The 65,000-nt window shown below is 33.3% G+C and overlaps 1 protein-coding gene and 1 long non-coding RNA gene across 3 annotated transcripts in view; both read left to right on the top strand.

The window, feature by feature from the left end:
- The first annotated feature begins 5,837 nt into the window (after positions 1-5,837).
- On the top strand, positions 5,838-7,204 carry LOC147466255 (uncharacterized). The gene is made up of 4 exons (XM_086535727.1): positions 5,838-5,861; positions 5,951-6,214; positions 6,328-6,456; positions 6,584-7,204. The coding sequence occupies exons 1-4, from the start codon at positions 5,838-5,840 to the stop codon at positions 7,202-7,204; spliced, it is 1,038 nt and encodes a 345-aa protein (XP_086391853.1).
- A 57,283-nt stretch (positions 7,205-64,487) lies between these two features.
- Positions 64,488-65,000, top strand: part of LOC147466256 (uncharacterized) — a 3,209-nt gene continuing 2,696 nt past the window's right edge. For both annotated transcript variants that reach the window (XR_015190938.1, XR_015190939.1), the window contains exon 1: positions 64,488-64,580. This is a non-coding gene — a long non-coding RNA (uncharacterized LOC147466256). The remainder of the gene's footprint in view (positions 64,581-65,000) is intronic.

Here is a 65,000-nt window from a genome sequence, read left to right on the forward strand (position 1 = left end):
TTCTTATACAGTTTTCTCAACACGTATCTATAATAAGCTGATGTAATTAATTTTTCATTTTCGAGGAATTCAACCAATAAAATACCCTCTGTATCCCAAAAAACAATAGCCATGACCTTCTCTGATTTAGTGGTTCTTCGCCTATTTTTTTAATGATGTCGCGAACATCATTATTGTTTTTCTTAGATACTGACGTTGATAGCTTGCCACTGCGGGACTCGTCTTTGTGTTTTTCCCTTTTAAAACATCCTATCCATCTGTAAATTGTATATCTCTGGGGGATACTGTTACCATAATCCTGTTCCAAAGTGTCAAGGATTTGCTAATTTTCCCAGCCGTTTTATCATAAATTTAGTATTTATCCTAGCCTCATAATTATTAAGTTTCATATTACTTAAATACGGTACCCGAATTTCAAGTTAGATACGGTGCTCTATTGTCTAAATAATTAAGGGTTTATGTTGGTACAAGAATGTCTAAGTGTATAGGGAATATTTATAATTCAATATGAATTTTAATGTTTCTCCCTCGAGCATACATATTATTATATACATTATATAATAACAACACTAATATATAGTTTTGCTATTCTGATAAATCGCAAGACACCAGATGTGATATTTTCATACTAGCGCTGGGGGTTAAAGTGAATATACATCTGTTAAAAGAAGAACATTCATCACATCTTCATCTAATTCATACTTTGCTGTCAAACCTATATTTCTCCTCTGACAAAAGTTGAGGATTTATTGGTTAGTTGATTATAGGTGTAATGTATATATATATATATATATATATATATATATATATATATATATATATATATATATATATATATAAACATGTGTTTATATAAACATTATGTTGGTGTATTTATAATACTTGTCTTGTTTTTTTTTTTTAAACAGATTGGTGAGCGCTTTTGTGTGTGGCTGGAAAGTTAGTATACGACTTTGGAGAAAGAAAAGGAATAGCTGTATCTGAGATTTCGGTGATACTCCGAGTCCTAACCTAAGGGGTTCCTTATTAAATAGGGTACATAGATATAAACGTTAAATTGTAAGAAGTGACTGACTTGGAAAAATATGGATTCTTCTAATAACTCTTCAACAACAAAAGACCAAATACCTCTTATCAAAAGAAATACAGGCAAACGTAAATATATCGTAAAGCAGACATGTTATCAAAAGGATGATAACCCTCATGTCTTTACACCGATTACTCAAATGGATGATAGCCCTCAAATTTTTACACCATCTGTAAACGTAGCAACACAATCAAGCACCTTTCTTAATCAAGAGGATATTGCGGATCCTGATGTCAACGACTCGATGTACATGCAACAGGTATCTGATTCTCATGACGCGACAGTATCAAATCATGTCCCTAATCAAATGAGTAATGCGGAACCCGCTGTCGATGATTCGGTGTACTTGCATGTCTCATGCCTCTGTATCGACTACAAACGGGACAACAATATCACCCTCTCCCCTTAACCAGAGGAGTAATGGGGGTTCCTTAGTCAACGATTCGCTAAGTTTGCAACTGGTACCTGGCCATGCGTCGATTATTTCACAAATCAAAACTCAGCTTCCAAAGATCCTCAAAAAGCGCAAACGACCGGAAGAACAAGATCCTCAAAATGAAACAACAACATCACCAACCCAAGAGTCAGTTAAAGACGAAAACTAAAGATCCAGATTTTCCGCTCCATAGAACATCAAACGGATTCATGATTATTGATAAGGATATTTCAATAGCAAATATTCAATTAAGAAGACAAACCGAATCAGAAGAAATAATAGAGCTAAAAAAATGAATGAAGATCTGAAGACTAAATTGGATTTTGCTCAATGGGTTCAAATAAAGATAAAAACTAATGGAAAATAACTAATGGAAAAAGTGAATATGTACCAAAATTATTCGGTGAAACTAGAAGAGGAAAGGGCATCTTTGCAAAGAACAGTGGATTCGTGTCGAAGTATATTGACATCACTAAATGATCAACTGTGTGCTATATAAGAAATATTCAAATATATATATATATATATATATATATATATATATATATATATATATATATATATATATATATATATATTATATATATATATATATTATATTATATATATATATATACATACATATATATATATATATATATGATTGCTTGTTACAATAATGTTTCAATATTATCAAATTATTATATAGAAGTAAAAAAATAAATATTATATACACATGTTGAGAATGATGTATAACATTAATTATATATATTTATCAAATGATATACTGTTGAGCAAATCAAGTAAAATAAGAATAAGGTTTCTAGGTTAGGTTAGAGTATATCATTTTGTGTCTACTTTTTTTAATGCCTTCATATTGGCATAACATCTATTTTCAGTAAACATTTTATGTCTCTACGACTGTTTTTGCTTACCCAACCCCAAATCACACTGCCCGAGGTCCATAGCATATAAATATGATTTAGGTTACAAGTGAATATTTATTCCATTCAACGTTACATAAAATATCTTATTTTATTTATTAGTGATAAGTCTATACATATGATTTAGTTTCTTGAATGAACAATGGGTTGATCAAGTAAAATATAATGATCGTCTACAACTGTCTGTAATATTTTTATTAAAGTAAAATTGGCTTAACAACTATTTCAATTACCCCTCTACAGATAGGACACTTCGACTGGGTTAATAAGCAATTAGTACAGCAACCCAATATGATCGCAGGGGAGGATCACTACATCCACTTCATCAGTCATGCACACTTTATATAGTCGCCTCTCATCTGTATGATCATGTTTATCTGAAAAAATAAAGAGAAAAAAAAAACAATATTAGTATTGATCATCAAAGCACATTTATATAAAAATATTTAGGTGATTAACTCTGGCATAACTGGAGTTGTTAGTAAAATAAAAGATTAATATGAATATGCAAAGAATATTATTTTTAATATTTCTCATTTGTATGAATTATTATTCTGTAAATTAGATAAAAAAAACAAAACATTATCAGTACAATCATTATTCTCTACAAAAATATATAACCATATATAATTATATATATATATATATATATATATATATATATATATATATGAATATATATATATATATATTATATATATATATATATATATATGAATATATATATATATATATATATATATATATATATATATATATATATATGAATATATATATATATATATATATATATATATATATATATATATATATTCAACTAATGAACAAATGATAAATATATACATATACTATATATATGTATTACCTTCATGTTCCATCTGTGACGAGTTTTTCATCTCGATATTTCCATCTCGTTGAGAATATTCGGGTTGTATTTCAGGTCTTCTTACAATATTATAATTTTGATGAGTAAGAATCCCATCAATATTTAATATATACATTTGACTTTGAAGTAGTAAATTATTTTCATTCATATAGGACGCAATAGCTATAATTGTAATTCCATTATTTACTAGTTCATCTAAGACAATTCCCCCTAAATCATTTAACGTGTCTGTATTTGTAGTAGAGGTTGATATATTTGCAATCATTTTCTTATTCTGTTTTATCAGATATTCCCATATTAAAGTTAAGGATGCCCTTTGTTGTTCATTTAGAAACGGAATTATTCGAGAAGTAATCTCATAAGTGTTAAGCTCGTTTAATGTCTTACGATACTCACTCTCCAAATGATAGTTGTACCTATAATCGGGATAGGGAAGCTTAAAGAAAATTTCGTGACCATATACAGGAATATTGGGATCTGTATCAGAGTTAAATGTTGACTGTTCAAACAAATAAATAGAATCTTCAGTATTGCTAATAGGGTAAGAAGAGTCATACTTCTTTTTCATGATCATTTGCGTAAATCTCATGACAGTGTACACTGTTCGATAATTTATAAGACATTCTGGTCTCAAATTATTAATATCATCATTATCATTCTTACCTATATTCTTGTACGATTCAATTTTTGTCCTTACGGCTGAAACACATTCGGCTTCACTGGAAAACGGTATGCCGGTTTGTAGAATTTGATCACAGAGTGCATCTCTGACGGCAATGACATGAAACCCTTGTATTAATAGGCTTCTAGTGTAATCCAAACCCAAAAGATTATTCCAATCCTGTTTCGTTATTTCCAATCGATTATGTTGATCTTGACTGATGTTAAAGGTACTTTTTAATGGTATGTAAGACTCTTCTACTCTGACCTTATTGATAAATGTTTTTTCCTTTTTCAAATGGACATAATCAGGACACCATTTAGCGTGTAGCTCCCAAGGATCATCGTCCCATTCCCAGTTGCGAAGACCAACGCCACAATGGAAGCATTGAACATGATCACTAATTCCAGTATGATAGAATCCAGCTTCTACTAGTATTTCTGGGCTCTGGTAATTACGAAGTGGCCAATTTGAAAAACTTTGCAATCGTTTATTTGTTGTTATATAGTCATCGTACAATGGACCAGTATATCTATAAGAGTCCATGACTTGATTTCTCATCTTTTGTGCCTCGATCTCCGATCCATTTTCTTGGTTAATGGCTACCAATTTCTGACTTATAATTTTGTTTATAATATCACTCATATGTATGGGTATATTGCCGACTGGTTTACCCTGTGCAAACCTACAATCGGGATTTTTCTCCAAGTGTATATCCCTTATAGTCATAGATGTATCATCAGAAAATCGTATATGTTCCTGACAGTAAAAACAAATACAACAGTCTGTATTTCTTGAATAGAAGAACCCAGCAGCGGATAAATCCTTGGGCTGTACTCTTTTGTTTGGCCAATCGATGAAAGATTCTAATCTTTTTATTTCATATCTTAAATCGGTCGGCAATCCAGTTATTGAATCGAAATTAATTTCAAATTTCTTTGATCTTGGAAGAGGAGGTAGATTTTGTGCAAATGAACAATATGGATTATTAATTTTATGTATTTTTACAATATTATCTGATGTATTGATAGTATCCAGATCAATACATGTATGGCATTCAATACAGGTTATATATGAGTTACATTTTATAAAGCCAGCCTTTGCAAGTATTTTTGGATTGATGGCATTTGAGCAATTGTATCCAAAAGTCTTTCTTCGATTGAATTCACTCTTCATATCAACATTATCCATATTTTGAATAGACATTTTCTTAATACAAGGTATATGTATATAACACAAATGCTCATATAAATAGGTATTCTATATACATGAGGTACATGTATACATATATGTATTTATATATATGTATTTATATATATATATATATATATATATATATATATATATATATATATATATATATATATATATAATCACAAGTAGTATGCTTTTTTTCTTGAAAGAATCACAAGTAGTAGTTTTTTTTTTTTTTTTTTTTTTTTTTTTTTATAAAAGTCAACATTTGACGTAGCCGTATTGATTATTTCATTCTGTACTTATAGATATTTCAATTGGTTGTTTATAATTTGACGAAGTCATATTCATTATTTCATTCTGTATTCGTATATTCTTTTTCTTATAGATATTTCAATTGGTTGTTTATAATTTGACGAAGCCATATTAATTATTTCATTCTGTACTCGTATATTCATTTTCTTATAGATATTTCAATAGGTTGTTTATAATTTGATGAAGCCATATTAATTATTTCATTCTGTACTCGTATATTCATTTTCTTATAGACATTTCAATTGGTTGTTTATAATTTGACGAAGCCATATTAATTATTTTATTTTGTACTCGTATATATTCATTTGATAATATCATCATTATGGTTTAGAAACATGCTTTGCCCATTGCTTTCAATTGTTAGTTTCTTGAAAGAATTACAAGTAGTTTTTTTTTTATAAAAACAATTTCTTATTCATAGTGTTGGTATTTATATATTAAGATATAGTATTGCTGTAATCATATTATTATTATTATACAATATTGGTATTATCAAATTATATTTTTCTTCCAGGTTATTCCTATTGCTACTACCTCTACTGCTATTCCTGAATCTACTTTTGTTTCTATTGCTGATTCAACCAATTCTACGGCTAGTTTTTCCGATCCTACCGCTGTCTCTGCTACCGACTCTACTGCTACTTCTGTCGATCCCACTGCTGTTTCATCTAATGTTGTTGATACTGATACGAATGAAGACAACGAAGATAGGGTTAGTTTTTAATAGGTTTAATATTAATAATCTAAACATGATATTTTTGAAGCTATATATTAATATCATTGTTATTTCTATTGATAAGATTTTAACTCTTTATTATGTTTCAGGATGTCGTATACATTTCAAAGAGACCGTCCAGAAGAGTAACATTGAGCAATAGAGAAAAACAGGTAAAAGGGATTTTAGATGGACCAAAAATAGACCCCAACAAGTTAACTTGTATCATTTGTAACAAGGTAAATACATTTATATATATGAGACATACATGTGTTTGTATGTATATATAAAATAGTAATATATTTTCTTATGTGTATCTTTAATAATTTTTTATAAATGGGCTCATCTTTTCTTTGTGTTTGGCAGCAATATGTAAAACTAAAGAGACACCTGAAAGATGTGCATAAAATGACGGGAAAGGATCTCGAGATAAAATACAGCGAGGCGAAATCTTCGCAACAGGCCGCCGCCGCCGCCGCCTCCTCCTCCTTCATCGGCGGTCCTCGTCCGAACAACTGTAACGTCTGCGGCAGGGGCGTGCGGCACATGAAGTGCCACCTGCAGAACGCGCACGGACTAGAGCCGGGCAGCGACGAGTACCGAACGGCGCTCGGCACCAATCCCGAGCGTTCCCGTCCCCTGTCTGCGGCCCGGAGGCAGGCGAACCGGGCGAGGAGAGAGGGCCTGGCCAAAATTCCGCTGTCGGTGCAGGAGTGGATCGGCCACGAATCGCGGGGAGGACTGACCGTGGACGGACGAGGCATGCTGCGCAACATGCGACTGGTCATCGAGATCCTGGAGCGGCATTCGCTGACCGTCATGGACCTGATCGAACACCGGACGGTCAAGCGTTCTTACGAGGTTCTGTACGCCGCGCTCGAACGGAAGCGGCGCTACAAGTATATGAGCATCAACGTCATTCTGGGACATGATACACCAAATGAAATTCCTTTAACTTTCGGCAGTACTGGACCACAGGTCCTATGACCCAGTGAAAGGAGGCATACCTACGAAAGGGTATGAGCGTTAGAGTCGTCAAGTGAGAAAAATTTTGAAACATTTTAAGCGTCCTTTTTAACGCCGTCTTACCACGGGGATTTGTGGTCATTGTCAACTCTTTTAAACTTGAACAATTAGGCAATTTATCGTTTAACACACGCGTCAAGTCACTGACCACATTAAACACTTCTTCGTCCCATTCATTGCATATGCGAGTCACCTTGCATAATGGGATAATGTTCAGAATAATAGAATAATATAACTTGCGATTCATTCCATAGAATCTTTTTCTAACAAATCCTCTGATGACCAGTTTTATGTATTCGTCAATCAAGGTTGAGGGAATGTCGATAATGTAGTCTCGCACACTACTAACATCCGAGTTGATGGTAGCATTAAAATTAACACTATTTCTTTCTCCTGGTTTATGATATATCTTTTTCTTATAGATTATATATACAGTCAACAAGGTAAGATTTACCACTTTATCAAGTGCAGTAGATCTCAGTGTCTTTGGTTCATATGATTTTTTCTCCCTCATAGAATGATACCAGCAAAAAAACGAGTGAGCTTCTGAGTCTAACCCAGAACGAGTGAACTTCTGAGTCTGACCCAATACTGAGTCGGCTTCGGAGTTTGAATTTTCTTTTATATATCTATCTCGTCTGTATAGAAAAGTGTTTATTAACAATATGATACATACCAATAACAATATATATATAATAATTTACACATCAAAAACAATAAATATATATTATTATATTTGATCTCAAGATATTAATTTAATCTATAACCAATCTTCATTTCAAATGAACAAAGATCATATAGGCTCAATTTTTTTACACTTATTTATACATACTCGTCATGATAAATGACTTATCATTAATAAATACAGATCTGACATTATATGGGAAATTTGGATATATATTATAACTTGTATTAAAAGGCTCTAGATTCATTTTATTATTTAATAGAATATCATCTAATTTTAATTCGTATTGTGATTTTTTCTCCAACTACAATCTTGTGTATATTTTTATATTAGATTTGTATATTTTTTACATCCTCCTTAGAATCCATATTCGATATGTAATCATGTATCATCTCCAAACATTAACTATTATATTCATTTACAGTCACAAAAATAGACTAATTGAAGATGTTCAGGATATCTGTCACCAAAATTAATCACATTTAACACACACTTTGACTAACAATGGACAGCGAGTGGCCAGTTCATGAACGACAATGGGATCCATATGTGGAATTATTTGGAGAGAAATGAGACATTTAAGAGACCCCAAAATATCTATCAGAAAAGGGATTGTCAATTGATCATCTTCATGTAATAACGGTTCATTATAATGGACATGAAGAGTGCTTAGCTTGTATGCTCCTGTCAAGAGGTAACGTGTGAGTTTTTTTCCCATGTCCCATGCTTGAAAATCGTGACCATAAGGCGTCAATGTCAGTGCCCTTAAGCACGGGAAGGCCGAAGATTGCCAGGGGGGTAAGTCGAGACGTCCATCTGCCTTGATCGCAGAAGACGAGATGCCGAGCACTTCGAGACTGGGACAAGCATGAGATAGTATAGAAATGAACGAATAATACATTTCTTGGACTTCTCTCAATTCGATGACCGTTAGAGCGGTGAGATTGTTCTGGCGAAGGGCGCGATACAAGTGGAGGACGATGTCACAGCATGTGGTCATCTTTAGTACTTTCAGATTCGGTAGAGTCTTTAAAACATTGTTTATACAGGGAGGAGGATCTGCCAGCGCGAGACTTTGGATGGCAGGGCAAGTCTCAATCAGCCGAAAAAGTTTGTCGGTGTCCACAACTTCTTTGTGTTCATCTATAGATTTATAATATTTATCACCCCAATTTGACCAGAGATCGAGGCGGTTGAGACCGAGTGTCTCTGAATACTCTAGGATGGCCGATATCGCTTGCTTGTGAAATATGTACCTGAGGTTCTTTAAGGCCGACAAGAGTATTTGTAACTTGTCAACAACCCCTATCGGAACGGCTGTGCTGTAGTCGAACAGCCAAAGTGAATCGAGATCGTGACACTGCACGAAATCTTCGATTTCCCACCCCGAATTTTCAAGAGCTATTCCATGGTACATCAAGTGAAATTTTTTCAACTGTCGACAGTACTGAACGCGGCTACGAAAGGGTATGAACGTTAGTGTCGTCAAGTGAGAAAAATTCTGAAACATATTGAGAGTATTTTTTAACGCCATCTTACCTTGGGACTTTTCAGTTATTGATAATTATTTCAAACTCGAGTAATTAGGTAAATTATCGTATAATACAGAAAGGAAGTCATTGAACATTTCACAATACCACATAAAAATATTGGATCTACGCTCATACAACCTATCATACATCATATGTAAGACTTTAATCTCTGTAAAATCAAATATTTCATCGCGCCATTCATTATGAATGCGGGTCAGTCTACATAATGGAATGATATTCAGAATAATGGAATAATATATTCTGCGTCTTATATCAAAGTAATTCGTATTAACAGATCACATGATGACCAACTTCACATATTCATCCAATATATCTGAAGGAATATTGATAATATAATCTCGTACATCATAAATGTTCGATTTAATCTTGACGTCCAGATCAATAACGTTTCTTCTTCTCCATTTCTTCTCACGTCCTCGCTCATGAAATGTCGTTTTAGTATAAATTTTATAAGCACCCAGCACGGTAAGATTCACCAAGTTGTCAAGTGCAATAGATCTTAGTGTCTTTGGCTTATAGTATTTTTTCTCCATTATCAAAGTATGGTCAAAGTATGGTACCTGTAAGAAAAAATTCAAGAATAATAAGAGAGAAAGAGAGCTTCCGAATCTAAGCAGAAACTGAGCCCGACTTTGGAGCTGTTGTCTTATATATTACTGTTTATGATTATTATAATCCTCGAAATCAAACATTTGAGTCTAACATTTCAGGCATAGAGTGTTGGTAATATATCTAAGAATGATGAAGAAATTTTGAGTGAGTAGATTATATGTTAAAGGCCTGGGGGGGGGGGGGTCGTTGTATTGATTAATTCATTGTCAGGCATACAGTATAATATGTGTCGAACAAATAATATTGCTATTCAATATAATTATTTACCAATTTAAAAAATGTAATAATGATGATTATCTTATTCTCAGGGAAAATAATAAGATATTTAATCGCAAAACATTTATTAAAAATATAACACATCAAGCAAAATGATTTATTAAAGCGATATTACATATCAGATAATATAACAATTTACATAAATTTAGTCGCATTCATTTTTAACATAACAATTTACATAATATGACTTATTAACAATATAACACATATCAATCAAAATGATAACTTATTAACAATATAATATATATCAGGTAATATAACAATTTATATAAATCTACAGTCACAATGATATAATATTTCAATATGTAGATTACTAGATATATAATTAGGTATATGATAACCCATTAATATACTCATGTACAACTTATTCAACAATGGACAGAGATTGATCAGATTAAGAATGACATCGGGATTCAAACTTGATCTGGTAATATTTGAAGGGAAGTAAGATATTCAGAGATCCTAAAATATCTATCATGAATATTTGATCATCATTACCAATTGATTCCGTTTTATTATGATGAATAGGAAGATTTCTTATCAATCGTGCTCCTATTTGTTGATCATTACAAATTGGTTCCGTATTATTATAATGGATATGAAGACTGTCTAGCTTTTCTGCTCCTGTCAATAAATAACGTATGAATCTTTTTCCCACGTCCCATACTTGATCATAATGCATATAAGGTGCCAGTGTCAATGTCTTTAAGTAGGGGAAGGCCGAAGATCGCCTGGGGGGCAATTCGAGACGTCCATCTGCCTTGACCGCAGGGGTTGAGATGGTGAGAACCTCGAGATTGGGACAAGTGCGGGCCAGTGTGGAAATGAACAAATAATTTATTTCTTTGACTCTTTCCAATCGGATTTCCGTTAGAGCCATGAAGTTGTTTTGGCGAAGGAATATCATAATTGCTTAATAAATACATTGAGGATACGATCTACACATTCATCAGTCATCATTGGAGGAAGGTTAGTGATGGTATATTCGTGCATAGAACTATAAATGTTTGAATCAATACTTTCCCGCCTTTTGGTTCTTTGGTGGAAGGTCAATGCATTCGTCATAATAAAATACACCGCTTTGTTAAGTGCCATTGATTCTAATGAATTTGGTTGATAGTAAGCCGTTCACAATGATATGGAATGATCCAATGTATTTGGTTGATAGTAAGCCATTCTCAATGGTATAGGATGATAAGTAAAAAAGATACTGAGCTCGTATGTGGAGCTTTGGAAATGAAGAGGGGAAGGTCCTCACACTATTTATATCGACATTTTAGGTTACCCACGCACGCATATTTTTTATTTATATCTTTATTTTATACATGGTAACCGAAAGGTATATCACAATAACAGTCACAAGCATATAATATATTAATATGTTCAGGTGGTTCAGCTTTAGTACAACTCATAAAATCATCTATATACAACTTATTCAACAATGGACAGAGAGTGACTAGTTTACGAATGACATCGAGAGGTCTTGGTTGAAGGATCATGTTATATTGCACTGGTAATATTTGAAGGGAAGTGAGACGTTTCAGAGATCCCAAAATATCTATCATGAATGTTTGTTTATCATTACCAATTAATTCCGTTTTATCATAATGTATATGAAGACTGTCTAGCTCTTGTGCTCCTGTCAAAAGGTAACGTATGAGTCTTTTTCCCACGTCCCATACTTCATCATAATGCGAATAAGGAACCAATGACAATGTCTTTAAGTACGGGAAGGCCGAAGATCGCCTGGGGGACAAGTCGAGACGTCCATCTGCCTTGACCGCAGTGGTCGAGATGGCGACAACCTCGAGATTGGGACAAGCGCGGGCCAGTGTGGAAATGAACGAATCATTTATTTCTTTGACTCCTTGCAATCGGATTTCCGTTAGAGCCGTGAAATTGTTCAGACGAAAGGCATCATACAAGCAAGGGGCAATGTTACGACATATAGACATTTTTAATATTTTCAAATTCGGTAGAGTCCTTAAAATCTCGTTTATACCGCATGGAGGTGCGAGATGGTTGATGGCCGGGCAAATCTTCATCAACTTTGAAAGTGTTTTGATACTCGCCCCTTCATAGTAGTCGGTTAAATAATTATGATACTTTCTATCGAATCTAAACCAGAGATCAAGGCGTTCGAGTCCGAGCGTTCCAGAGTGCCTTAGGATGGCTGATGTCGCTTGCTTTTGAAATATATACTTGAGGTTCATTAAGGTCGACAAGAGTATTTGTAACTTGTCAACAACCCCTGTGGGAGCGATTTCGTTGTAGTCGAACAACCAGAGTGAATCGAGATCGGGACACTGGGCGAGATCTTCGATTCCCCACCCCGATTTTTCAAGGGCCGCTCCATCGTACACCAAGTTGAATCGTTTCAACTGTCGACAGTACTGAACAACGGGCCCTATGACCCAGTGGAAGGAGATGTCTCTTTCTGAGGGTATAAACGTCAGAGACGTCAGGTGAGAAAAACTCTTAAACATATCGAGAGCCTGATTTAACGCCGTCTCATCACAAGGACCTTCGGACATTGTCAGCTCTTTTAAATTTGAGTATTTTGGCAATTTATCATACAATGTATCTGTCAATATAGATAATTTATTTCTTTCATAGTCAGTGTTACTATAAATTTTATAACAAATGCGGGTCACTCTGTCTAATGGAATCATATCCAGAATAATGGAATAAAATGTTTCACCGAAAAAAAAATATTGCTCAAGGTTAGTGATGGTATATTCGTGCATACAACTATAAATGTTTGAATCAATACTTTCCCGCTTTTTGGTTCTATGGTAGACGGTCAATGTATTCGTCATAATAAAACACACCGTTCTGTCAAGTGCCATTGATTCCAATGACTTTGGTTGATAGTAAGCCATCCTCAGTAGTAAAGGATGATAAGTAAAAAAAAACACTGAGCTCGTATGTGGAGCTTTTCCAAATGGAGAGGGAAGGGTCCTCACAATATCTATAATGATGTTTTAGGTCACCCACGCATATTTTTTTATTTATATCATTATCTTATATATGGTAACCGATATATATATATATATATATATATATATATAAATATATATAAATATATATGTAATATATATATATATATATATATATATATATTATATGTATATATATATATATATATATATATATATATATATATATATTACACATAATATATTTCTCATGTACATAAAGGCGTTTTATTTTTGGCTAGATCAATCCTGTATTTGCTTTTACTGTTTATGTTGACTATATTCCTTGAAGTCAAACATTTGAGTCTAACATTTCATTAGAGTGTTGCTAATACATCTAAGAATGATGAAGAAATTTTGAGTGAGTAAATTATATGTTAAAAGCCTTGGGAGGGTCGTCTTATTGTTTAATCCATTGTCAAGCTTACAGCATAATATTGTTGAACAAATAATATTGCTATTCAATATAATTCTTTATCAATATAATTCTTTACCCATTAAAATATATATAATAATGATGATGATTTTTTATTCTCAGGGAAAATAATACGATATATAGATATATATTTGCAAAATATTTATTAAAATTATAACACTTATCAAGCAAAATGGTTTAATGATTTATTAATGAGATATTACATCTTGATTTATGATTACAATCACAATAATATGATACTTCAATACGTTCAAGTGGTTCAGCTTTAGTACAACTCATAAAATCATCTATACACAAATCATTCAACAGCGGACAGAGAGGGGCCAGTTTACGAATGACATCGAGAGGTTTTGGTTGAATGTACATTTTATCTTGTACTGATAATATTTGAAGGGAAGTGAGACGTTTCAGAGATCCCAAAATATCTATCATGAATGCTTGTTTATCATAACTAATTAATTCCGTTTTATCATAATGTATATGAAGACTGTAAGCTCTTGTGCTCCTGTCAAAAGGTAACGTATGAGTCTTTCTCCCACATCCCATGCTTCATCTTTATGAAGAGAAGGTGCCAGTGTCAATGTCTTTAAGTAGGGGAAGGCCGAAGATCGCCCGGGGGGTAAGTCGAGACGTCCATCTGCCTTGACCGCAGTGGTCGAGATGACGAGAACCTCGAGATTGGGACAAGCGCGGGCCAGTGTGGAAATGAACGAATCATTTATTTCTTTGACTCTTTCCAATCGGATTTCCGTTAGAGCCGTGAAATTGTTCAGACGAAAGGAATCATACAAGCAGGGGGCGATGTCACGGCATAGAGACATATTTAATACTTTCAGATTCGGTATAGTCCTTAAAATCTCGTTTATACCGCATGGAGGTGCTGACAGCGCGAGATGGTTGATGGCCGGGCAAATCTTCATCAGCTTTGAAAGTTTTTTTATACTCGCCCTTTCATGGTAGTCAATTAAACCATTATGATATATTTTATTGAATTTAAACCAGAGATCGAGGCGTTCGAGTCCGAGCTTTCCAGAGTGTTCTAGGATGGCCAATATCGCTTGCTTGTGGAATAAATACTTGAGATTTTTTAAGGCTAACAAGAGTTTTTGTAACTGGTCGACAACCCCTGTGGGAGTGAGAGCGGGAGCGTTGTAGCCGAACGACCAAAGTGCAAAACAAAAATAACAATAATAATACGAGACAAACCTGTGGGAGTGAGAGCGGAGAGCGTTGTACGCCGAAGCACCCCAACGTGCAACCGAGATCGGGTATATGTATACTTGTCAACAACCCTGGCGATCGTTGTAGTCAAACAACCAAAGTAAAACGAGCTCGGGACACTGCACAAGATCTTCAATTCCCCATCCCGATTTTTCAAGGGCCGCTCCATCGTACACCAAGTTGAATCGTTTCAACTGTCGACAGTACTGAACAACGGGCCCTATGACCCAGTGGAAGGAGATGTCTTCTTCTGAGGGTATAAACGTCAGAGACGTCAGGTGAGAAAAACTCTTAAACATATCGAGAGCCTGATTTAACGCCGTCTCATCACAAGGACCTTCGGACATTGTCAGCTCTTTTAAATTTGAGCATTTTGGCAATTTATTATACAATGTATCTGTCAATCTAGATAATTTATTTCTTTTATAGTAAGTTTTACTATAAATTTTATAACAAATGCGGGTCACTCTGTCTAATGGAATCATATCCAGAATAATGGAATAAAATTTTTCATCGAAAATAAAATATTGCTCAATACATTTATTGATGATCCGATCTACACATTCATCAATCATCATTGGAGGAAGGTTAGTGATGATATATTCGTGCATACAACTATAAATGTTTGAATCAATACTTTCCCGCTTTTTGGTTCTATGGTAGACGGTCAATGCATTCGTCATAATAAAACACACCGTTCTGTCAAGTGCCATTGATTCCAATGACTTTGGTTGATAGTAAGCCATCCTCAGTGGTAAAGAATGATAAGTAAAAAAAAAACTGAGCTCGTATGTGGAGCTTTTCCAAATGGAGAGGGGAGGGTCCTCACATTATCTATACTGATGTTTTAGGTCGCCCACGCATATTTTTTTTATTTATATCTTTATCTTATATATGGACACCGAACTAAATATGGTATATATATAAATATATATAATCTCTAATATAAATATACATGTAATATATATAACAAAATATATATATTATATATGTATATATTATATATATATATATATATATTGATATATTATATACACATAATTTATTTTCTGCATATACATAACTGGGTTTTTAATTTTTGGCTAGATCAATCCTGTATTTGCTTTTACTGTTTCTGTTGTATTTCCTTGAAGTCAAACATTTGAGTCTAACATTTCATTAGAGTGTTGCTAATAATCTAAGGAATGATGAAGACCTTTGAGTGAGTAAATTATATGTTAAAAGCCTTGGAGGGTCGTTTTAGTGTTTAATACATTGTCCAGCTTACAGCATAATATTGTGATCAAATAATATTGCTATTCAATATAATTCTTTATCACTATGAATTTCTTTACCCATTCAATATATATACATAATGATATGATTTTTTATTCTCAGAGGGAAAAATATAGATATTTAGATATATATTTGCAAAATCTTTATTAAAATGTTAAACACTTATCAAGCAAATTGTTTAATGATTTTTTATGAGATATTATATCTGATTTATGATTACATTCACTATAATATGATACTTCAATACGTTCAAGTGGTTCAGCTTTAGTACAACTATAACTAAACTATACCAAATCATTTCCAACAGCGGACAGAGAGGGGCAGTTTACGAATGCCATCGAGGGTTTTGTGTTTATGACATTTTATCTTGTATGCTATATTTGACGGGAAGTGAGACGTTTCAGAGATCCCAAAATATCTATCATGGAATGTTGTTTATCTAACCTAATTAATTCCGTTTTATCTAATGTTAATGAAGACTGTAGCTCTTGTGTCCTGTCAAAGGTAACGTATGCGTCTTTCTCACCTCCCATGCTTCCTCTTTATGAAGAGACGGTTGCCAGGTGTCAATGGTCTTTACGTAGGGGAAGGCCGAAGATCGCAGGGGGGTAAGTCGAGACGTCTTCTGCCTTGACCGCCAGTGGGTCGAGGATGACGAGAACCTCGAGCTTGGGACAAGTGCGGGCGAGTGTGGAAGTGAACGAAATCATATAGTTCTTGACTCTTTTTCACAATCGGTTTTCGTTAGAGCCGTAGAAAATAGTTCAGACGAAAGGAATCATACAAGAGGGGGCGATGTTCACGGCATAGGAATATTTACTCTTCAGATTCGGTATAGTCCTTAAAATCTCGTTTATACCGCATGGAGGTGCTGACAGCGCGAGATGGTTGATGGCCGGGCAAATCTTCATCAGCTTTGAAAGTTTTTTTATACTCGCCCTTTCATGGTAGTCAATTAAACCATTATGATATATTTTATTGAATTTAAACCAGAGATCGAGGCGTTCGAGTCCGAGCTTTCCAGAGTGCCTTAGGATGGCCGATGTCGCTTGCTTGTGAAATATGTACTTGAGGTTCTTTAAGGCCGACAGAGTATTTGTAACTTGTCAACAACCCCTGTGGGAGTGAGAGCGGGAGCGTTGTAGCCGAACGACCAAAGTGAACCGAGATCGCGTATTTGTAACTTGTCAACAAACCCTGTGCGATCGTTGTAGTCGAACAACCAAAGTGAATCGAGATCGGGACACTGGGCGAGATCTTCGATTCCCCACCCCGATTTTTCAAGGGCCGCTCCATCGTACACCAAGTTGAATCGTTTCAACTGTCGACAGTACTGAACAACGGGCCCTATGACCCAGTGGAAGGAGATGTCTTCTTCTGAGGGTATAAACGTCAGAGAGTCAGGTGAGAAAAACTCTGAAATAACGGAGGAGCTGATTTAACGCCGTCTCATCACAAGGACCTTCGGACATTGTCAGTCTTTTAAATTTGAGCATTTTGGCCATTTATTATACAATGTATCTCGTCAAATCTAGATAATTTATTTCTTTTATAGAAGTTTTACTATAAATATTATACATAATGGCGGGTCACTCGTCTAATGGAATATATCCAGAATAATGGAATCAAATATTTTCATCGCGAAAATAAAATATTGCTTCAATCATTTATTGATGTTACCGTCTACTCATTCATCAATCACATTGGGGCAGGAAGTGTTAGTGTCTGATATATTGTGGCTACAAACTATAAAAGTTTGAATCAATACTTTCCCGCTTATTGTTCTATGGTAGAGGTCAATGCATTCGTCATAATAAAACCACGTTCTGTCAAGTGCATGATTCCAATGACTTTGGTTGATAGTAAGCCAACTCAGTGGTAAGAATGATAAGAAAAAAAAAAAAAAAAACACTGAGCTCGTATTCGTGGAGCTTTGCCAATGAGAGGGGGAGGGTCCTCACATTATCTATACTGATGTTTTAGGTCGCCCACGCATATTTTTTTTATTTATATCTTTATTTATATATGGGTAAGTATATATATATATACATTGTTATGGAATGGCGTAGATGAATCATGTTAGTTCACTCTCCCTCCATCTTTTCCAACTACCTACAATCACACCCAACTGCTCCCCGTCTTTAATATTGAATTCCTTCGTCATCCAATCTAACATCTTTGATCTTTGTCTACCTCTTGCTCTTTTTCCTGCCATTTCAGCTTTCATGATATTTTTTTCTATCCCTCCTTCTTTTCTAAGTTCACGTCCAATGAAATTTAATTGCCTTAATTTGATCGTGTGCAGTAGCTCTTTTTTTATTTCTGTTGAGTCCAAAGTGTATTCATCCGATATCCTTGTTATGTTTATCATGTTTCTCCAAAACCACACTTCTACCGCTTCGAGCCTCTTTTCCATATTTTTAGTTATCGTCCACGACTCGCATCCATATAATAATATTGGACGTATATAATAATTAAACAAATATTTTCTATTTTCTATTTTTATATTATGTGCACACAATATATTTTTCATGTCCATAAAGGCTTTTTTGGCTAGATCGATTCTGTATTTGATATCCGTATCCGATCTACCATCCGATGTTATCCAACTACCTAAATACTTGAAACTGTTTACCTGTTCAATTTGTATCCCGTTCACCATCACGCAACATTCTGGAATAAGTGCTTTCTTGCTGGTTACCATCACACAACTTTTCTGGCTTTTTATCTCTGATCCCACTCGTTCACTTTCCCTCGTTATAATATCCAATATGCTCTGAAGCTTTTCTTCACTGTCTGCAATCAAAACAATATTATCTGCATATCTAAAGTTATTATAATTTGTCCCCTCTAAGTCGACTCCCTCGCATGCCTTTATTTTACCGAGAGCTTCTTCGCTATACAAGTTGAATAAATCTGGTGATAAAACACATTCTTTCTTCATATCTATCCAATCGTTAATCTTCCTATGAAAATTGATGGCCTTTTTTTCATCATCGTACAGATTATTTATTAATCTAAGATCATTCCTATCGATCTTTAATTTCTCCTGCAACTCTCTCAATTTATCATATTTCACACAAGTGAACGGCTTTACATAGTTGATGCAACATATATACATGTCTTTTTGTTTTTCAATGCATTTTTCCATCAGCATTCTCATACAGAAAATTGCATTTGTTGTTTCCTTTTCAAATCTATATCCAAACTGTTCAACTGTTTTCCTTTTTCTGATGGTCGTCCTATTCCGAATCAACATTACTTTTAAAACTATTTTTGATACATAAATCATAAGAATAATAACTTTCTCGTACACAGTTTCAGATCTTTTAGGTAGGACCATGAAGATAGACTCGAGTAGTTTCTCAAAAGTGATTTTTGAATCATATACATGATTAACAATTTCAACAAGCTCACAATCTGGCAAAGTTTTGAATTCAAAGGGGATATTGTTATATTCTATTTCATTCTCCATCTGTAGTATTTTTATTGCATGTTTAATCTCTTTACTTGTTATCGGTCCCGCAATCATTTTCCTATTCCATATTGATCTTTTATTTGTATTCACCTCTGAATAGAGACTTGTAATATATTCTGCCCACCTTTTTTGAACTCGGTCTAGATTTATCAGTATACTATCATTGTCATCTTTTATCATCTCACACTGTTGTTCCAGACACTTTTTTCCTCTTGTTCTATACATCTTTTAAATTCTATCATGTATACCGACTGAATGAATATATCTTGATATTTAAGAAATCTATATTTATATTTTACTTGTCGTATAATTTAGTCAGGTACTCTACAATGGTCCATTACTTGAAAAATAGATATATAGATATAGGTGAATTAATAAATAATATCACATATCCAGTACCTATAGAACGGGGAAACAAAAAAAATATATATATAAATAAATATTGGATACATATCTATTACGACCAATTACTTGTATATGATAATAATGTTTATATTAAATAAATAATCAGCATGTTAACATGAAAAATTATATTACTAATGAATACATATATATATATACACTTCCCTCTTGTAATAATCAATACAGTTTTTCCTTTATAAAAATGATACTGTTACACTGGAAAAAGTATATTAATATTGTCTCACACGACAGTTAAATGATTTCATAAAGGAATAAATATTTGCAGAGAGAAGATTATCCAGTTGTTATAAGACCATTTTTCTCCTTTTAAGCCCAGTGATGATGTACATATATTTGACTATGGTATGCTTTTATTTAAATATCTCCATCTAATGATTTTCCTTATTGTCTTTATATTGTCTGAATCAAAATTGGGTTAGATGTAGAATATTGTACTTGTTTTGACATTGGGATTAAATTACCCCTAGATATATATTTCAGTATTGGGGATTAAACCATCCACATAGTTATTACATTAAAATTAAAATTTACATTTTATATACTTTTCTATATACTTATCTTAAGAGTCGTTTACTCGTAAACAATTATTTTTCTTATTAAATATATATAGTTTTAGTTGTTATAATATCATCTATTTCTAATTCTTCTTATTCTTTATTTGGTTTTGGTTATTATATAATTCAGCAATCTGAAAGAAAAAGAATAACAAATAATAATAATAATAATAATAATAATAATAATAATAATAATCTACACGTATGATATATTAATCTTTTTTATACTTTACAATTAAGCTTACCTGTACCGCACTCGTGATTTCTTTAGGTTTTTTATCAGTACGAGTTCTTAAAAATCTTGGAAATCTCAAAGAAATCCCCTTTTCTGGATCAATCTATGAAAAAACAAAATTAAATGTCAACATTCCAATTTGTTATTTCTAAAGTATAGTAACAATTTTAATTGATAATTTTAATATTCGTTAAAACCATACCAGTCCTACTGCAGCTTTGTATACAGGTGAAAGGGAAAGATCTGCACACTTAATTTCCCAAACTTGTACAGGCTCGAACCAGTGATCAGGACCACCAGTATTTTCACAACTAGAGCATATGAAAAATATTGACATGTCATTTATTTTTTATTAAATGAAATGTATAATCGTTCAATTCTCACTGTAGTAAAATGACCCATGATATTAATTATACAGTCTAATTAATAACTTAATAACTAACCAATAGTCGAATGTAGGATTTTCTGTAATATATTGCTTGAAAAAGGTATAATGTTCTTGTAAGTCTTTTTCTGTAAAACCGGTACCAATCTGAAATGTTGAATTGATGATACAAACAATTTTTTTTTCTAATCATCTATTAATTAATATTGAGATTATATTAAAAGAATGCAAATAATCTACCTTGCACAAAGACTGGAATTCTTCTTTAGCTTGATCATAGCAAGCTACAAGAAATTTTCCATATTGCCCAGTGCGCTTTCCTTGTCCTAGATAACCTCCAATGACAGCAACATCAATTGTATCTCCCATCTGGAATTGTTATAATTAATGTATATATATAAGAAATTACACAAGTGCTTATAAAAGAAAGCCAGGAGACATACCCCATTAATATAGTCCTTCTTCAACTTTAACCATTTGTGTGATCGTTTTCCTATGTCGTAAGTGGCATTCATATCCAGAGATTTTATTATGAGACCCTCACAATTTCCTAAAAAATGATATTAATAAGAGTGACGATATTTTAGTACACATACTTTAATAGAACAATATTTCATGATATCATACTTTCCGATGCCAATGAAGTAAAGAAAATTCACCTCTAATGGATTCTTCCATAAATTCTTCAATATCTTCGGTACTACTAGAGTCAATTTTCTTTGCAAAGACAAAACTCCCTTCTGTTTCTTTAAAATTATTTCGTAGTAGATTACGACGTACTTCGAATGACTTCTTCACTAGGGGTTCACCGTTAAGGTAGAGCAAGTCAAAAGGAAATAAACATACTTGTACTTTGAGATTCTTTTCGGTAACATCCTAAAATATGAAATAAAAAAAATTAAGGTTATGTTTGAGTTGAATATTTTTCTTGTGTATAAAATTTTATAGGGTATCTATCTATATACATATATAACATATGTATATATAATTATACGAGCTCGGTATATTTTACCTTTCTCTTTCTGGTACTTAGAATTTGGAAGGGTAATATTTGCTGTTTTTCTTTATCCCAAGCTACAACCTCCGCGTCAATGATACATGATTTAATATCTTTTCCCAAAACATTCTTCAAAATGGATATAATATCGGGGTACTTGGCTGTATTATCTTCTTGATTCCTACTGTATATATTAATTGTGCCATTGTCTTTTAAATGGATCTGTAATATATATAATATAGTTTATATTTTTTGATGAAAATTTGATTTTATAAAAGTTAAATATATAAAACGCTAAATTATTATAAATAAAATAAAATATGTACACACTTGTGTTCTCTCCCCATCATACTTGAATTCACAGGTAAACTTGACATTCTCAAAACGCTTCAAGACTTCAGAAACCCCAGTGGTCGGATGAGCCAACATCAATTTTAATGGAATGCCAGGGGTCAAGGAGCAATATCTAGGAAGCTCTTCTACCCCCTTAGTTAAAAGGATCGGTATAATCGTATCATATGAAGGGAATTCACTGAAATTATAGTTTAATACGTATTTAAAAGTATCCTTTAAACAAAAAAAACATACTGCAATATCATATACACTAGCATATTTGTCTTTTTTTTTGTACATAACTAAACATTCATCATCATAATTCTTACTCACCAATAGGTTGTGCTTAGTATTGTACTGTACTTTTCAAATTGACTCTTTAACTTTTTTGAACCTATTGTCTTGCCTGCATTAATAATATCTGGTGGGTATTTTTGCCCTGGAGGAGTAAGGAAGATGGCCTGGGCTAAGGCCTGAAATAATAAAGATATACATATTTGTTAAAAAAAAGTTAATATTCAAGATTTCATAATGAAAAATAATTTTTTTATCATTAATATTATCAATTTTGATTATACTGTAAAAACGCAGTACCTGCTGTACTGATTTCTCGGCCAAACCAATGCGAAGTTTTCCGCCGAGAGATCGGATGAGATAACGTGATTCGGAAGGTTGACAGGCAATATATATATCTTTTACCCTATCAATCTTTTTACTGTGAGCCTATGAGAGAATGTATATATAAAAGCTTGCTTTAGTATCAATACTAAAAGCATTCATACATATAGAAACAATTGGTATCATCTTTAGTTTAGAATATATAATCTATACAACCTACACCACTGCCAGATAGAGAAGCAATTTCTTTCAAATGGTCAAAAATATCCTTCACTGTTAAAGTTGGCAGTAACATGTTTCTGTCAGTTGAACGGTATTGTTCAGCAACAATACCAAGATCACCTTTCTGTTTTGTATCATGTTTAATCTTATCGATACTGTGTCCTGATGCTTGGGCTATTGCACGCATGAGAATGGTTTCTCCTATGCCCAGCTCAATACCTAAGCAGAAAAATTATATCTGTTAAACATGCATTTCCTATTACGTGGTAAATAAAAATGTTATTTTTCACATGAATAATTTTTTCAATTATTTTAATGAGCTTCGACAAACCTTTAAATGCAGGTGCTACTTTATTGAGACATAGGTAGACACACTGCAATAAATCATCGGGATACAAAACAATAACAGATCTGAAGAAGTTTGCCAATATCTCAATGATCTTCAAACGACCATTTGTGTTTTCAATTAATCCCATAATTTTGACTAGAGCGATATAAGGTGTTCTGAAATTATAAATTTATAATCATATTTCTTAAACATAACCAGTAATAGTGTGCTTATATACGGTAATATTTGATAATAATGTAAAGAAGAATAAAAAAAATTCTTACTCTTCACTGTGCTTCCAAAAAGCATCATTAATAGGATGATAATTGTCTTTAGATGGATCATAATCTTCCTCGGGTTTCAGCTTGGGGTATTTTTGGGCAGGTGGTTCATTTTTATCTGATTGTGTCTCAATCTCTTGGCCATTTTTAATACATTCATCTTTTCGTTTCATGTTTCTCTGATATGAATAAGAATAATAATAACACTCAACAATAGTAAAGAGTAATCATAATAATCTTTAATTTATATATATATATATATATATATATATATATATATACACTATGAATACAAATGTGCACCATCTACTATGTGCTCATGTATAGTATACACTTTATATGATACTCACGTTTATTTTAAGCGATGAATTTAGGCTACGAATACGCTCTATATTATACTCATTTTATTTATTATATGCTCATGTGTAGTATACAATTTATAATAAAAGAATATATATATTACTGACATTTATAAAAGAATATATATTCAATGTTTATGTCTTACATCTTCCCGACATTCATTACATCTAACGATATATGGTGATATGTTATATTTTTGACACGCGTGACACTGAATCATTAAATTTTTACAATCATAAATACTTGTCAATGTTTTAGGTATATCGTAGAAAGAACCATATGATGTTATTGAAGGTTCCTTCATTGTCCATTCCGTCTTTTGAGCTTTACTTTTCTTGGGTAATGTGTTGTAGTGATGACATAAGTGGTTTGGTACACGGTAAACACTAGACATATTTTTGGGTACATCGTAAATTATGTTAGGTAATATTTGTCTCGGAACTTTATATCGTTCCATATCTTCTATTTCATGATTATTTTGTAAATCCTTTTTATCAGATACCTGTACATTGACTGATGGCAGCACATATTCATCTTTATTTATTTTCCTATCCATATTGAGGTAAACATGTTCTTCAATGTCATTATATATGGGTTCCTGGATTGTATTTTCATTTGGATCAGTAGAAATATTATCACCCTCAATAACTCTGTCATTCTTAATGGGGGTATTTTTAGTATTCATTATATTATTGAATTTAAAATACCAGTCCAGTGATTTACTACCTTGTGTAATATTAGGAAGTAAGTCCCTTACATCTATACTGTCATATACAAGACCCAGACATTTCCGAAAATTTTCATTGTCAATGTCAATGACTTCAAAGAGCCGGTTGAGGTTAAATATTTTACATTTTGTATCCTTTGTAGGGCAATAATTTTTAGACATGGATTTGCATAGCAATAATGCACAATTTGTGTCCTTTTTCTTATCGGTAATACTAATACCTATATTATTTCTTTTCTCTCCATCCAAATTGCTATTATCTATTTTCTTGGTATACCTGATATATTTTTCTTCCGATATTAACAGTTTTGCTGCATCCTTTACAATTTGTAAACTTGTATTTTTTTGTGTAAGATATTCATAGACCACAATACCGGCCGCAATCGGTAAACTGAAAAATGATAAATCATGTTTATTCAAAATGTCGAAGGACAATGATTTATTGCATTTTTTAATTAATTTGAGTGTTATTTTCTTTTTCAAAAGTCTGTCTCTATATAACCTGTTAAAATAACATTTATTCCATAAATAGTCTAATATATATGTAATTGTATCATTACTAATCTTCTTATTAATACTCTTTTTATACTTCTTATTTAAGTAATTGTATTCTGTTTTGGTTATATATTGCTGATAAAAACATTTCTTAATTATTTCTTTTTCTATGGTTTTTATAATAGTTTCACTCCAACCTCCATTTAAAATAGCAAAGGTTAATACACTGATTGCATTTTCATGTAATAGATCAAATGAGAAACAATTTTCATTATAATTAGTACATGATGCCAGTTTCATAATATTATCCACAGAGTATGTCTTGTTCTTCAAGAATAATAAATTATCACCACTCTGATTATTCATATGGTTTATGATAAAAGATACTCTGTCTCTTATCGTTTTTATATCCTGGTACACATCTTTATCAAAAAATAAGACTTTATAGTTAGTATGATCATATATAGTGTTTGACATTTTAAAAAAAAAGAATCAGAGTCGTTTTCCTCTCAATATTATTGCTCTAAGAAAAAGAATCAGAGTCGTTTTCCTCTCAATATTATTGCTCTAAAAAACTTTAGAGGGTAGTTAGCAATATCTGCGATAATGTCCGATAACCGGCTTCTATCGTACGAATCTATATACAATACGGTGGAAAGGATATCATGGGCCTTTAATCCTCGTCCTTTACTTTCGATGATAATCGATCTCAATGTATCACCGTAAGAGTATTGTGTTTTACTTGGATATGGATATTCTTTTCCACCATTATGAATATCATTGACGTTTACATAATCTCCGATAGTAATATTGTCTTTTTTGTACACTCCCCCCCTTACGATAGTATTATTTTCACGGTTTGGTCTAATTTCTATTCTAACCGCAGGAAAATTTAGTAGGTAATCAGCATTAGATTTACTCAAGTTTACAGTTATACCCTTTTCTATCAATAATCCTAATGCGCAGTATAATGTTAAACAAAGAGCCTCTTCGGATGCATGGGACAATACCACTCCATTATCACCATATGAGGATTCAATATTATCTCTTTTAGAAAGGTCGTTTTTCGATATCGAATAACCAGCTTCTGTTAGTGCATTCAACAAACCCCCCATTGATGAATAATATATATTTCCATATTCTCTCATTGTTTAGTAAACTTTTAATACCTATTTATCTCTTAAACTACACATTTTTATGTTTTAAATATATATATATATATATATATATATATATATATATATATATATATATATATTTATATTTTATATACACTTAAACATTACACATGTAATGTTCAAATTCTAACTCTGGTGTAAAGGAGGTAAATACACATAAGATTAAAGATCATATACATATATTTATTATTGTTATGGAATATTGTTATATATCAATATAATGGTACAATACCTAGACTAATATACATATATCCTACAACTAGTATCAAAATACAATTCATTGGTTAATATATGCAAATATTTTATTTCATTCTTATTTATCTTGGTAAAAGTTGACATCTCGAAGAATGTTGCATATACAGAACAAATACTACGTATATACAACTAATACTTATATGTTTTCCATATATACTTAATTCAAGACATGGTAGGACTAATTATGTATTGGATTTGTTTTCGACAAATGGGACAATACTCCAAGGCAAGAGTACAATCCTCACAAGCAATCATATGTGTACACGGAAAGTACACTACACTTGCTTCGTTACTCATACATACTTTACATATGCGATCTTCACGCATTTGTACAAGTAAACTTTCTAGAGGTGCAGGAATCTCGGTATTCTTTGCTTCGGGTAAACTTTCTTGAGATGTAAGGGTTTCCATGTTCTCTGCATTGGGTAAAGTTTCTTGAGATGTAGGATTCTCGGTATTCTCTGCTTCGGGTAAAGTTTTTTGAGATGTAAGGGTTTCCATGTTCTCTGCATTGGGTAAAGTTTCTTGAGATGTAGGATTCTCGGTATTCTCTGTTTCAGGTGGAAGAGACTCAACAATATCCGGGTCAGGTACAACAAGTGGAGAAAGCTCAACAATATCTGGTTTGGCTACAACAAATGGAGGAAACTCAACAATATCTGGTTCAGGTACAACTCCCTGAGTTGGAGGAGGCACGATCGTATCTGGTGCGTCTACAAAAAGCCCAGCATTATCTACTTAGAGTATAAATACTGAAGTTGTAGGGATTTCACTTATTTCGAATCCTTCTTGATACAAGTTGCTTAATAATGATAAACCAGGTGATAAACCAGGAGGATATAAACTTTCTCTCGTGTTATTCACAGATGTAGATGGAGACTCGCTTCTGGATGAAAGCGATTCGATTCTAGATCGAAGTGACAGAATATATGCATCTTTCGTTTCACTTGTAGAGTAACGTAGTTCCTTACGCGAACGCTATGAATTCGCACGTATGCGAACGGGTGACGGGTGCCTCGCGTCCCTGTTCTTTTCCTTCTTTCGTACTCCCCCGTCACGACCTTTGGCGACGCCCTTCGAGGCGCTTTATCAAACGCCCCACCTCCAGGAGTATTTTAGGCTGTGTAAAGGAGGAGAAGGAGCACCCGATCCAAGCACAAATGACCTGTAACATAATTCCTAGTTGGCAACCCCCTGTCATGTCGGGGTCTCCAAGACCGCCATCTTTGAGTAGTGGAGGAGGTTTCAAGGCGGAAGGTTGTGTGCTTGGGTTGGGCAGGAGTGTGTTTTTTCCTCGTGTGTTCTTGTTTTAAAGTAAGTTTTAATCTACTACATGCCTGTTCTGTGCTCCCTTGTTTTTATACATGTAGTAGCTTGTGTTTGATAAATAAACGTAAAGTAAAGCATTTTAGTGTCTCGTCAGTTGCCCTTATGCCGGCCCGATTTTCCCTCTTGCCCTTCCACGCCTTCCTGCTGCAGAAGGCTCCTCTACAGCTCCTGTAGGAGGGTGAGTGCCCCACGAACCCACTACACACTTATTAGATGTCTAATGATTGATGGTGGTTCAGGATTAATTATAATATATATTTTTTTTTATCATTTGGTTTATATCAAGTATATATGGTTCTATACTTAAATATGGCCAACCGGTCTCATCACTTTATAGAATATCCCAAAGCTAATACACATCTGACAATATCCAATTCCATCATTATATCCAGACGATCATATGAGTTATATAGTGTAACTTCTGATGATATTTGATCTTGAATGTTTTTAATAAATCTTGTTCCTTTCGATAAAAGGAGATAGTTACAATTTGTATACCATTTAGCATGTTCATGCCACGGTATGTCATTTCTCTCCCAGTTTAAAATACCACCTTCACAGTGGAAACAGGCAACATGGTCACTTAGACCACAATAATAAAATCCAGCTTCGGCGAGATCTTGTGGTTTTTGATCAACGCCTTCAGGCCAGTCATTAAAGCTTGCTAGTCTCCTTTCTTCTGTCATAAAATTTGTTGAAGTAGAAGTAGTGTGTTTCAAAGCACCATCTACAAATGAATTTTCCTTCTCTGGGGGCTTATATGTGTCTCGATCTGACAGTTTATCGAAAATATTCATCTTCACATTAGGAATATTTGATGATATGGCCCCTCTAACAAAATAACAATTAGGGGAATGACGTTTATGTTTTTCTCTTACTATATCACCCATTTCAAATTTAAACAACGATATATCACAAAAGATACATCTAACGTAGTCTTCTTTTCTCATGTAATAAAATCCATCAGCAGCTAATTCGATAGGAGATATCCAATCGATCGGCCAATTGATAAATGTCTCTAATCGAGACTTCTCCCATCGTAAGCTGATGGGAGGAAACATAGATTCGGGAAAAGCCTTATGTATTTGAGGTGGCTTACAGTACTTATTAAGATCTTCAAGGGAATATAAATTTTGTGCAAACATACACCCAGGGCTACTCTTCTTGTGAATCATTATAATATCATCTGATGTTCTAAGGGTCTTCACATCAATTGTTAAATCACAAGTAAAGCACTGTATATCGTCGTTTTTACTGTAGAAGAATCCAGCTTTGGCCAATAGTATATGGTGGATGGGTAATCTGTAACTTCCTTCTCTGGTATATCTTCTGAATGTATTCACTCTGTTTTGTTCATGACAAAAATGATTAAGGATTAGCTCCTTATCCTTATCTGTAAGCATCATGAACATCATGACCTATGCGGTCAATGATTCTATTTGTATGACAAAACACTTGTACACACTGGTAGCGGTTGACTTGTTTCTGTCAAGCGCAATTATTTCCATTATTATAGTAGTATATTTCCATATGCTCTCAACATAAAGTAATATTTCGTTATACGTTTATTTTTCTCTCACAGGATATACAAATTGTCACAATTCTGTTATTTCTCACAAGATATATAAAATGTCACATTTTTGTCATAAATTTTATTTAATATTTCCAGTCTTTAGGAATAATCCTATTTTTATAATCTATAAAGATCAAGTAATGCAATGTGTATATTATTTATTTATATACATATATATTTTCTTGTTTCACTATATTATAACGGTTAATAGAAATTAATGTTTCCTTAATCTGATAAAAGATTTAAAATCAGGTCCGTAAGTAATACCATATCTGTAGTTAAAACTACAGAATAACATAATCCAACTATAGGTAATAACAATTTATCAATAGAATAATGTCGATAGTTAAGTGTTTTCCATCGGTCTTTAACATTCTTGAAATCTCCTTTACATATAACTGGTTTCATTTTGTTTCTCTTTCTTTTTAATCAGACAAACGAATGTCCTCTATCAAGAAGATATGTATTCATATGTCCTCACTGTCAAGTAATATTTTATCATCATACTTATTTAACATGTTACGCGTATAAAATTTGGGTAAAACAATTTTGTAACAGCTATTCATCTATTTTGTTTTGTTTTATCAAGCATCAGCACGATGCTACATTATAATTATAGTAACTTGGTAGATGTGCACATCAAGTATGTATTAATATACATGGAAAAATACATGTGTTAATGATAAATAATAATCATAATACTAAAGGTTATACATATTAACCATAATACTAAAGGTTATACATATTAATCATAATGCTAAAGGTTATACATATTAAACATAATACTAAAGGTTATACATATTAAACATAATACTAAAGGTTATACATATTAAACATAATACTAATACTAAAGGTTATACATATTAAACATAATACTAATACTAAAGGTTATACATATTAAACATAATACTAATACTAAAGGTTATACATATTAAACATAATACTAAAGGTTATACATACATATTAAACATAATACTAAAGGTTATACATACATATTAAACATAATACTAAAGGTTATACATATTAAACATAATACTAAAGGTTATACATACATATTAAACATATTAATATATATAAAGGTTTTATACATACATATTAAACATAATAATAAATTATACATACATTAAAAATATATATTGGTATTAAAAAGGGTTTTAATATCATTATGTTAATCATGGTTTCATCTCTACAAATGCATGGTTTATGAACATGGTAAAAGTACAGGATACACAAGCAACCATATGTGTACATGGGAGGAACACTACAAGTGTATCTATATTTTACATTATGTCATTTGAGTAATTATATTAACATATATCATCTTATGATATTATCTAGGCATAATTTTAAAAAGCAGCTTGTCTTTTATTTACTGATATCTTTATAAATCCTTGGTTAACGTATACATTTATTTCAAAGAATTAACATATTCATAGATTCATGATTAAAGATATATATATATATATATATATATATATATATATATATATATATATATATATATATATTCATTCATAGATTCATGATTAAAGATATATATTCAAGATATCAATATAAACCTCTTATATATATATTTTTTTTTTTTTATAAATAAAACGAATACCAATTTTATGTTTAATTGTACATATAATGTTGAAATACATTAAGATGTGATAGGTTTCATTATACGACGGATACCACGTTGACATATAGGACAATATCTCAAATTAAGAACACATGATTCACAAACAACCAAGTGTATACAGGGTAGTAATGTCACATTTGCGTTCTCGTTCTTACAAACATTACATTTGGGATTATTCCGTTTCTGTCCAAGTATCTTTGTTTCTTCTCTTCTATGTTCATCAGTAACATATTTTCCTGAATTATTTTTCATCCATTCCTCTGTGAATTCCTGATTTGTCTGTAGAATCTCGATATCACATTCCATGTTTTTTGATTCGGGTAAAGCTTCTAGAGATGTAGGATTTTCAGTGTTTTCTGTTTCGGGTAAAGCTTCTAGAGATGTAGGATTTTCAATTCAATTATTTCATTCCTTCGTTCTGGTGATGAGTTGCTTACAGGCACACTAGAGGGTGGAAGAAGAAAAGTAGAAGGAGGAGGCGAATTTTCATTGGTACTTTCAAATCCCCGTTCTGATATAGACGGAGTTGCAGAATCATGTGGTAAGGTGGCATTCAAAGTATCCTTACTTGTAGCTGAAAATTTAGACTCGATTTTAGATCGAAGTGACTGGATATAGGCATCTTTCGTTTCACTTATATGTGATTAATAATTGATGGTGGTTCGGGTTTCATTATTTTAGGATACGTTTCCATCAATTGATTCATGTCATTAATATATTCTTCTATCCTTAAATACGGCCAATTGTAAAATTTAACATGCTTTTTGAGAGTTTTTTTGGCAATATATATGGAATAGCCCATACTTACTACACATTTGACAATATCCAACTCCATCAAGAGATCACACCTATAAGTTTCATCTATATCTAAGGTTTTTCTTTTCATTATCAATAAATTCTATACCTTTCTTTAAAAAAAGATAAGGACATTCTGAATACCACTTGGTATGTTCATTCCAAGGTATATCCCCTTTCTCCCAATTATAAAGACCACCGTAACAGTGAAAACAGCGAACGTAATCATTCGCACCTTCATAAAAGAATCCAGCGTTGGCGAGATCTAGTGGTTTTTGAACTAAACAATCAGGCCAATTTTCAAAGCTTGCCAGTCTTTCTTTTATTGTTGAAAATTCCTTCTTCGAACAAGGATAATGGGGGATATCAAAGATATTTTCAGCTCTCATCGAAATATATTTGTAAGTAGGATTGTCATTAGCTGTTGAATATATTTCAAAGAAATCTGAGAAAAATATGGGAATATTTTCTGTTTTATGCCCTTTTACAAAGGGGCATTTGGGGGATATGTGTTTATGTTTTTCTCTTATTATATCGCTCTTTTCGAATTCACCAATTATTCCTCTACAGAAGGTACATGCAACGTGGTCCTTTATCCTCGTATAATAAAATCCATCAGCAGCTAAGCTTGAAGGAGATAACCATTCAAGTGGCCAATCTATAAAAGTTTCTAGTCGACGACTTTCATTATTTAAATTCTTAAAACAATTCTTACAAGAAGAACAATATGTCTTATGTAAAGTTTTTTTTTTTATTGAATTTCTGAAGATTTTCAAATCCATATAAACTTTGTGCAAATGAACACCTGGGGCTTCTCTCCTTGTGAATATTTATAATATCATCTGATCCTATGATATTCTTCATGTCTATTTTTAAATCACAAAGAAAGCACTTTACATCGTTGTCAGTATTAATTAATAAATCCAGCTTTAGCGAATGTTAATGGGAAGTCGTCGCATGAAAAGATTAGGATTGAAAGTATCCAATCGGTTTTCTTCATGTAAAAACTCCATTATGTTTGTAGACTCTTCTCAGCTAGTACTGACAATGAACATATATCGTCTTTCAATAAAAAGATACAAGCTTTTCTGAGATAGTCCTGACAGTGAACATATATCGTCCTTCAATAAAAAGATACAAGCTTAGCCTATATGTTCAAAATGTTTCTCTAGTACTAGACATGGTACACGCCGCTTATGAAATGGTAATATATAATAAATATATATATATATATATATATATATATATAATATATATTATATATATATATATATTATATATATATATAATATATATATATAATTATATGTCCTCAACTCCACATAATATTTTGTTAGATTATTAGTTTAGGAATATACCCTCATCGTCAAGATATATTTTATTATCTCAGGATATATATATGTATGTATATATGTATTATTGTTGGGAGTATTCATTATTAGACCACTAGTTTATATATATAAAACAATCATTTTATACGATTAAACTTTTATTCTTTAGGATTAAAATCTTATTAGACCACTAGTTTATATATATAAAACAATCATCTTATATGTTTAAACTTTTATTCTTTAGGATTAAAAACTTATTATTTGTATTTTTTTATTGAATGAAACTCGTCAGATGCATTGTACAAAGTTCCAGTGTCTTCAGTAAATGATTAAGTATACATGATATATTAAAATAAATACATTACTAAGAGCAAGATACATTACATTTAACCACATATTCAACTTTCTTTTTACAGACGGGACATATTTGCAAGCGTACAACACATTCTCCACATTCCAATTTCAGTGGAATATGATTGCACGGGAAAAACATTATATCTCTCTCTTCAGTTGAACATATTTCACACATGCTTTTTCATATGCCTGTTTAAGTGTCTTTATCATAGGATTCTTTTCTTTTCCTGAATCATTAGTTTCCATTACATCAATTTTCATATTGCTTTTTTTCTTTTCCTGAATCATCAGTTTCTATTTCATTAATATATTTTAGATTTGTTTGTGAAATATTAATATTATTTTCAGGACTAGAGTATGAGAGAGTAGAAATATCTTTATTTGATAAAGTAGTGGCTGCAGATTCGTGTGGGGAATTTGAAGCTTGAACAGAAGAGGGCTCAATCTCGACTTTGGATGAAAGCGACTCGATTCTAGACTGAATCGACCGAATATTTGCATCTTTCGTTTCACTGATCACATGTCTAATAATGGATGGTGGTTCGGGGTTAATTCTATTAGTTTTCCTTATTTGATTCATGTCATAAATATATGGGTCTATCCTTAAATATGGCCAATTGGTCTTTTTAATGTTTTTCGAGGGTATTTCTGGCATCATTTACGGAATATCCCATACATATTGCACTTTTGACAATATCTAATTCCATCAAGATATCCAAGTCCTCACGTGATATATCGCTTGGTTTGTGATTGTAATTATTATTAATAAACTGTTTACCTTTCTTTAAAAAAAACATAGGGGTATTCTGGATACCACTTGGCGTGTTCATTCCAAGGTATATCCTCTTTATCCCAATTGCAAAGACCACCAAGACAGTAGAAACAACGAACATGGTCACTCAAACCTAAATAATAAAATCCTGCTTCGGCAAAATCTTGTGGTTTCTGAACGATACGGTCAGGCCACTCTTCACTCTTAAAGGATTCTCGTCTTTTTTTTTTATTGTCATTCTAATACATTCCAATTTCAGTGGAATATGTTTTCTAATATTTGTTACATCTAGAAATTATGAATCGTATTTGCAATTGGTTTCATATTATCGATTACATGCATACCAGTATCAATTCCCGTTTTTCGAGGTGGTAATATATCCAGGATGCTTCTTAACCTAATACTGGTATTCGTTGCCTTACCCCTTACCATGGAACAGTTAGGAAAGGAGTGTTTATGTAGTTCTTTTGATATATCACCTTTTCGGAATTTACCAAGTAATCCAGTACAGAAGGCACACCTAACAAAGTCTTTGTTCCCCGTGTAATAAAATCCCTCAGCAGCTAATTCTAATGGAGATAACCATTCATGTGGCCAATCAATAAAAGATTCCAATCGAAATTTCTCATAATCCAAGTGACTTAAGTTCATAAAAGCCTTATAGCTAGGTTTTTCATAAAAGATTTGCAAATGTAAATAACTCTTGAGCAAACGAACATTCAGGGCTTCTCTCCTTGTGGATCATTACAATATCATCCGTCCCTTTGATGGTCTCATCAATACACAAGCCACATTTAAAGCATTTAACATTTTTATTAACGTAGTAAAATCCAGCCATAGCCAATAACCGGCTATCAATGGGATAATATTTAACCCCAAAAGTGGCAAGTCGGTATTCCTCATTTTGAATTAATTCAGTGTTCAATAACTTTTCATCTATTTTACATTCCATTTTTCTGAGATTATAATGGTTATAATTATAGTATATCCGTATACGGTATTAGTAACTTTCCAGACTAATGTTTGTCATGTAACATTTCTGTTGTTAAGATGATATATGTCTGTATACGCTCGTTATCAAGTAGTATTATATTATTATTTAAAGATTTATCCTTTTAGGATAAATCTCTTTTTTTAAGTTTGTGAATATTTTGATTTTTTTCATAATAAATTTTCTTATAAGTTTTATAATATATGATTCTTTATATTTTGGTATATGGATATTAAAAATGCCAGTTTTTGATACTCATATATATATATATATATATATATATATATATATATATATATATATATATATATATATATATTATTCTAACTGTTTATCGAGTTAAAAGATAATTAGTATAAGGTTTGGTAAATTCTGAAAAGAAATATCTTATAGAGGCAGAATTTGCTTTCAATTTATCAACATCTTTGTAATTCATTAAATTTGTTTCATTCAAATTGAATAATAAAGGATTTTTAATAATATCGTGAATGACTAATTTTGTCTTGACTATCGCAAGGTATGATTTTCTAAATAGAAATATGTAAACGAGTAACGTTATAATGAACACAATTGTTGCAATTTCATCTAACCAGGATGTAATAATGCAAAAAGTGAGAAACAAAGATCCTATTAACAATATTACACCAGCGCCTAATATTGTCCATTTAGCTGTATTGCGTGATTCTTGTAATGACTCTAATTTGATAAAATTATATTTATCTTCTTTACTTTCCAGATCATAAGCTGTTGCACGTGACGCGTTATAACTTACTATATCGGTGTATTTTGATCCTGTGTGTAATAATTTCATAATATTTTCTTTACCTCCATCTAAAAAAGTTGTAACAGTTGCATTGGGTCTTCTGGATAAAGGTTGCCATAGTCTTAGTACCGAGATATTCGAAATAGGCTTCTTGTAAAAACGTATCAGTCCTCGACCCGACAAGTGGTTTTTCATTAAAATATGTATTCAAAAAAGTTTCGTAATCATCTGTATGAACATCACTAGATGTATTGCGATCAATTTCATCCGAGTTATTCGTCTCTGAATTGATTGCAATCTCGATCAATTCTTTAGGTGTTACCGGAGCTATTTCCCCAGTGGTTAAATCCGTTGTAGATTTGAAGGCGGTCACATAATTTCTAACAGGAGACGCTAAGGTTTCGGGTGTCATAACATTTTCGTACCACGCCATGTTCAATGCCAGGTCTAATATCATACCTAAAATACCTCCTACTATAAAAAGAATACCAATGCCATCCAATATTCCTGCTACCAACGCTACGAGTTCCGCAAATATCTCTAATGCGGTAACGAGTGCTCCTCGTACTAAAAAATCTACTGCAAGTCGTTGAGCGGTAGAGAGTACCATTCTGGAGAAAACTGTCATCAAAGCATCTTCCGCCATTAGTGCCTCTCTCGATGCCAGAGTCTCTATTGTGCGAACTGATAGTTTTTCAATAATACTTCGGCAAAAATTTGCCATATATGATAAACTCTTGTGTATAATATTGTCTACAATGAGCACAACAAAAAGTTATTATCGTAAGAAAAATCATCATTATACCGTGCCCAATCAGGTGATATCGAATCATGAAAATCATTCCATAAATGAAAAACAATATTGGTTAATGTTTTTTTTATTGGCGACATGAATGGATAGGTGTCTAATAATGATGGGATACGTATTGATGTATTACTATAATCGATAATAGACTTGACCATTTGCACAATATATGGTGGTCTTTCCTTCTTATCCTTAATATTGGCTGATTTTTCATCCGGATGATTAATTTTATAACGGTCGTCAATAAACATTGTTAAATCATCCTCGTTTTTAAAAATGGGGTGGGTCTTGATAGTATTATTATTATCATCATGGTGATAATTGGGATATATATTTGGAAATATAGTATTTTTTATCTTAGAATATAAAGTCACAATTTGAAGCGCTTCGGATAATTGCATACATCTTTCTTTTTTACATATCTGTAAAATCTTTGAGAGCATTAACCGCCTTGCCTCAGAGTCACTAATTTTGTGCACTTTACATGTAACTGCAAAATCCATTAATATTTCTATAATATTTTCTGCTTTTTCTTCTATAATTTCAATATTTTTATATCTACTACTCTTGCCATTATTATTGTTATTTTCTTTTTGTTTTATAATATTTACTACATCTTTCATTAGTGTTACTTTTAGAGATTTAAAGCGTTTAGAGAGTGATGACATTTTTTCCTTTTGACTCATAGGACCCATCGCTTCATTTTTAAGGGACGAATACTTGTTATCTAATGCTTTCTTAGTGGTAGGTGATGTGTCATGTCGAGGGATCATTACTTCAGCGCCAGAAGCTAACGCTTTTTGTTTTTCGTTCAATGGATTATCGTGTATTTTTAAGGTCATTGATGATATATTAGGCTCTATGACTTTTTCAATATTAGGCTGTTTAAGATTAAGTTTTCTCATACCTAACCTAGTCCTGGCGTTTTTTATCATATTACAATTTTGTGGAAAAAAATACGTTAGATATAGCTGTGCCAAATGCCATATGCAATAATTTCATCCACGTACTTAGATAACATTTTTTTTTCTTTATCATTAAACCATCTCTTAAAATATTGTCAGTAAGCATTAGTAATTTCCAAGTTATTATACAAGCCATTGTCTACAACATCAAAGGGAGGTACAAATGTGTCATTATAACCAGTTATAATATCGCCAGACTGAGTAGCTCTAGACTGAGGAAGGGTCCCCCAGATTAATAGATTCTGATTAATATAATTGCAAATACCATTTTCCCCCTTTATCATTAGATTTCCACTAGCTTTAGGGAGCCCAGTGTGTGGATCTATCTTCTTATTAAGAATATAACAGACATCCCCACAAGCTGTATATGTGTTATCTTTTAATCCAAAACTTTCATCAATAGTAGGCGTTTTTTTAAAGTTGCACGATCCTATACCGTTAGTGTTTTCTCGAATATCTATCGGTAAACAAGAAAATTTGGAACAATCAAGCTTGTCCACATCATAAGTTATTTTATAAAATGGTGCAATTGCCTGTCCTCTTTCAACCTCAATACCTAATGATTTCCAACCGTCAATTCCTTCGTTAGTTATATCAACAAAAACATAGGTGACAGGCTCAAAAGCAACTAATGAGGAAATTTGTTGTAACAATTTATTTCTTGAATATATATCAACATCTTTATATTTTTTTTCAGTATAGCCTTGTAGTGAGGCAGCAATACGGATACTTCCACGGGACTCTCAATCCTATTTTCGCCTTAGCCTTCATCGCACCTTCAAGGAGTTGCAAACAACCAGCAAACAACCCTTCGTCTTGGAAGACCATCGGCCAGGACTTCTACCTTCCCGCGCTAAATTTACTTCTGAGTAACTGCTGAGCTTCTCAAGCAGTTGGCTGAGAGCTCGTGACCTGTTCACACCTACCATATCATAAGTATCTGTCTTTTGTTGTGTCTTTTTTATTTGTGATGCTCGTTTTTCTTTATCGTTATTGTTTTTATTTTGTGTTTAATTTAATAAATGTGTATTTTTCTGTCAAATTAATATTTCATTCAATTCTTACACGCTACCTAAACTAAGAATTGATCGGCTTGATGGCTGTGTAAAAGCCAACCCTTACAGCCTCCTACTGGTAAATTGGAGGAGAAATCTGCGGGCGGCATATTTATACATAAAATATAATATACGATATGCTGGGATTATATACTCGAATTGGTATATGAATATGTGTACTCGAAAACGATACAGTAGTACTTGTTTTAGCAGTATGTTATTCGGAATGGATATAAAGTGAAACACATTTAAAAATCACGAAAAATTATACTTATACAGTTAAACATATATATATACCGTGAATAAGAATATTATATATATACGTAATCGTATATTTCTTACAATGATCTCTGTTATATGATAAAGTAAGAGGACTTGTTGATCGTGAGAACATCTATGGAAAGGACATGAATGTCAAGGTTACGTGATATACTACAATGAAGACGGAATACAGATATTTGATATTTTGAAATAAACAACATTAATCACAGTAGTGTCTCTGAAAATAATATTGTCGACACAGATGAATTACTTCACGAAGAATTGAAGAGATATATCGAAAAAAATATATAATTTATCAATTGCTTGTAACCGTAATTACCCATACCGAAATTATTGTAAATAAATATCTTTATCTATAAGCAATATTATAAATATATAAAAAAAATCACCCAGTATATATATAACAGACGATATAAATACTAGTATTATCTTTTTTATTTTATAGATAATAGAATTCTATTACAATGGCTTCTTTGGGGCTATTGTCAACATTACGTGGAATACTGCAAGGAAAGCGGAATGCAGATATTGAAAATACAATATCTAAGTTACATTACCGAGTGACAACTACTGCACTCTTTTCTTTCTGTTTGATCGTTACTACAAATACCCTTGTTGGTGATCCAATAAGGAAAAGTTTATGTTGCATTACGTTAATTAATATCGGTATCCTGTATTAATAATAGTGTTATCATTATTTATGTATAGAGTTAATTTTATGAAAACTTACAATGATATATGTATTTCAGCTGTATTGTTGATCACACTAATTCCATGTTAAACGATAAGGTTATCAATACTTATTGTTGGATTCATACTACATTTACTATTCCAAATCGCATATATAAAGAAAGAGGTAAGTTGTTTTGTATTTTCTGTATATATATATGAAAACATTTGTTTCACCCTGTTTCGCACTATTTTATATGATGTTTATGTTTTTTTTTTACATTTTAGATACACATTTTCCTGGAATTAGCAACTATAATCGGACAGATACGATTACCTACCATGCCTACTACCAATGGGTACCTTTTATGCTGTTTATTCAGGTAAATATTAATAGCATTGACAGTCGACTATACGTTTATAATAACACTATTGTCGTGATAATAATATTGAAATTCAAAGAGTATAATTAATTTCTTGTAATTAATCTAATATATATATATTTTTTTAGGGTTTAATGTTCTACGCACCACATTATTTTTGGAAAAAATTGGAAGGAGGCCGATTACAGTCTATTGTTACGGATTTCTCTACTCCCCTCATGGACAGTGATGAACGAATGGAGAGGATTAAGCAGCTCGCCGACTATCTTCAAAGCTCTCTTTGGCGCAATAATACTTATGTTATAAAATATATAATTTGTGAGTTTTTATATTTACTAAATTGCATTATCAATATAATACTTATAGACAAGTTTTTAAACGGAATGTTTATCACGTATGGAACAGATGTATTGTCGTATACCAAGGCAACCGATCAAGAGAACAGAATAAATCCCATGATTGCCCTTTTTCCAAGAATGGCAAAATGCTCGATGAACATGTATGGTTCTTCAGGAAGTGTTGAAAGACACGACTTCTTATGTGTCCTTGCGGTAAATGTCGTAAATGAAAAGATATATTTAATAATGTGGTTTTGGTTATTCTTTTTAATCTGTATGAGTATTCTTGTTTGTATTTTTTATATGATAGCATTTGGTGTTCCATTTATGAGACGATTATATCTCTTATTCCTTTTAGGTAGTAACAAAAAAGTTGATGTTGTTACACAAACATTTAATCAAATGGGTGATATTTTCATTCTCTCTCTTTTAAAGAAAAATATAGATTCTCAATATCTGGAATTATTGATAACAGAATTATCTACGAGAGATACGAATCATTTGACAACTAAAAGCGGTAAACATAAAATAATAGACACGAGTATATAAGAGTATATTATGGTATATGTATAATTTTGTACACGGATATGTGTCGCTAATATCAACACACCACCCCTCCCTATATTGATATTACTATGATATATACAACTAAATTTATAATGGAAAAATATAATGTAATATGTATATTTTCTTGTAACATTTCTTTATAAGAAATGCTAATAAACCTCTAATACATATAATATAATATATAATAATAATAATGATAGGACTTGATAAAATAAAATGGCAAAAGGAATCGTTCCCACTCCTCTTTCCCTCAGAGGAAACGGCCCAAAGAATCGGATCTAATGTCTTTGCCCTACCATCGTTTGAAGTCTATGAGAGTAAAGCTCTGCTGGAGGTAGGAAGATGCGAATCACTGACTAGAGGTAGAATGCATGATAGATGGGTAGACGGTTACACTCAATCCAGGTTTTTACTCAGGCCTATGTCTCTTATATCCCTCCAGGGAGAAGCCGTGCGGTTATTTTCTGTTCAGTATTATAAACATAGAGGGAACCTGGGCCAAGGTGATACAACCTCAAAATACACATATGGTGGAGGTTTTATTATTGGAGATAGTACGGGAGTTGGTAAAGGTAGAGCAATCGCAGGTATGATAGTGACCACTATATTGGTAGAAGAGTATTTAAACAAAGGAAAAACGCCTTATAAACCACCATTAACCCATTGCAGACGGAGATAAATTTGCTTGCCCAACCTCCAGGATAGGTTTTATTTTAGAGAGAGACCGCTTGAAGCAATTTAATTTGAATCATCCCACTCTCTTTCAGTCATTCGTTGTAAAACTAGAGCGGTTTTTGTGTTTTATTTTATTGTGTGTTTTATTGAGTTTAGAGACTTATATATGCCATATGACAGGCTCTATCAGTGCTGCAGTTGACTAAAATTGTAGTATATTATCCATATTAGCTCATTATATCCTTTATACTCAATGTGATAGAAGTATTGCTGTTTTATGGGAGGACAAAAGACAACTTTATTTTTTCGTATTTTTGTGCTGTCATGAACGAATACGAAACATATAACCCCCTACAATAAAGATAACAAGAAGAGGTAGGGAAGAGGAATGAAACCTGTGCTTGTGACTGTGAGTGCCACAATGAAAGGCATCCATATTGGCACAGGAGCACATTTTAGACACTGGGTATGGATTGAGTCACCTTCCTCTTCTCGTTCTGCCTGCACATCCTTCATCGGCGGTAGTTTTGAGCAAGGGTTCATCAATTTAGTGTGTGCCATCGCTCTATAGAGACAGTGCTTGCTAGAGACCGTGGATGGGTGCCATTCAAGGCTCTCTCTCCTGCTGGTGCTAGGAAAAAGTGGTGCCATCTAGGTTTTTGGACGTTAAGCTAGCACGGTATTACGGTAATTATAGTAATTATGACTGCAGTAGCCATCATCACTCATTCCTTTTTCATAGCACAATAAAATAGCATAGTATTCCAAAATCCCCGAACGTCATGAACGTCATGACGCCCGTCGTCAGGCCAAAGCTCCTACGTCATGTATGTCATGACACCCGTACGCAATGAGTTAATAATATGGTTAACATGTAGCGAACTTTTATTCGCCAATTGTAAACGAGTATTCGTCGAAGTATTAACATTGGCTAATAAGAATGAATATTCGTTAAAGAATATGACTGATAATGGTTTTACAACTATAGATTTAGAAGGAAATGATTTATTCATCCAGTTTATTACATTGACTTTTTTTTTGACAAATACAAGTGATATTTTACTGTTGGTGATGATAAATCTATTCCTTTTCCATTATCGTATCCTACCGTATTGTTTTTAACATACAATGGTTTAATGGTCAATTTTGAAGACATTATGAATATTTTGGAAAGGAGTATTATATTTCCAACTGTGGTATTTTGCGATGAGTTTCATAAAACAAAAAATATTAGTGATAAAATGAAATTGGTTATTCAAAATCAATATGAACAGTATGATGGTAACAATGCACCGTCGCTCTATAGCACTATGTATGATAGGTTTGGTAGAAATAAGAAAAATAAACTACAGCTGACTGTGGCTGACTCTGTAAAATTATTTGTGGATTACCTAAAGAAGAAAACATTCTTTGTGATGAGTAGCGCTACTCCTTTTCAAAATAATCAAGATCTTCATATGGTCGATCATATTATTAGGAACATTGCTCCACACTATCATCTTCTCAATCAATACGATGGTACTCCCATGGGGATGAATTCTTCTCGAGTACTCGACCTTGTTTTTGGAGAGTATAATAAAATTACTATACAACGATGGAATTTATGTGAGCCGTACAATTAGTATGAAGGGGATAAGATGCTCTATAGTTCAAGAACCCATAACAACTGCTAGTACTTTTATGATAAATGAGATATCTTCTTATTTGGCAGAAATGAAAAGTCTTTCCAAAACGGCGCAGTATAATATTACACTATTAAATAAGAAAATTGATGAAATAATTAAATCAGAAAAATGGGAGTAGTCTTCAGTATTAATGAGTCGATTGAAAGCGTTTGCCGAGGCAGTAAATACAAAAAAGTGTGATGATGTATCCATACGGACGGGTTATAAATTAGTATTCACCGAATGGTGCGATGCTTGGAAATATTCATACGATAATCAACAGAAACCGAGTAAAAGAAATAGGGCACCAAGAAAAAAAATGAAGATGGACCCTACAAGCGAAACACCCTGTCACTCCCAACACCAGGAATGTGAAATAAACTCGAATGACAAGATTACTACATCAAAAGTATTTTTGACACGATCGAGTCGTTTCTTGTCTGGTCAACCTAAAGTAAATCTTGCTGCGTGTTGTGTAGCAATAAATAAGAATATTCTTTTGTCTCTGAAAAATAAGAGTGTCTTAAAATATATACAAAAGGTTAGAAAACAACAGGAACCTCAGAAATTGGTCGCGACTATTGAGCAGACTGGAGATAGTTTTTATAATCATATCATAAATGAAATGATAACTGATGAAAGACAATTATTAGAAAGTAAGAATATGATAAATATAAACAGATTGTCTATTCTTGATAAATCTCCTGCCTCCCACTTTATAATTAATGCGTATAAAACATTATTGAAAAGTATTCTTTTGGATACAATATATAGGATTATACCTCTCGAGAAGGATAAAATATGTTTCCTATTATTACCAAGATTACCCCCACCTGCCCCCCTTGTTCTTTTAGATGAAAATTTTCTCGATAATATCGAGGCTGGGGTTGGGGAAAGAAGATATATTGAAGTTACTAAAAGAAAATATTCAGGACGTTTAACATCAGAAGGAACCCTAGAAATCATTCCCAAAAACACTTCCCCGAAGCATATTGGTAGAGACTTTCAGCTCTTCAAACATAGTAATAGTGTTGACGTTGCCATCGTTGGAAAAACACGTAATACGGGTTTCGATTTTCACGATTCGAAAGATAATATTGCCCGAGCGAGACGGATTCATATTATAGCGGATTTGCCTCACGACGCTATTAGTTTTCTTCAGAGTATTGGTAGAACTCATCGCAACAACCAGCGATCGTTACCGCGATATTGTCTTTTCCTCACTGATATTCCAACGGAGAGAAGGTTTGTAGATATACTAGAATCTCGAGTCAGAGACTCTAAGGCTGGAATACACGGAGACAGATATTGTCAAAACACATTATCCTTAAAAAATAAAGATAACGACAAACAGGTTCTAAAGGACATAAACGACGATTTTAATGTGGGAAGGACCAATATCTCTACTATCGATTATGAACATGATACTACTATTAATCCCACTAGTGTTAATGCTGATTATGCTTTACAAGAATCGACGAGAACTAATATTGATAAATATACTAATAGTGAAGTATATGATTCTTTACATAGTAGTTATTACTGTAGAAATGATGAAAAAATATGGCACGAATATACCAATGTTGGAAGAACCAATAAAGCCAACGTGGGGAGAAGCAACGTCTTCAGTATCGATGACACATATATTACCGATAGTCATCCTAACACTATTAATATACATTCATCTTTACGAGAATCGGCGAGAACCACTATTGATAAAAAAATAATATAAACGTATATGATTCTTTTCATAGTAATTCTCATTGTAGAAATGATGAAAAGACACGGCCCGATTATAACAATATGGGAAGAACCAATGACATTAATGTGGGAAGGACCACCGTCTCCAATATCGATGATAGATGTATTAGTGCTATTACCTCCAATAGTATTACTGCTTTTAGAGATTTACAGAAATGCGGAAGAAACAATATGGATAGAGATGGTACTGATATTCTGTATGACGAGTTGCATAACAATCTTCCCTGTAGAGATGATAAGATACATTATGAATATAATGACAAAATAAATTTTCTCGAGAATGATTTTGTAATGAAAGTATTGGGAACAATGCTGCAACTATTGGCTGGTGAATATAACCCTCTTGATATATTTTTACAAATTGCAAGAACGGAATACCGAGACGGTTACTTGTTTATACCTTTAGAGGGAATGGGTGATAGTAAAATTTATTTGACCCTTGTGGAATTTGCCTTTGAATGCGCTGCGGTGCTTTTGTATGAGCGAAAAAAATATAAGGCATACCCTTTTCCGTTCAGTCAAGCTGCTAGGGCCACAGTGTCACTAATGAATAAGGATAATAAGAAAAGGATATTAGATAATATAATGGAATGTCTTTGTTATTTTTACGATAGCAGTATTATGGATTTTGGTCTGAGAGGAAGCGGCATTAAAAAGAAAGAAGTTGAAAATGTAGTGTCTGTCGGTATACGGTTTTGGAAAAGTTTTTCTCCTACAAAAATGACCAAAGCTTCGCATCTTTTGGCAGCAGTGAAAAATTTTAAGCGGAGTGAAACTGCCAAATCAAAATTATCAATTCGGGACATCTTTTATCGTAGTGCCGTCAGAGTGTTTGGATATGCCACGCACGACAATGCACCACTGCCACCTCCAACAGACATTTTGACTGTAAAGGTGCACAATGGTACAATGAAATTTGTTATGGATGGATATCTTTCGAACATTCCCATGGTGATAGCTTGTAATTTATTAGATACATTAAAAGACAAAACACCGTATCTATTATTGGACCTTTGTAATGAAATAACCCCTTATAGAAAAGAAAATACTGGCAATGTTGAATCATGTTTTTTAATTCTTAGTAGAATATTAATAAATAAAGGTCTAACTTATAAACAATTTCGAAATTATTTTATGACGATACCATTATCAGAACAATATCTTTTACAGTCTCTTTTTTCTAAGATGCGAGAATGGTTATCAACAGAGGAGTGGTTTAGTCGCATGTGTATGATGAGAAAGGCTAATTATATACCTGCAGAATATATAAAAATAATAACATGCCCCGAGGACATTAACCGTCTCTATGCTAAAGTAGACGATAAGGATGTAAACAATATCATTTATGATTGTAATTGATTGTCGATTATCCCTATGTAGTGATAATAAAAAGACGAAAAAATCAGTCAGTATAACAAGAGGAGATATTGACATACGATTAACACCAAAAAATACCATTTTTATTAATAGTCTCTTTGTTACCTTATTGTTAACGAACGCAAGGCGCGATATGGTAAAATTGAAATTTTGGAATAGTGAATCTGTAGGGCTACCATCAGTAGCACTTGTATGTTATCAATAATGATTTGTATATGTGGGATATTGTCAATGATTATACAATAAAACATTCAACATATGATAAACCGCTATATTATTATCATTATTATTTTTTCAGATGTTTCATACTGCCAAGAAAAGAAATAATGAAACTCTACAACGTAGACGTACCAAAGTTGAGAGATTTGTGACCGATAATGATACTACTCACCCATGTAAAATCAGACCTGATCTATGTATGCTATCATGCGTTTCTTATCCTAACCCACCTGTAATTTGTAAACATTTCCCTACAATTTATACAGGTTACAATGATTATTTAAAGGACATGTATGGTGACGATAAAATTAATGGTGATACAAGTGACGACGGCAATAAAAGCATTGTTTATTGTAAGCTTCCTAATGGCGATAACGTTAATGGTTGTAGTAACATTAATATTAATATTACACCGATGACTCCTTCTCTTGATAATGCTACCACACCGTTACTTTTTTCTGAAAATAAATCAGATACGGTTAATTTATTACAAAACACGAGGACAACTAAAACCACTGAAAAGATAACCATGGATAGTTTATTGTCACCAATTCCTTGGAGTTGTATTAAAAAGTAGCCAACCTAATGATTGTTATATTAAAATATGACTCTTTTATACAAGATGTGTACATATTCATTATGTCCGATCAATAAATAACATAATATCAAAGCTGCTTTTATTTTAATCCTAAGAAAATAATACATATATATATATATATATATATATATATATATATATATATATATAATATATATATATATATTATATATATATATACATATATATATATATATATGTATATATGCATATATATATATATATATATATATATATATATATATATATATATATATTAGACAAACATCAAGTTAGATGTCGAAGAAGTAATACAAGAGAAATTTTATTCATTCTTTTAGGAAATGATATAAAATAGGCTTCCACATGTTTCGTTAATTTTTTTAAGGGCCCCCATTTCCGATTTTCTACTATCATTGTGGGATCTTGTTTGTACAAAGAGAGGATTGATGATGCTAGGTACTAGCGTTTCAATAGTCTCTAATGAGGACTTATCAATATAATTTGTCTTCTTTCCTATCACTTTGGTATAATACGCGTTTATAGTTTTGTTATATTAACGAGAAGTTTATCGAGAGCCTCGTAATCGTAAAGGGTTTTTTGTTGGGATTGTAAATTATACATTTTTTTATCGGAAAGATTATATTCGTTTAATATTCTTCTTAGATGGACTATTTTTTCCCATTTTACCAAGATGTTATCGTCATTCTGCACCATTAACCGATTATGTACCGGTGCTTTTAATGATTCATCATTAACAGTCTTAGATTTCTTATTCATTTCTCTCGGCATAGATATGGTTCCTCCGGACACGAGTACATTTACTGTTTTTTTGAGTGTTTCCTTTACATAATTTTGTACTTTACGAGCCTTTTCTACGGTAGACACACCGCTTATATTAGTCAAGGTTAAAGATACATGTTTCGCTATTAACTCCTTTTGTATGAGTGGATAATTATTATATCGAAAAGAAGAAGAAAATTATTTGTTATCATTATCAGCTGTTTCATTAACATTCATAGTGAGAGAACTTATATCCGACATTGAAACACCCCTAATATTATAATTAAAACTAATAGAAATTGGAGATATCGGTATAAGAGCTAAATGAGCGATTTCTAATCGCTGATTTTGATTATCATCATTTGTGCCCGTTATTGCCTTTATATGTTCGGAGATAAACAAACATCTAAATCTGCGATATGTAGAGCCCTCAACGTTTTTAACATGCGAAAATTTCGGTAGGTATGATGATTCATTCATATCGTTTGAATTCAAATTTCTTTTATTATAACTCATAGCCCATCTAAATTCTGGTGTTTTTAAAAATACAGATGGGACATTTGCTTTCATTGAAACGGCTACATGTTTTAATATAGTATTAGCTTGAGTAGTATAGGAAGTTTGCCTCGATTCAACGATATCTATTAGTGATATCTGTGAAGGTATAGTATCTTTTATACTATTTTTTTATATGATAACACTAAATTGTTTATCATCGCCAATGTCGAGATCCGAGATACCGGAATACGAACATAGATACAAAAAAATGTTATGAAACACTGCTACGAATAACTCTCTTACATTTCTTGTGATTCTTATTATATTAACGAGAAGTTTATCGAGAGCCTCGTAATCGTAAAGGGTTTTTTGTTGGGATTGTAAATTATACATTTTTTTATCGGAAAGATTATATTCGTTTAATATTCTTCTTAGATGGACTATTCTATTATCAACCACTGTAGAAATTGATCAATACATTCTATCATCACAGAGAAGAATGGAAGTTGATAACATATTCTGCGTTTCTTCCATATACAAGTCGACGGAGCTTTTAATACAAGACTACCGAACATCAATTCGTGGATACGAATTGCCATCATCATCGCTTCTCGTCTCATAGATACCCCCCCCCCCCCAAGAGCTAACTGAATCGAGATACCGATACCACAATTTTCAACACTGGTGATTAAACCTATTACGGTAAGATCAAATATATCTCTGATATTGGTATATTTTTTAATTGTTGCATGAGTGTCGATTATCATGGTAATTATGTTCGACACCATATCTGTATCATGATAGATACAATTCGTTATTAGCGCATTCATGAGTTCTGGAGGTGAATTTTTATTATTTTTAATTTCAATATCCAGATTTTGCTGATCTTTTGTGACCAGAACGTTTTCTATAATCGACTGAGCACCAGGATCCGCATAAAGAGCATCGAGTAGACATCTTCTCAATGCATGATAAAGGATTATAGCGACTTTGTTTACGGTTGTTTCATCATCTAGCATGAGCAAAGAATCCTTATCTTTTACTTGTGGATTTAGCGAAGATTTAACGTTACACAATATTTCGTTGGCTTCTTTTTCTATTATAGGTAGAGTCTGTATAAGGGAAGAATAATATGTATCCGAACCAGAAGATAGAGTTGTAAAATGTAACGGATGCAGATACTCGATATGATTGTATTGTTTACTATTTGGAGGAGTATGATTGTCAAATGTTTGTTCATTTTCCAATTTTCAGTCTCCGTACAAATTTATACTAATATTTGATTCATCAGTAGTATCTTTTGACAATTTTTCATCTGTTAACATATTAGTACAATCGATTAACATTTGAGGGCTAATGGTAACGGATGTCTCATTATTATCTTCTTGGACTAATGAATTATGATCCATTTCTTCTTCATTACGGTTTGGTGAAATATGATCCACTTTAACTTCCTCATAGTTTGATGGTGTATGTTCCATTTCTTCTTCCAGATGGGTTGATGGAATATGATCTGTACTTACTTCACTACCAACGGTCTGTATAGCAACATCATTACTTTTAGTTTCGGGTAGATTATCTATATATTTGTTATATATAATATTAATTTTATTTTCATAATTAGTAGTACTTTTCTTTATCATCTCCACAAATTTATTTCTCATATCATCACATTTGGTTAAATAATCAAAACTTTTGTCATTTAAAACTGTAATAATTATTTCATTATTTTTTGCTTGTTTTTTGTAACTTTCATATTCGGTATTATGCATTGATTCATAGGGCGTGTTATTGTATACGTCTTTTATATTATCTGGTTTATAATTTGACTTATATAATTGGATAATTTCATCACGATCAGTTAAATCTTTAATTTTATTTTCAAATCCACTTATATTCTTATTTAATGAATCATCCGTCATGGTTTTATATGACTTTAGTTTATTTTCATAGTCATTAAGCATGTTATTGTATTTATATGGATACATTTTACAATACGAATGATCTCACTTTGACATAATACCTCGTCTTTGTTTGTTGACACGGGTTGATTCGATGTCTCAGCATTGTTTCTTGACGTTGTAACATTTTCTGTGTGGACGGGTTGACTCGAGATCGTGTCAACATGGGTACGTCCAATGTGTTGTCGGTTCGGGAATATAGCCGCGTTAATGTTTGCCCCCTCATTTGTTTCATACGTTTCTGTGTGGACGGGTTGACTCGAGATCGTGTCAACATGGGTATGTCCAATGTGTTGTCGGTTCGGGAATATAGCCGCGTTAATGTTTGCCCCCTCATTTGTTTCATACGCTGTTATGTTCGATTCCGATGTCTCGACATTGTATGTTGACATTGTAACATTTTCTGTGTGGACGGGTTGACTCGAGATCGTGTCAACCTGGGTACGTCCAATGTGTTGTTGGTTCGGGAATATAGGCGCGTTAACGTTTGCCCCCTCATTTGTTTTAGATATCGTTAGAACCGATTTCGATACATTATCAAGGCCTATTGGTATCGGAGGTGTCGAGTCGTTGAATTGACTCGAGGTTGTAGTGGCACTAGCATTTGTTTCCTTATTTGTATCATATGTCAATGTGGTTAGTTCTGATCGACCACTTGTTATTGATTTTTTTTTTGAGATCCACTGGATCTTGTTCCTGTAACTGTAGATGATCCTGTAAGAATACTTCCATTTAATATTTTCATTGAATTTTCATGTATATCTTGTGCTTCTTTTTTTTTTTTTTTTTTTTTTTTTACTATTATTTTTTTTTTAAAGTATCTATCTCCTTTGTTATATCCGATATTGTATCATCTACCAATGTGAGCTTTATTAAGTTACGCTGATTTGATTCATTTTTTATAATCTTTAATTCTTTCATATTTTTTATTGTGTTTAATATTATATCCTTTAATTTTTTTATATTGTCTATAGCCTTATTGATATCATCCATTGTCATTTTTTTATTATTTATACCACTTCTTAATTTTTCTACCATTTCTAATAGTTGACCATTATATGATATTAAACTATTTTTATATATGTTTGCATTTTCCATATTACTTTTAATTTCTCCATCTATACGTCCCTGTGTTTCATGTATAGCATTAATTATTTCATATAAGTTATAAATTTTTTCTTTCAATTGATTTAATAATAGGGTTAATTTACTAATTACGTCATTTACGGTTAATATAATTTCATCGATTTGATTTATATTAGATTTTATTCTATCGTCTTGTTCATTTACATTCTTCAATTCTGATAATATATTATCTATCGAATTACATTTTTATATTTCTTCCAAATTTCTTCTTTCTATCTTTATATTTCTTCCAAAAATAAAACCCCATTTTCATCAGTGTTTAAATCATCCTCATACAAAATCTATCGATTTATTCATCTTTTGAGATAGAAGTCCTTTTATATCATTTTGTTCTTTTGTTGCCTCTGTATATTCAGATTTTAATCTATGTTCCTCATTATTTATTTTTGATTCAATACTATATATAAATTGAATCATATTCTCTATATCTTCATTTAGATTATAAAATTTTCCAATTTCTATGTTTGTTGTTGATTCTACCGAGTATTGTTCCACCTGTTGTTGTTGTTCCATAGATCCTACTGTATCGATGACCATAGAAACATTTGCTGGATCCTCTCTGAAAGGTTGTGTTATCATTACTTGTCCTTGTGTTTCATGCGATACAGTAGAGTCCATTACCGATGAGGAAGATTGTTCTATTACGTTGGGTGATGTTATAAGAGAGGGCAAATTTATTATATAATTTCCCATTAATGTTTTTTGATGTCATTATTTAGATATAGATAATTAGAATTATTATTAGATAATTCATTTCTTATTTTATCAAATATACTGGATGATTGATTCACTAATTTCTTAAAATCCATCGCATGTGATAATATGATTTTTAGATCGGTATTATTCTTTAGAGACTCATTCATAAGTAATACACATGAATCGAATACGTCTATATTTTTCCATTTACTATCTAGAATGTATTGTACAATATTAATAAACATGTTAATACATTTATTTCTATCATATATATCAATATCGTTCATTATCTTTACTATTTCATCAACATATAAAGTATAATTGTCAATATCCCATACTTTATTAGAAATATTACTATGGGAATCCCGGCTTTGAACTAAAGTCGTAACAGTATTACCATGTTGTAAAGGGATCAATTCAACATTGGTTGACTCTTCAAAGCTACTATTAATTATACCTTCATCTTTATCAATGATTGTATTTATTTTTTTTTAGAATTTCACTTCCCCAACTCATCTTTACTTCTAAAATTGTATCGTACTGTTTCTTCCATGGTGTATTATTGTTATTTTCATTTTTATCAATTTCACCAAAGAGGTGTCGATGTCTATCTTCTAATTTATTTTTGATTTGATTATCGCTATCAACCAATACGCTTTCCTCAAGAGATCTCAGGTATGTTTTTTCATTCCAAACAGTGATATATTCATATGGATTATTAGGATTCATTTCACTAGTATATGAAAATAATTTATAAATAGATTTAGGTGTTTTTTCGTAAGTGGATTTTCGATTAATAATATCGAGATATGATCTGAAATCTTTCTTACCTCTTTTTAACTCTTAATTTGCGAGTCGCTAAAATAGTTATCATTAGTGAAAAAGGGGAACATACCCAAGGTACTAGCTACGTTTTCTATAATATCGGCATTGGCACGATTAAATAATATATCATCGTTATGATCTATTATGGAAGCCAAGTATTGTAAATGATTAGTAACCAAGCAAGACACTTTACATGTCATATCCAAGAGACCATAACCCCATTGATAGTGGAAAGAAAAGAGATAAGAGGACGAATATATCGTCAGTATCTCTCTTAGAGACGAAGCGTACAGATAAAGTGCAAGCGATATAATATTAAAATTCGTTGTAGCTATTTCTTTATAGACAGTTGAGACATTTTGAAGGCAACACCACAATTCTAAGAAAAATAAATGCAAATATATTTGAAACAATTTAAGCATATTATATTCGTTACAATATGGTGTACTTAAATTATATGAATTCGTATCTTTATCACAAGATTCTTTTGTATAAGGTAAATTGGTTAAATAACGTAATGATAGGAAGATATTAGCTATAGTATCGATATTTTTTTGTAGCGTATTATTATTCGTAAATATACATTGTAGTTTTTTTTTATTATATCATCAATATCGGTCGATATATCTGGTATGTACTTTTGCCGATTCAATTTCGCGAGATCGTTTATCCTCAAATCAAGACCTGCATCATTTATAAAAGTTTTACATTTTTTGAAAAAAAAAAAAAAAAAATTCAATATTAAAATTAGGACCCAAACTATCAGAAGAAAAGATATCATCAAAATTCAAAGTGTTATTTCCAATAAAGTTCATTAAATCTGTCTTATTAGATATGGTTTTGTTTTCATACAAATATTCTATTAAATCTTTTATATATGAGGTGGCTAATTTCGTTAAATACCATACCTCATCGATAGATGGATCAACTAATAAAGGGGAAGGAATACCCTTGAGTTTATTTTTCAACGTCTGATTATCGATACATGGTTTCAAGTCGGAAAAATAATATCTTGAAAGATTATGACATGTACCCGTCATTAGAAAATAGCTCGTTAACCTGTCCTCGGATAAAACAGGAATTAAGCCAGAATATATAGATCTTAACCCTCTTAATGATATCAATTTTTCAAATATTTGATTTAGATTATAGCTAGAGTTGATTCCTGATCCCGTGACTATGTTAATATCACAATTTTGAAATTGTGAAAATTTTGCACATATTCTTTTTGAATAATTATAGATATTATGAGTGATAATCTGAAAAGGAAATTGTATACTAGTACAATCGTGATTATTAATATTGTGTTTTTTCTAAAAGGGGACGAAAACATTGATTATCGATTCTGTTTAAAGGCGGTGTCCATCGTACTAAAGGATCAAAGTTAGAAAACATAAAGTTGTTACTAGAATTAAGTACTGATAAACCTATCATTTTCAAATTTATATTATCAATAACTTGTTGTATTACTGTATTGTCAGAAGGCGAGTCATTCGAATCAGACATATATATTTTAAACACGCCAATCTTAACTGTTTTTATATCTACAACATTTTCAGTAATCTCGAAGGTTATTAATATTGCTATTATATAATCTATTGCTCCATCCGAATAAGTAAAGATATAATTATTATTATCAATGATTTTAAAAAATAACAAATTAGGATTATATAATAATGAATGCGAACACGAATGCGCATAATTAAAAGAATTTTTAGTACGAATAATGATATGTTGCTCATTGCGTGCAAAGATTGCGCATCTCACTGGAATCACATCTTTGTTAAATTTATATACTTCTTGGTAATATTGATTTAGTATACAATAACATAGAAAAGAATATTTGAAATTATCATTATTAGTTATGAGGTTATTATCACTTATTGTCTTTAATAGGGTGACACCTTTATCATTTAGAGACTGGTGATCTGTATACACCTTATTAATAATATTGTGATGGGTATAGATTACTCTAATATCCACACATAGAGAAATATAAGGTTGGTGTCAAACACAGCAGCTGATACAATAACAATATATTATAACTTCAATAATATGACACGATATAATATATATATATATATAGATATAACAAGAAATGACTCTGGAAATAAAGATCGGGATTAGCACCAGTTCACAATCGTAGATGCAGAAGTGCGAGTAGTTGGTGTTGGTGATTAAGGTCAAGGACCTCGAGTGACTTCGCTATCGTCAGTATATCTCAGGACGGCTCGCTAGGCGGGGCGATGAGCCGTCTACAGGAAAATGGGCGTAGCTATTCCAAGTGTCAGCCTAGGTCGCGATTTCCTGATTGGCTGACTTCGGGTCGTCATAATTCATAGGTCCGCCCTCGGGTCAGCCTTTGAGGGTGATATTCCTATGATGGGGAGATGACCAGAATTTCCAGAAGGGCTAAAGTTGCAGGTGCTGCCTTTAACGAATCTTTGCCCGATCCTGGGGGATATACGAAATCCGATAATTGTGAAGGTCACATCTGTGTATTGTAATTTGATCATGTATCTCAGGTCAGACATATGCACTGTCGACCGTTAAACATAAATACTTTCATATCGCTCTACCATGCTACCCCAAATCGTCCCGATTTGGTAAGAAATAAAGTAGGAAGCTTTATACTTAACTGAGGATAAGAATTCCTTGATCAGGGGAACTCTATAAGAGTGGTATACGAAGAGACAGCAACATCCGGCAGATTCTTGATTAATGCACAATACTACATGGATTTGCAGCATGGCAGGCCTCGAGATCAGCTCCGGAATTACAGGTTTAACACACCTGGGAGGTGTGCTCTTCTGAATCCGTCAATATCATAACTTGAAAAAAAAGTACAGGTACCTGGCGCCTTACATGGCTTTAGAGAGGTAAGTGGGGACGTAGGGTAGAAGGCATAGTTCGATATGTGAAAAGGAAAATAATTAGTGCAACAAGAAAAAATACGTGAGTTAGTAATATATCGAATATTGTATCAAAATGTTTTTGTTTTTTTGTTTTTTTTTGTATTATTATTATTATTATTTATTTTTTTTTTTTTTTGGATTTGATTTTTTTTTTCTTATAATATTATATAGCATGAGGGTAACTGGTATATGCAACAGAATCATGGGTATGTTTTACTTGCTTGTTTTTTAATGCAACTCGCCTGTAGGTGATGCAATAGCACGCTCCCAGGGTTACTAGCAACATACACATTCCGGCGACGGTAACGTATACGGGATAAACGTAGGTTGCGTGGAACGGGCTGAGCTGGGTAAATGCATCAAGCTGTTGCAAAGTAGGCATCTGTTGAAAGGTTATACTAGGAAGAGAAATGTTATAGGATGGCAATGATACCGACATGGGCTGCAGGTAGGAGGTATTCATTGCAATCTTCCTTGTGTAGGTATGGGTAGCTGGAATAAATAAGGATAAGGAAGTCAGTCCACATGAGGCTGGAAGAACAAAAGTACCTTGTAGAACAACATCAGGGCTATGCTTGTTACACATAACTGTAGTTGTAGTAGCAGAGAGACCTGAAATTGTGAGGTAAGATTTTAGAGTAGAGTAGAACTGAATTCGTTGCCTTAGAGGAAAAAGAGAGGCTTAACATTAGTAGAGGAGATATTGTGGAGAATAGGGCGTAAGTCATGTGGAGTAATGAGACTGGGAAGCACTTCGCCTGCTGTTGCTGAAATCAACGAGTTGGTTATTGAGTTAATAAAGTAGCCAGGCCGGAGAAATCAGCAATCGGCTGAAGCGAAATTTTGACTTCCACATTGTTTGTTACTGGTAAGACTAGCCCATGGTCCTCAACGAAGGCTCCTGGCACTGCGCGAAGCCTAGGGGGTAGGGCATGGCGATCAGCAGACGCCAATGCGAAGAATGATAAGCCCAAGAGGAGTAAGGTCTGGAAGATAAAAATCAATTAGTGTTCGTCGGCCGGGGGAGAATAGTACTTGTGAGCAAGCTTTAGGACGTCGAAATGAGACCAAGATTGTTCACCTGACTGTATGCATTTAATGTAGGCCTTGTTGTTCTTTACACTAATTACTCTAAATGGACCTTCAAATCTAGGAGCAAGCTTTGACTTAATATTGAGTGGTTGGTTGACTTTTCTAAATACTAATGCTCCAACTTCAATGGCCTTGTGGCGGGCCACTTTGTGTTGAAATGACAGTATTTTATCTCTGGAATTAGTCAAATGCTTCTTTGTGATCTGAAAGATGGACTTGTTTCTATTTAGGAGATATTCAGCATAATTACCATTATATGAAGGAACTTGATTTTCATCAAAGAGGTCATAGGGTAGTCTTTTATCCATTCCATATAAAAGAAAATGTGGGGTATCACCTAAGGAAGAATGGAATGTACTATTAATACAAGACTGGATTGTCAATAGTGATTCATCCCATGTGTCCGATGTCGCATCAACAAGCGATCTCATTAATGAGAGGATGGAGGAGTTGAGCCTTTCTGTAATACCATTACTTTGTGGGCGGTAAGGGAGAATGTTAACACGAGTTACATTCATGATATCACATAACTTATCCATGACTTTATTATGAAATTCAGTCCCGTTATCAGTTGAAAAATACATGGGGGCTGAATGTCTATGACAGAAGTCGTGAAAAGCATGTGCAACAACATTTGCTGTTTTGTTGGGCACGGGGACGAGTTCACAAAAACGAGTGAAGTTATCAATGAAGACTAAAATATAACGATTTCCATTGCGAGAAGGTAGAAAACCTGACAATGTGTCGCAAGAGACCTTCTGGAAGGGAAAGTCTGGAATGTCATATTTCAATGCAGGGGCTGGGTCATTGGTATTTCCTTTGTAATAAGGGCATTGCTTACAAGACTGAACATGCTTAGCAACTTTGCTAATAAGGTGTGGGAAGAAGAAGCGTTGCTGAGCTAAGTGAATTGCTTTATACTTACCACAGTGTGCAGCTTCTTTCGACTCATGGAAAAGAGGAAGGATTCGACCTTCAAGGGATTCAGGAATAACTACAAGCTTACGAGATGCCTTAAGCTTTCTTGTCCTATATCGAGACTTGTAGCAAAGTAGACCGTTAGCATCGAGGTAAAGTTGACTTACTCGAACATGTCTGCTAGGGGGAGGTCTTTCATTCCTTTCTAAAGCTTGAATTAAGGGGCCGTACAGATTATCATTACGTTGCGCTATCCGGATCTCGTCCTCCGTGGGTGGGTCCATGGGAGGTACGGCTGGGGCAGCCAAGACCGGGGCGGTAACAGAATGAATGGAGTCGGAACGGCGACCATTAACATGTGCAGACCGGATCTCGTCCTTCGAAGAATCCTCAACGGTAGGCGCGGCAGTATTTACCAAGATCGGTGCAATGTCAGAGAATTTCACCTTGCGGGAGGCAAAGGTGGGCGAGGAGCTAGATTCAGGCAGGTTGTGAGCGTCAGAGAGAGGAGCGCGTGATAGCGCGTCGGCAACGACAATTTGTTTCCCGGGTAAATAAACAATGGTGACATCAAACTCTGCAAGAATTTCAATTGCGCGGGCGCGTCGTCCATGAGGGTCCCTACCCTTAAATATGGACGTGAGGGGGGAATGATCAGTGTGCACTTCTATCTGATATCCCAAGATTAGCTCTCGAAAATGACGGAGGGCCCATGTGATACTGAGTAATTCACGGTCCGTCGTGTGATAGCGTTTTTCTGCTGAATTGAGGGCGCGACTTGCAAAAGCAATGGGCTGCGTTTTTCCAGAATGGCCATGTTTCTGGTGGAGTACTGCTCCGAGCCCGAGGTTTGAGGCATCAGTGGTGAGGACAAAAGGCAAACTGAAATCGGGGAAGGCTAAGAGTGGAGCCTTAATTAGTCGCGATTTAAGAGTTGAAAATTCGGCTTTTTTCTCGTCTGTCCACTGCCAAGTAGTATCCTTTTTAAGGAGATGGTTAAGCGGCGTCGCGATGGACCCGTAACCTTGAATGAACGGCCTGTAAAAACCTGAAAGGCCTAAAAATGACTTCAATTCCTTCTGGTTCTTAGGTGTTGGAAAGTCGGCAATGGCTTTAACTTTTGAATCATTAGGTGCAATACCTTTAGATGACAAGGTATGGCCTAAGAATTCTAACTTAGACTTGAAGAACTGACACTTGCTAGGTTGAATACATAATCCTGCAGTTGATAGCCTATCGAAAACCTGACGCAATTTCTTCTCGTGTTCAGAGAGGGAGGGTGAGCAAATTAAAATATCATCTAAATACACGAGGACCTGATCATTAATTAATCCTGATAGTACAAGTGACATTAATCTGCTAAATGTGAGAGGGGAATTGCGAAGGCCAAAAGGACATACTAAAAATTTAAAGTGTCCCATATGAGTCGAGAAAGCCGTATATGGCACGCTTTCAGGAGCCATAGGAACTTGCAGGAAACCTTTAGCAAGGTCAATAGTTGAAAAAATCTTATTATTAGAGCCAATGTCTTGCAACAACAATCTAAGATTAGGAATTGGGAATGGTTCTGGCACTGTTACTTTATTCAACTTGCGATAGTCGACCACTGGGCGGAAAGTATTATCCTTCTTTGGAACAAGGAGGAGGGGAGAGGCCCAGGGTGAATTGCTTGGTTGAATAAGATTCATGTCTAACATTGTTTTAACTTCCTTTTCCAAGGCCTGTCGCTTCGAGTGAGGGATCTTATAACTCGGTATGTACGAAGGCTTAGCATCAGGCTCGAGGGTAATGGAGTGTTGAAGCAATGTTGTTTTTCCGATAGGACGGTCCTTGGTTGGCAGTACGCTTGGGAATTCTTTAAATAAGTTATTCAAAATATCATATCCTTCATGAAAATCTAAATTTTGCTTCAGAACATGATCAGAGCTCTGCTCATCAGGGGAGGATGATGTTGCAGAAAAAACAGGGGAGGGAACAGGTAAATCAAATTCGCAGATAGGCAATTCTGTGAATTCATAAGATATTACAGGTACACCAGCGTTAATAGTCAATGGGGCCGGGGTCAGATTAAATACATGCACCTGACATCTATTATCAGTAATATTATACAAGGAAGGTAATGTTGCACAACCTTTTACTCATATATTATCAGGTAATATCAAAGCAGTACCATTTGCCGAAGGACAAGAAACGTCTATCAGTAGATCATGAAATGCCGGGATAGTAGTGGTAGCACTAGCTATAAACTTAGGAGCATTATCATTAGCGGTCCAAGATTTCGCACAGTCGTCAACGTGTTTTGCGCGCGAAGGTTTGCGTGTCTGGGTGTTTTTGGCTTTTCCCCGAAAAAATGGCGGTTTGCTTGGCGTTGCTGGAGCAATTTGTATGTTTGATCCACCTGGTCAGGGAACGCCGAGCAGTGAGGCCAAGGGTGTGAGCGTGTGCCATGATAAGGACAGTACGGTGTCGAATAACATGAGTCGGCACCGTGACCTTTCGCACAACAATTAAAACACTGATCTCTGTCTGGTGCCCAATTTGTGACACAAGGTTGTTTACGTCTGGGTACATGAGGTGAGTTAGATGACGGGGGAAAGCGAGTTTTATGTCCCGTATTATATCTGTGAGGGGAGGTTTGTCTCGAGTGTTGTGTTTTCGTGTCATGGTTGTGGAACCGCGGGTTAGGGTTGCGTTGTGGTTTGTCGTTTGGTTGTTTGTGTTTGTTTGTGTTACGCAAGGGTGTGTTGTCTTGTGTGGTCGTGTTTGTTTTAGTCGTGGGAACGCCTGCATTGACTGATACTGCGGGAGCCTTCTCTCTGATAGACTTGGCAAATTCGCCGGGTAACTTCAGTAAATCAGTATCTTCACAGGGTTCCCAAACTTGTTCTTGTACAGAAGTAGGTAAAGAAGCAACAAGGATAGATTTGACCAAATACATCATAGAGGAGACATGATGTTCGTTGAACAAGGATTTGACGTGGGAGTCATGGTTCTGGGGAATACTCTTAACCCATTTTGAAACTTGAACCAGAAGCTGATTGATAAAGAATCGAATGTCTTCTTCGGACAAGGAAGCAGGCTTTAATTGAATAAGTCTCGCGAACTGAATATGGTGACTTACATCCAAGGATTTGAACGAAGATCTAAATATATCCTGGAAATAACTCCAACTGCGCAATTCGGATGGCAATGTTTTAAAGGCGTTAATCGCGTTACGTACTTTAGCTGAGGTAAGCTCTAAACGTGTTTCAGCCGCGTTTACGCATTTATTGCCGAAAGAGGGGTCATCTCTAGAATTCCACCTTGAATAATCATTGATTCAACATTTTCCAAGAAATCTTCAACCGGTATGGAGGATCCATCAAATTTCTGTACGATATTGAATGTCTGATGAGGTTGGAACGTCATGTTGGAGAAGTGGGGGTGGGTGGGGGTCAGGTCAGAGGATGGGTCAGTGGAGGAATTAGCAGTGGAGGGGTTAGTGTGGGGGGTCAGAGATGATTGAGAAACGGGACGGGAGGGAGAATGGGAAGGTATAGTATCCAACCCAAAGTAAATTTCGGTAGTTTCCCTGAGATTTCTGAACACTTTACCACTTCGTAATTCACTCATGAATAGGCGCGAGAAAGAAATCCAGTCACTTCACAATAGAAAGAAAAAGAAAAAAAAAGTGGGTAACACAAGGCACAACACTAGGGTGTGAAAAACAATAAAGAGTAAGAAAAATGACACGAGGGATATCGACCTTAGTCGCAACTAACCTTCATTACCGATGTCTTCGTCCTGTCAGTCAACTTGATGCGCTGTTTGCTGTGTGACACTGGAAAAATTGTTCGCGATGTTGGTACGTAGCTAATTATTGTACCAATTATTGCGAAAAAAGAAACGTGAGGTTCTTATCTTATGCTGCCACCAGATTATGTGATGGGTATAGATTACTCTAATATCCACACATAGAGAAATATAAGGTTGGTGTCAAACACAGCAGCTGATACAACTTCAATAATATGACACGATATAATATATATATATATATATATATATATATATAGATATAACAAGAAATGACTCTAGAAATAAAGATCGGGATTAGCACTAGTTCACAATCGTAGATGCAGAAGTGCGAGTAGTTGGTGTTGGTGATTAAGGTCAAGGACCTCGAGTGACTTCGCTATCGTCAGTATATCTCAGGACGGCTCGCTAAGCGGGGCGATGAGCCGTCTACAGGAAAATGGGCGTAGCTATTCCAAGTGTCAGCCTAGGTCGCGATTTCCTGATTGGCTGACTTCGGGTCGTCATAATTCATAGGTCCGCCCTCGGGTCAGCCTTTGAGGGTGATATTCCTATGATGGGGAGATGACCAGAATTTCCAGAAGGGCTAAAGTTGCAGGTGCTGCCTTTAACGAATCTTTGCCCGGTCCTGGGGGATATACGAAATCCGATAATTGTGAAGGTCACATCTGTGTATTGTAATTTGATCATGTATCTCAGGTCAGACATATGCACTGTCGACCGTTAAACATAAATACTTTCATAAATATCTAAAATAGATTTCTTTGTTATATTGTAAGACATATGATACTTCATTATAATATAAAACAAGAAAATGCTCTTCCATACAAATGATTTACTGATCATTTGAATAATGTTTGAAGTTATATCCGTACCGTGTAGTTTATCATAGTGGCATTTAATATAACAATCATCTTCCAGATAATTGAATATATACTTGGCGATAGCGTTACTTGCTGAATTGCTTTGTTCATCATAATCATTATTCATGGACTGGATAAGTAGGGATATTATTTCGTGAATATCTAATTTAACAAGACCGGGATTAATATAGGGATCAATATTAGTAAAACTATTATCATAAGTAGTGATATTGTATAAACCCTCATTGTCAATAACATATAACGAAACATATTTTTTTGAATTAAAAAACGATTTACATATTTTTTTATTGCGGTCATTACTAAATTGCGGTCATTACTACGGGCTGGCTGGCGGTAATTGGACACAATATAAAAAAATGATAAGTCAATTTGCTGATAAATTTATAAAAAATACAGAAACTATAGGCTTCTTTTGTAGAGTACAAAACAGTAACGCGTTCTATGTTTTCGAACTTCTGGGAGGGGCGTTCGGGGTTGTCGGCGACGCGTTACGCTTTTGACGTCATCGTTTAAGCTCCGCCCAAAACTAGCCTGAAAGCTAGCCTGAAGTTCAGTTGCTGGAGCACATTGCGTGTCTATTGTTGTTTTATTTTCAACAGCAATACAATGTATATTTTGTTAATAATCCTATACCCAGGAGACAATATCTGTAGATAATTCTATACCTAGAAAACAAAGAAATAAGCCATGAGGACGCCTACAAAAATAAAAAATAAAAGAATAACTGAAAACTTTTCCCTCCAAACAGACGGTGTCTCAATTCGTTCCTTTGATTATTATATATTTATTAAAACAAATGTGAATATTAACTCTGATAACTTAATATGCATTTTGATAATAATAAATATCGTGAATCTTAAAATAATTGTTAAAAATCGATTAATTTTCAATACATATGCGTATATAATGTAGATAATAAACAAAAAATATATCTCCTCATTGTAATCGGACAAAGTGAATAAACAGCTTTATCAGGGTAAGAGCTCCTCTGCGACATGGACGGAATGAAAAAGCCTATCTTATCGAAATCACCACTGTGGCAACAGAAAGAAGGTACGTACTGGTGTTATCTTATATTAAATACATCTCATGTCCATCTGTATAGAGGTAGAATGTAATGTCATGTCTTTGATATTCTAAAAGACGAGCATCAACTTTGGAGGGAGGGAGGAAGAGAGAGAGAGGAAGAGGGAAAAGAGAGAGAGAGGAAGAGGGAAATGAGAGAGAGAGGAAGAGGGAAAAGAGAGAGAGAGGAAAAGGGAAAAGACAGAGAGAGAGAGAGGAAGAGGGAAGAGAGAGAGATGGAAGAAGAAATAGGTAGATAGAGAGTGAGAGGATGAGAAAGAGAAGAGAGAGAGTAAAAGTGAAAACAATAGGGAGTGAGAGAGAGAGAAAGAATTGTATATATATATATATATATAAATGTGTGTATATTTAAATATATGCATATAATATGTAGATAGGTAGATAGAT

This window comes from Penaeus japonicus, unplaced genomic scaffold (assembly GCF_977035675.1).
Source record: "Penaeus japonicus unplaced genomic scaffold, GWHDUDI00000001_assembly GWHDUDI00002371, whole genome shotgun sequence".
NCBI classification, from domain to species: domain Eukaryota; kingdom Metazoa; phylum Arthropoda; class Malacostraca; order Decapoda; family Penaeidae; genus Penaeus; species Penaeus japonicus.

What these genes read in the sequence shown, in the direction of transcription:
- LOC147466255 (XM_086535727.1), top strand. Translation starts at nt 5,838, where the DNA reads ATGCTTTGCCCATTGCTTTCAATT. An exon ending in ATGAAGACAACGAAGATAGG is followed by an intron (nt 6,215 to 6,327) that starts GTTAGTTTTTAA and finishes ATTATGTTTCAG; the next exon opens with GATGTCGTATACATTTCAAA. An exon ending in CTTGTATCATTTGTAACAAG is followed by an intron (nt 6,457 to 6,583) that starts GTAAATACATTT and finishes TGTGTTTGGCAG; the next exon opens with CAATATGTAAAACTAAAGAG.